We start from the raw sequence: 72,089 nt of genomic DNA on the forward strand, positions 1-72,089 counted from the left end.
GTATCTTTTCAAATTAGTGTTTTTGTATTCTTTGGGTAAATACCCAGTAGTGGAATTACTGGATTATATAGTAATTCTATTTTTAATTTTTTGAAGAACCTCCATACTGTATTATAGAGTGGCTGCACCAATTTGCATTCCCACCAACAGTGCACAAGGGTTCCTTTTTCTCCACATCCTCGCCAATACTTGTTGTTTCTTATGTTTTTTTTTAATTTTAGCTGTTCTGATAGATGTGAGGTGATATCTCATTGTGGCTTTGATTTGCATTTCCCTGATGATAAGTGATGTTGAGCATCTTTTCATGGTCTGTTGGCCATCTGTATGTATCCTTTGGAGAAATGTCTGTTCAGGTCTTCTGCCCATTGTTAAATTGTGTTATTTGTGGGTTTTTTTGGTGTTGAGTAGTATAAATTCTTTATATATTTTGGATACTAACCCTTTATCAGATATGTCATTTGCAAATATCTTCTCCCATTCAGTAGGTTGTCTTTTTGTTTATTTGATTGTTTCCTTTGCTGTGCAGAAGCTTTTTATTTTGATGTAGTCCCAATAGTTTATTTTTGCTTTTGTTTTCCTTGCCTCGGGAGACATATCCAGAAAAATGTTGCTATGGCCAATGTCAGGGAAATTACTGCCTGTCTTCTCTTCTAGGATTTTTAATGCTTTTAGGTCTCACATTTAGGTCTTTAATCCATTTTGAATTTATTTTTGTGTAAAAGAAAGTGGTCCAGTCTCATTCTTTTGCATGTAGCTGTCCAGTTTTTTCCAACATTTATGTTGAAAAGACTGTCTTTTTCCCACTTTCTTGCCTCCTTTGTCAAAGTTTAACTGACCATATAATTGTGGGTTTATTTCTGGTGTCTCTGTTCCACTGATCTATGTGTTTGTTTTTGTGCCAGTACCATACTGTTTGATTACTCCAGCTTTGTAGTATATCTTGAAATCTGGGATTGTGATACCTCTGGCTTTGTTTTTCCTTCTCAAGATTGCTTTGGCTATTTGGGGTCTTTTGTGATTCCACACAAATTTTAGGATTATTTGTTCCAGTTCTGTGAAAAATACTGTTGGTGTTTTGATAGGGATTACATTAAATCTGTAGATTTCTTTGGTTTTATATAAGGAGGGATGACTAGCACATAGGCACAGACGGGGATATACCAAGTTTCTCATAATTAAGTTTTGTTTGTAAAATTAGGAAAAGTAAGGGTCAGCTAGAATTTGTCTTATTTGAACTCAGTCACTAAGTACATACCCAGAAATTGGCTCATTTTCAAACTTTTGGACCAATTTAATATGCTACACTTGTGTTTATTATGCTTGAGTTTTTTCAAGACACTTCATAATGAAATTTGAACTTAATCTAATGGAAATCCATTAAAATTCTTAAAATAGAGGATTGGCTTAATCTAATTTACGTTTTAGAAGGCCACATAGGCTCATCTGTAGAAAATTGTTTGAAGAAGGCCAGTATGGAAGTAGAGAGACTACTTAAGAGACAGTTCTAGTAGCGTGATGGCAGATGGAGATGGAAGCTATTGGATGGCCTGAGCTATATTTTGGTTATAGAATCAGTCAAAGTCATTAGCATTTACTAATGGATCAAATGAAGGCGGGGGATGTGACGGAAGGGATGAGATCAAGGAGGAGTGCTTAGTTTCTGTCTTGAGCAATGGATCCGTGGGGTCATATTTATTAGGGGGTATTGGGGGTACAAGTGTGTTTAATTTTAAACATTTTAAAAGGGGCTTTGATGAGGTCTCATAGAGACAGTGTAGAGTGTTAAGAGCAGAGGGCATCTTTAGGGGGAACATCACCATTTAATAATTGGGTAGATGGGAAACAAACAAAAAAAAAATAAGAGAGAGAGTGGCCAATGAAATGTAAGCTTTATCTTGAAAAGATGGTATAAAAGCCAAGAAAAGTGTTACAGGGAAGAAAGAATAGTTACTTTTTTCAGATTCTTCCCAGAAGTTAAGAAAGATGAGGACAGAAAAATGGATCTTGTGTTTGGCAATCTATAAGTCTTAGACAAACTTGACAAGGGCCATTCTGGCAGATTGATGGGATGGGTTGAAGTTTGATAGGACATGGGAAAGTAAAGAAGGCATGTGTATTTGAGTCTTAAGGAGGTTGATGAAACAAACAAAAAATGAAGCAGTAGCTCCAGGAAGGGGTGCTGATGAACATGCTCTGAAAGAAACAGAGGGGGAGAGAGAGAGAGAGATGGTTTCAAAAAAAGACTATTAGGGAAAGAGTAAAGTCCTTGAGCACAAATAGGGGATTGTCTTTTTATATAAACAGGACACTAACTCCATTGTAATAAGACGGAGGGAGAGAGTGCAAGTACAGGTGGATGTGTAAGTCTGGTGAACTATAAGATTAGGTCGTCAACTAAGAGTGAGGAGGAAAGAAGAGGTGTGGGAGTTTTGAGGACAGAGAAGGTATGGAATAATGACCTAGTACAATGAGATGGGAGGTCTATCGGAGAGGTAAGTAGGATTGTGGGAAAGCATTTTATATTAATCTGAGATTTGAGAGTGAGTATTCAAAATGAAAAACAAAAAATCAATTGCCTTGAATCACTTGTTTAGCTGTTTGTATGAGGACAGAGATGGAGGGTGAAAGAGTTGGGATACAAAAGGGGAGAGCAAAGCAAGAAGTTCGAAGGCATTCACCAAGAGATAGTGTATTTGAACTCATGAAGCTTGATTAGACATGGAGGAAAGTGGGGTGGTGGATAGTGGAAAGTGGGAGGAGTCAAAACAAGGAAGCTTCGATGAAGCAGAGGAGGTGTGCAATCAGAATCCATGAACAATTGAGCTGGAAGGAGAAGGAGGAAGTGGTCAGAGGCTGGGAAGACTGAAACAGGCATCCAGAAGACTGCCCTCCTGGGGTGGGATGGGGAGAATGGAGGTTGGAGAACTGAGAATTCCAGGTGTCGGCTGCCTCGCCCATGGGGTCAGTTGAGTTCCTGTGAATGCTCTCCGGAGTTGGAAAGGTCACAGCGAACTGTGGTCCTGACTGAGTCTTCAGTAAAAGTGAGGACCTTGTTGGGAGGTCAAGGAATGACACAAGCAGAAGACAGGGAGACAAGCAGATCACAGGAGTCTGAAAAGGGTAAGGTTTTGTGTAAGATGAAGGTGATCATGTTCTGAAAGTGGTATTGGAGAGCAAAAAAGGAGATGTACGCCCAATAAAGATGAAAGGGTGGGATTTGAAAGGCAAATAAGAAAATCCATTTTATTTTTTTTATTTTTAAAGATTATTTATTTATTTGACAGAGAGAGACACAGCGAGAGAGGGAACACAAGCAGGGGGAGTGGGAGAGGTAGAAGCAGGCTTCCTGCTGAGCAGGGAGCCCGATGCGGGGCTCGATCCCAGGACCCTGGGACCATGACCTGAGCCGAAGGCAGACACTTAACGACTGAGCCACCCAGGATGCCCCAAGAAAATCCATTTTAGAAGAAATATAATGCTAGTGTAAACAAAAATAAACATTAGAGTGCGAAAGAGAGAAAGATGAAAGCATAAAGATGCTAAAAGTATCCAATGGATGTTTAAAATCCTATTTGTCATTTATGTGTTAGTGTGAGGCTGCTCATGCCTGCACCCAGACACTGCTGGGAAGCACTCTTGGAGAGGAGGCTCCTCAGTAAACGCTGAAAAAAAAAAAAAAGAGCTAGAAAATGGAAAATGAAAATAAGTTTTAACAACTCTAATTATTCCTTACAGTCTAAACCTCCCCACCTTTACCATTCAGAAAAGATAATGGAAGCATACCAATCATTTTATTGCTGTAAACATAAGCCTTTGGAAATTACAAACCGACTTAAAATAGCCAAGGGAGGACCAAGCAAGGAACTAGCACCCAAATAAGCCAAGAACTTTTATATTGAAACCTGAAAGAAAACACCCTGTTTTAAACATCACCGAAGATGAATATCAGAGCTTAAAAATACTTGTAAAATAGCAAAAGAAAAATAAGTTAGACTAGGTACTGCTTGATGATGAAGTGTTCAGTAATTCAGATATAACTAAATGGAAAGAATACAGACAGCTAAACAATAGATTATTCCTTGTTTTAAAATTTTTTGATGGTTATTTGGTTGATCCATTCATGCTTTTGTCCCAACATAAATTGAACCATCTAGAACTGGGAGGCAGATTCTATTTCATGGGGACTAGTAATCTATGTGGACTGGTGTATTGCAGTGCAAAGGGAAGTAAGTCTTAAAAATACTGGAAATCCTACCAAAGGTTGGAATTTATTAAATAGGCATGGGAATTTATTAAATAGGCATGGGAAAATGTGGCAAATACTTTTAGAAGTTCGTTTTGGGTTTCCTAAATTGGCTATTTTAGCCAATGATTATAAAACCTTTTAGTTCCTACTCTAGCCAAAGGGTATCATATGTATTACACCCTGGTTGACCTTCAGATGTTGGTATAAATTCAGAAATGAATTGTGTATATAACTAAAAACATCTAGTTAGAATGAATATGTAATTTTTGAAGCTATATAATTAAAATTATGTCAGGAAATTACATTGAATGGAGATTATAAGGATAAAAACTATACACCAATGTAGAAGAGAGGTCCAGATGAAGGCCTATATATATCCCCAGATAGATAATCTTTCTGCAGATTTTTAGTGCACATACAGTTACATCAGGCAATATACATAGAGGCTAATAAGATGTAGCAGATGTATCTGGAATTCAATGTCAAAATTAGCTCAAGATGGTATTTTTGTTGATATTAAATTATAAAGTATTTATGATATACTAATTTTTGACCCTAAGGGCCACCTCTTTAGAAAGTCAGATGTTTTATAAACATTAAACTTTTTGTTTTCAAACTATATACACATAACATTTAAATTACTATTTCTTCCTTCCTTTTGTTAAGAGCATGTTGATCTAAGATTCAGCTTGCAATATAGATTTGAATTATAACTATTTACTTATAAAATAATTTCCCTATCTTAGGTCTGTAGAATGACCTAAGGTCCATGAGTTGGAGTGAAGGATCTACAGAGAAGAACCGATTTCTGCCCAAAGGTTGTTTATTGAAAAAAATGACAGGCCTTTAAATGATTGTTAGAATTGTATCTTAAAAAGATAATTTTAAAATTTGAGAATAAAGAGTTAGACCATCAGTGTGTAATCCTGACAAAAAATTTATTTGAAAGTATCTTCCTAGAAGGATTGACAACTAATATTGTCACTTTTTATATCTTCCATGGTTTTTTACTAATGGATCTTAATAACAAGAGTTACTGAAGATGGTCACTCTTCACTAAAAAACTTTTTTGGAAGATATCAGGAGTCTTTAACAAACACTTCTGATGATAAATCAAAGTGACACATAAGCTACTTGTGGTCAGATACCATTCCCTTTAATTAATTAACTAATAATTACTTTTATTCCTTCAAACTCCTGGGTCCAGCATACTCAAGTATATTTCAATAAATACCTTTTGACTTTATTTCTGGAAAGATGATCCATCATTAATGGAACCCCCCCTCCCAAATGGGAGAGAAAGAAATAAAAGAAAGAGTCCCTGTGAATGATTTTATTTATACCTCTGCATTTTGGCATGCTACAGACTATCAAAATTTCACATAGTCTACAGACATAAAATAAGATGTATATTGTGGCTTTGAAAATATTGACATCATCTGCTATAAGATAGAGCAAAATAGCTCTAATAAAATAGTTCACTCCCTAGCCCCCTTTGACAAGTGTTGGAAGTTGAATGACTATTCTTTTATCTTGTAACACCCTGGGGAATTTGAGTAACTGGCGGGGAATAATCCTTAAAAGATTTTGTCATATCCAGTTTCACTTTAGTGAGCTCATATTAACACTGAATTTAGAAAAGAGAAAAAAATTCCTCTACTTTGCTAGAGTAAATTTACCCCATCTAAAAATGCTTTGATTCTATTTAAAGATTTTTTAAACCGGGTAATACTATAATAGCAAACACATAGAAATGACATATCATAAATAATACATTATTAAATTTTGAAGCTAGAAAAATATATCATACTATATAATTTGGGAATTATCTATAAATTGGAGCATTATATAAGCCAAGAGCTTATTGACAAATCAAATCAGGAATGCAAGATTTATTCTAGTGAGAAAATTTAGTTAGGGAGTGAGATAGAGTAAGGATATGGGGTTGTCTAGTGCAATTTCATTTGTGTTAACACAATACCATCAACTCTGTTAAAAGTTTTTAATTGACCCCTTTAAAATAGCAGCAGAGGGTTGTTTTAAAAAGTACTAAACTCAATTAAAACTAATAATACGGTATTACTTTACAGAACAATTCTAACTTTTCCCATTAAACATTTTACATGTTCTAAAAACTTTTTTTAGACCCCCTTAAAAAAAATTCCCCCAAAGCTTAACCATACTGCAGGCTTTTTTTCACAGCTCAGCTTAAGTAAATTACTTAAACTTAAGAGATGTATAATAAAGAGCTGGATATAGATGAGTAACACTTACTAAACACACATCTGAAAATATGATGTGGTTTCCATCTGCTTCCTTGGAAGGTAGTTTACCATTAGGGATGACAACCATGTCAGATGTTACTTGCTTCAGTCAGAGAAGTACACTTGGCAAATTTACACTATTAGGTCAGAGCCACAGTGGTAAGGAGAAAAGTGAGTGTGATATCCTGCACCCTTGCCAGTATGCAATATTCGTAAACACTGCATCTACTACTAAACACAAACTAGAATCAGAAAACTCCTTGGCTCCATGGGAATTTTAGCTGAAGCCCATCTTAAGATTCAGGTTCAGACGTTGCCAATTTTCCCCAAATGAATCTCACCCTATTGCCATTCTCTTACGGAAATTTCCTCCCAGGAAACATTTCCTAATTTGGGGTTTATTTTATCTAGTGCAATTATTAGGGTAGGAGTGTTTGGTGGCTTATGAACTGGGTTGTGTAGCCACAGATTTGTTTTCTTTACTGGTTAATCATGGTCTGAATATATGGCTGGATTTTTATTTCTATTATCTGTGAAATTGACCAGGTGCTTGGCACATATTTCAAATTCTTCCTGCATACGTGAGCTCATATTACACGGTTAGTCCTTTCTGAATATTGCCTGAGCTACATGGCAAATCAAAACAGAGCGAGGAGAATTGTGCCAATAGCCATCTTAAGGCCAGTGCTTTTGTGTGACTGAGTTTAATTTATTCCATATGCTGGAGATACCAGACAGGCCACACAGAAGCAGAGAAGCCCCTACAGGGCATAGAGGCACAGAGAAGATCCTGTGTCAAGTTTTAGTTCACTGTCATGATTCCATTAGTATTAATGTAAGAAAGAAGTTTACATATGCTAAGGAGAGCTCTTGTTCAACAGCACTGTTTTCATCTATTTTTCTCATTGTGGTTTCTCACCTCGCTCCACAGTTACTTAGCACCGAGTTGTGCATCATAAATCACATTGTTAGTTTTTTGGTGGTGGGAGTTGAATCTAAATCACCACTACTGAGAACAAGTGTGCTGGGATCCTGGCTACTTCGTATATTGTACTGTACTGTACTTTGTGATTCGACTTCGGGCTGTACTAGGGGAGGCAGATCCAAGGGTGTGGCTAAAGTGATGGTCAGAGGAGCTCCTCATGTGGCCAATGGTGGCTGTGCCCCCCATGCTGCTACTCAGGCCCCCACCTCCTCCCAGGCTATTCAGCCCGATGCCACCAGCACTTAGTCCAGCTGCACTGCCTCCGTTCATCCCAGCTGGGCCACTAATTCCGTTTATGCCAGAGCCAGAAACAACCCTCTCCGTCACAATCACATTTTGGGCATTTGATAGCTCAGGGTGTATACTTAGATTGCCCATCATGCCAGAAGCTGGTCGGATTACTCTTTCTGTCATGACCACATTTGATGACTCTCTAGGATCAGGCATGGTCAAAGAGGTGGGTAGACTTGAACTTGGTGCGATTACCCTTTCTGTCACTATAACATTTGACCCATCTCTCAAGTCAGGCATCTCTAACATTCCATGCAAATCAGTGCCAGAGATTGGGCCGACCACCCTCTCGGTCACCACTACGTTTGATGTGTGTCGATTATCATGAACATGGACAGAGGGCTTCAGAGTGCCCGAGGTGGTGTAAGACTCGGTCACAGTGACGTTACCATAGCCCAGAGGATCAGGAATAGGCATGGGCTGCTGTACACCAGGTCCTGAGGGGTAGGAACTCTCAGAAATGACTGTGGTGGTGCCGAAATGTGGGGAGATGGGTGGGTGTCCACCAGTGATGGGCTCTGTTCCCTGCTGAGGGCGAATCGGTTCAGTGCTCTCAGGTAGCCAAGAGGGATCAGGGTCTGGATATGCTTCAATTTCTTTTCCCAGGCTGATATCTGCCAACTTCTTAAATTTAGGCCCCAGTGTGTCCAAAAAGCTGTCATCCAAGTCTTCTCCAATGAAGCTACAACAACCCACCGAGCCAGCAGGGGAACCTACACCTTCAATGTCATATATGAGCAAACAGTCATTGGACGGGCGTCCTTCGTCTTCATCTGCATAAGCATATGCTTTCTGGATTTGTAGAGGAGAGAGAAAATGAGATTATGGATACATATTTAACAATAATAGAAGTCTTTATCATTCTTTTTTCTTCGGGGGCATTACCAAAGAAGAATATATTAGACAAAATTCTAACCTCTCCTAGAGATGCATTAAAAATCATTATATAATTTCTTTTTTTTTTTAAGATTTTATTTATTTGACACAGAGAGAGTGACAGCGAGAGAGGAAACACAAGCAGGGGGAGTGGGAGAGGGAGAAGCAGGCTTCCTGCGTAGCAGGGAGCCCCATGCGGGGCTCGATCCCAGGACCCTGGGATCATGACCTGAGCCGAAGGCAGACACTTAACGACTGAGCCACCCAGGCGCCCCTCATTATATAATTTCTTGAAAGAATTTGGTTAGAAATTATTTTAACTATAATCCTATTAATACATTTTGACTTTTAAAATTTATTTAAATGGAGTTCCCTCATCTTAGTGCACTTTGGATACAAAAGCACACGCAAAAAATCACATGAATTACTTTGTAACCAATTTAGAAGGAGGTACTAGAAGTACTGAACATGAAGTACACCAAATGGTGGGGGGTTTTCTTTTCTTCTTCTTCTTCTTCTTTTTTTTTTGTTTGTTTGTATAAAAAAGGTAGCTCATAGTTGATTTGGGTTCATTCAGGATTGCACTTTCCTTCCTCCAGTGGAGTGAATTTGGTGGTTCTGTGAAGATTTGCTTTTTCAGCAAAACAACAGAACATTTGACTCAGGGTCTATGCCATTTTGGGATTCAGAACTGGAAGTTTTTAAAAATAGGACCTCCTTCAATTCAAAGGTAAAGCCTACAGACATGTGCACTTCTTTTTCTTTAGGATTTATTTATTTATTTCAGAGAGAGCACGAGCAGGAGGGGGCAGAGGGAGAGAGAATCTCAAGCAGGTTCCCCGCTGAGCACAGAGCCCGATGTGGGGATCCATCTGACAACCCTGAACCTGAGCTGAAACCAAGAGTTGGACGCTCAAACAACTGTGCCAGCCAGGTGCCCCAAACGTGCACTTTTATTTCGTTTTTGTCGTTTATAATACTGGATTGTAAACTTTCAGGTTAAGTATCAGAAATATCTTTATTAGCAAACCAAGTCATTTTGACATTTCATTCGAAAGTATTTTTGAGTCCTTCCTATTTGCCAGACACTCAACTAGGAACTTGGCAATGCAGTAGTGAACAAAAGCAGATGAAGTCTCTCTCATATGGCTTACCTTTTAGTAGGATGAGACAGACAATACATAAACATATTTGTCGGGAGGTGGTAAACTCAGGGTGAAGGGATAGAGTGGCCAAGGGCAGCATCTCATAAAGTGATGTTCGATCAGAGGTTAGAATAAGGCAGCGGGGTGAGGAAAGCACATAGAATGTCCTGTGCAGAAGGAGTTGCAAAGTGCAAAAGTTTTGAGGCAGAATTGTACTTTTCATGAAAATAACATGCATTTGTAGGGACCTGGATAGGAAGCATTCCTGTGGATTCAGCAACAGGTTTCTTATTATTATCTCCTGCCATCTGAAAGGCTTTTATCACTGTTTTATTTCAAGATATCAGCCTCTAAACCAATAGAGTTAAAGAAGGTATTTTAGGCCAGGATGTAGAAGGACGTAGATCTATCAGAGACAGTTTCAGAGATAAGAAATCCCTGAAGGCTTAAGTATCAGATGGTGTGTAGCCACAGACAATTCTGTCTCTACCTGAGGATTGCAAAATTAATTCTTGCTGGTTCTTAGAATATTCTGGAAGTGTGCTATGGCTCTTGAACCCATACTTACTGAATGTTTATTATGTGCCTGGAATTGAGCTAGGTACTAGCAACATGATGTAGAGAACATATGGACAAAGCACTAAAAACCATGGTAGACATATAAACATATTTTAGCAATGGTAGGTTCTATAAAGTCTATACACAGAGCACTACAGAAATACAGATAAAGAAACATCAATTCTGTCTTGGATGTGAGGGTTACCAGTAAAAGCTTCAGAGAGGCAGTGATATTTAAACTGAGTCTTAAAGGTTGAATAGGAGTTTATGAAAGAGATGATGGATAAAAGCATCCTGGGAGGGGCACAGCATAGGCAAACGCACGGTGTGAATGAGGCAAAGGCACTTGGTATGTGGGGTTGGTGGTAAGGAGTAACTGAAGTTGAGGGAAGGGGTCATTTTATGAATAATCTTAATTGTCGTGTTAAGGAGTTTGGACTTCACTGCCTTGGACAAATGAGCTGGGAGCCATTGGCTGTTTTTAAGTAGAGGAGTAAAGTGATCAGTTCAGAATTAAAGAAATTTTATCCAGCAGCAGTATGATTGTCAGCCATAGACTAAAGGCTGGGAATCTGCCAAAGCCGGTTGAGAAATAGTGGCAGCGTGGAGTAGAGCCAGAAGCACAGGATGGTGAGGAAGGCATGGCGCTTGAGACCTTACCTGACAGAAGTAGCTTTCCATGAAGTTCATATTCAGACCTCCTTCTCTACATTCTCTCATAGAATTTCTTCTTAATGTTCCAGAATATTCTTGACATATCTCAGGTACTCCTGACGTTTTAACTCCTTCTGTTAGTTCAAATCCTGTTGTTCTTTCTCCTCCTCCCAGATCTTGCATTTCTCTGCCACCATACTCATTTGTGTAAACCCCTAAAAGTGTTGATAAAATGAAGTTTACTTTCTATAGTGTATTGTAGACCAGAAACGAATAACTTTCTATAATGTACAGTTTCTTCACTGAAGTAAAATAAAGACAATACATACAGGGCTATAAATACAATATTGAGTTTGAAATAATATTATTAAACAGTTTGTTAATTTGTTAGTTGTTTGATGTTAATTATTTGTTGCTAATTATGTGTCGTGCTGGAAGGGGGGGGGCTGCATAGGCGTTATAAAAACCTATGCTTTAGTGAGTTTGATTTCAAATTGAGGGAGTTTGGGGGGAAATACCCAAATTCTCAAAGTTAAATAGTATAAGAATACCCCCCAACACAGGGCACAGAAGCATAGGACATCCAGAAGAAGACCCGAGAACCACTGGCTTTCAGAGGAGAAGCCATGGCTGTGGTGAGGGGAAAGATTTGCATGGAGACTCTTGGGTTTTCACTTGGATGTGATGGGTGATTAGAAGCCTGTTACCATATTCGAGGCAAGTTAGACCAAATGATGGCTCAGACTACGCAAGAGCCAGAATAGGGAAAGTGTTGACAGTGGGATAGATGCCCCATGGCTTTAATATTTTAAAGATCTTGGTTTTTAGGGACAGTGTGTTCTTCATCCTTTTAGGACTCTGGTGGCGCTCGTGCTTTGTTCCAGGTTTGTGTAAAGGCTGGTAGATGTAATGAGGGGATAAATGCCTAAGTAAATCCTGATGGATTTGATGATTTGACAAGGCTTGAGAACGGATTGGGTGTCAAGAATAGGGAGATAGAAGAGTCAACTGGGGCTGCTGCTTTTGAGGTGAGAGGATGTTGATGTCATTAACACAAATGGAAACATCCGGAAGAGAAATAGGTTTAGAGGCCAGTGTGTCTAGTGCTTTAAGTAAGGTGCAGTCCTACAAGCATTCCTACGTCTCTCCTATTTTAAAGAGTTCAAAGTAAGAAAGTAATGACAAGTTTGAAAAAGACTGAGAGAAAAAGAAGAGAATCACTAACTTTTTTACTCTGAGAAAAGGCAACTGATTTCAAAGATCTGAAAAGTTTAAAAGAAATTTTTTTATTAGCGTGGTAGCTATCCCCTTGCTGTGAAATTCGAATTGTTCCCTTGTTTCTGCCTGTGAACTGGTCTAGACCCCTGTTTTAAGGCATATTGTCATTAGAGTCTTGGTTAACCCTGTGCAAGGAGAAACTCTATCCCCGGCACAAGGCCTCAGCCAAGAACTTGGAAAGATTCTGATAGTGTTTCATCTGCTTACTTCCAATTTGAGAAACGGGACAAGTCTTTTCAGGTCAACTTTATGCTCATGCTGAGAATAGATGCAGTTTATTTTTTTTGTCATGATAGCAGCTAAAGTCAGAGTGGGTTTGAATGCAGATTTTTTTTTTATGGATACAGTTCAGTAATAGAAATGTTTTTCTCTTCCTTATGATTTTCTTAATAACAATTTCTTTTCTCCAACTTACTTTATTGTAAGAACATAGTATATAATACGTATATATGACATACAAACTCTGTGTTAACTGACTGTTTATGTTAACAGTAAGGTGTCTGGTAGTTAAGTAGTAGTTAAGTTTTGGGGGAGTCAACAGTTAATACTTGTTTTTTTTTTTTTTTTTTTTTAGATTTTTATTTATTTGACAGGGAGAGACACAGCGAGAGAGGGAACACAAGCAGGGGGAGTGGGAGAGGGAGAAGCAGGCTCCCCGCCGAGCAAGGAGCCCGATGTGGGGCTCGATCCCAGGACCCTGGGATCATGACCTGAGCTGAAGGCAGACGCTTAACCAACTGAGCCACCCAGGCGCCCCTAATACTTGTATTTTTGGTTGACGGGAATCAGCATCCATAACACTCGTGCTGTTCAAGGGTCAACTGTATTTTTTTGGGTAAATAATGTTTGCTTTATGAGACAGAAAACCTGGACCAGAATTGACTTGTGGTTCTTCTCTTCTATTTATAGAGGTCCTAATAGAGTCATCTCCTAAGTACTCTCTGATGATTGAGGAAGATTTTAAAAATTCAACATATAAGAATAGTAATTCCTGGAGGTTTTTCCCTTACCATTTGATTTGCAAATTAGTCATTTAAAAATGAATGATAGAAACAATTTTAAAGATAAGATAATTGAGAAATAGTAAGGTATGCAGAGACAGAGCAGAATTCCTTCTTAGTCATTTGAGCTGTTAAAATTAAAAAGACGAAACAAAACCTTCTTACCTGAGGTGTCAATGCATTCAATTAGATTTGCATTATCAGGTGGTATGGGTGGTCCACAGACAGTGGTCACATCCTAAAAGACAAGAAACATATCCCCATTTGTAGTGGCTCTTTTCTGTCTATCCTTATACAGTGGGTTTGTTCTCAAAATAGACTCAGCTTCTAAAAGAATACTATTTACAAAACTTCTGAAATCCATTTAAAACCCACACTTCATTTTAGAAAGCCTTTCCTGGTTACTTCCATCTTATTTGGATGCACCTTTGACTTCTCTTCATTTTCCCCATGGGCTATCCCGGAATGAAGAATAGCCAGACTGTGCATGATCGCCAGCATCTTGGTTCATGTGCATAAGGCTGAATCTTGGGGCCTACCAAAGGCCATTTCTTACAAGTTAGCACTTACTCCGGGAGGCAGCTGTGGGCCTTCCACTGCCCATGAGTGAATTGCTCCATCAGAACATTCGGGGACAGGCTCAAAGCCAGCTCCCCCGCCTGGGGCGCCGTCACAATCACAGCACAGCAACAGAAATGGGACCACTGTTGGTGAAAGGATAGGAATATTGGAATTAACAGTGGAACCACATTAAAATAAAACAACTTGCTCTTTTATGATTAAATTTGAAACCCTAATATCATTGCATTGGCTTCAAAATTCTTAGGAAAGCTTCAGAAAACAAACTGAACAACGGTCAGATACCAAAATCAATGTGACCTTCAGTATACTAGACTGCAATCCATTTTAATTTGTTATATGGTATTCAAATGGCAAATAGTATTATACCATTAAAACAGATGAGTCTTTTCACTGTCATTTCTCTGGAAAATATTAAAGGAGACAAAAAGGAGAGCTGCAGAGGACAGGCAATATGTTTGAGTCTTTGTGTTCACTCCTCCATGCCTTTACTTTTTTTCCTTACACACATGCCTGCCTTTTTACTTTCAGCAGTAAAATCTTACTCATGCTTCAGGTGATTATTCCCTCTATTATTTTCCTCTACATGGATTTTTTTTTCTTGAAATTACTCCCGCACAAATAGAGAACATTACACAGCCTAACAATGTCTTTCTGTTAATCAGTTGGGTTTTCTTATTCACCTAAATATGTTTCTAGCACGGAGCCTTTTATATAATATAATCTTGGTAAATGATCTGGAATGAATGGACGGATGAAGGAAAGGATGTGTAAGTAGAAAATATGACGAAGGAAGGAAAGAAACAAGAAGGAAGCGAGGTAGAGAGGAAGGAACATAGTAAGGATAGTAATAAGGGAGGGATGGTAAGAGAGGGGAAAAGGAAAGAAAGGAGGAAAAGTATCCTGTGTATTTTGCTCTCTTGAAGATTTGCTAGGCTTAGAGAAAGCTTTGAATCTAGAGGTATTTGACCCCAAATATATAATTTTTAAATCTTTATTAGCTATGCTACCCAAAGGCAATCAACAATACAAAGAACAAGTTCAAAGTGAAAGTCATATATTACTTGCAGTAGAGATAATCAACACCTGGGTAATTAAGTTACTTTTATAAAATACTTAATTCTAAAGTCTTAAAATGTTGGTTAATAATTAATATGGCTAAAAAAGTGAAATTAGAGAATGATATCTTCTCATGTATTTTATGTTATATTCTGCAAGTTTGCTTTCTTTATGTAGCCGTTTCTGATTGTTCGGATCATCTCTGATTGTCTTCTTCACTCAAATAGCAATCCGAACCAGCCTGTTATGGCACTTTCCCATGGCACTGAAATTGAATGCAAATTTTTATTCTCCAATGCACTCTAAGGGGTCAAGCAGTTTGATTTTTTTCATCTTATAGACCCAACAGCAAACAGGCATTTCTTGATAAATGCACAAAATAAGATTTGGTAAAGTATATTTTATCAAAGGATCAGAAAGCTTATCTTCTCCCCATAGTTTCAGGGGAAGAGGGACGCATATGAATAGAATTGTTAAAAGTACTTACATCCTAGGACCAAGAATCCCATGATGAGCAGTCCAATGCCGGCAGGACCAAAATGGACATTATCTGAGAAATGTAATCCTTCACTGATGGTTCCCCCTGTCTGGGTCTCAAGGTCATAAACAGTGGAAGTTTTGTCACCTACTTTAGTACTGGTATCACCTCCGTTCATATTTTCAGTGCTACTTCCACTAGTAGTCTCAGTGCCTCCACTAGTACTCACACTGCTTCCAGGACTGGTGTCACCACCAGTAACTTTTTCCTGGTCAACCCAGCCAGAACCTTGAAGATCAATATAAATTGTTCCAGTACAAGTTCTTTGAAGAGTATCTGCAACAAGATTCAAAACGGAAGAAATATTTAATGCATTCAATGTAATACTCATCGAACAATTCAAAGCCACTGTTTTTGCATCAGTAACTTATTTCAATGTCTTTATTTTCATCAATTCAGTAACTTCCCAAATCATCCCTTGTTTGTGACTCAGTTTTTAAATCAAACCATGATGAAGATTAGTGCTCCTGAGAGACCATCCCATATGTTGAGAAGCATTAACAGTAAATGCCATGTTGTGTGTGCTGTCATTCACCTTAGATAAATAAATCAGTCATATTCCGCATACTATTTAAATGAATGGAAGTTACTTGTATTTGTATTTTATATGCAGTAGTTAGTTGCTTTATTCTCTCTTAGATTACCTTGACAGGGATTCCTTCATCACATCTGCACTATCTACTTCCCATAGGATTTGAATATACGATAATCTCTGATTAGGAACTGCTCAGTGCAGAAAACCCACAATACTGAAAGTTCAGGGTGTGATTTTTTTTTTTTTTCTCCTTCGGAGATAAGATTTCCAAAGTCTAGCATCCACTATACAGCTATTAGGTTAGAAATGTGTCATAACTCTGAGACTCTGGCTGGACATTGGTGATTATAATTTTTACTACAGTGTAGGAATGATGCTGATGGAACATTACCCTTTTCTGTAGCCCACTTACAATTATTTATATGTAGTTGTGTCTGAAGCAATTTTTAAAAATTCCATGATAAACTTTTTTCCTGTTCTCTTCCCCTTCCAATTTTATTGAGATACTATAAATGACATATAACATTGTATAAACACAGTGTGTCATTTCGATATACTTGTATATTGCAATAAGGTTTCCACCGTAGTGTTAGCTAACATCACCATCACCTCCCATGACTACCATTTCTTTCTTGTGATGAGAAAATTTAAGATCCACTATCTTAGGAGCTTTTAAGTATGTAGCAACAGCACTGTCATTAATAATCACAAGGCAAGGCTCTGCAGTAGATCCCCAGAACTTAATTGTCTTGTGACTGGAAGTTTGTATTTTGGACCAACATCTCCCCATTTCCCCATCCCTTTGGTGGCCAGCCTAATTTTATTTTTGTTGGTTTGGAAAAGTAATATAAGCATGCTACTTCCAAATTGTTCACACAAAGTTGTACATCAACTTTCCAAAAATTATGTAAAGTTAAGTTAACTTTGCTTCTGGACTAATTATTTGAAAGTAACTTAAGAATATTATTAAAAATTTTCATTTATTGACATTAATAAGAACTAACATGGAATACCAGCACTCTTCTAAGTGCTTTACATGTAATAACTTCTTTAATATCTCTAAATCCCTAATGTTAGTGTCTCATTTTACAGAAGAAAAGGCTGAGGAATAAATGGGTTAAATGATTTCTCTAAAATCCCATAGCTACTAAGTGATGGTACAAGATACCAATCCAGTCTTGCTCCAGAGCTCATGGACTTGGCCACTGAGTTATACTGTCTCTCATATTATTTAAAATTTGATTCTACAGTTTTTTGTTGTTGTTGGGAAAGTGTTATCTCAAAATACAACAAATAAAACTTTAATTTCCGAGTGTATATATAATTTCCTCTAGTCAGGGAAAAAGTTAAATTGATTTCTTACCATCTATAGATAAAATTGTTCCTTGGTATTTTCCCTTAAGCATGTTATATTGTTCCATGGTAACTCTATTTCTCAAAGTAATTATGCCTGTTTTTGAGTCAACATTGAGTAGGTTAGCTGGATTATTTCCCATTACGTATCTGTATTTGAAGAAACAGTATGAATTAATGTTAGCTTTCTAAAAGAGACAGAGAGACAGAGAAATTTTGATTATAAAACATGTTTCAAGTCAGTGGTTATAACCTCTGGATATCATTGTCAATTATTAGGGACTTTATTTTTTTTCAGGGCAGGTGCCTTGTTTGAGGACATTCAGAAATAAAAAAGGTTTAAATTTAAGAAAAATGAATTGCTGGCAGCCATTTCTGATGGAATGATCTCTTATGCCCACTTGGATGTCAGAATAATCTTTGAATCTAGCAGTCTCATTTTCATTTGGTTTTGGTAGCATCAGAACTCTCCTGGAAGACCCAGATCCTGGGACCTCCTGGGCTGCTTCTAATTCTGAACTGTTCTCTTATCAAAGAAGTTACTTCTCCATAAGCTTGGGGCTTCATTCGCTCCCTATTTTCACTCTCCCTCCCCATATACACGATGACTTTGTAGGACTTCTTTGGATTTCCTTCTCATTTACGTATTTGTTAAACTCAAAAGACTAGAACTTCGAGAGGAGCAGAGTGGGGTGGAGAGTGGGATGGTCTGCCCTCTGTGAACTCACATCTGTGGAGTACAAGAGAGTTTATCAATATTAAATGCTGAGTAAAGTGAAGAGAGTAACTGAAATGAGCTAACTAATTCTATTTGATTTCAATCTGGGCATGTTTGCAATGGGAAAATCAGTCCATAAAATCTTCTAGGGGAATAACCGTGATATGTGGTAATCAGCTAATTGGCCAATAAAATACATAAATACAGAAATGTCAAACTTTCAAGATCCAGTATTTTCCATATTTTACATCTTCACATTTTTTGCATTTTACTTTTTGCACAACTGTTTTGTGTTTTCTTAAGGTCAAAGCTCTAAATTAAATAACAATTCAGTAGTTAGTGATTTTTATGATTGAATGATAGTTTCAAAAATGTGAAAAATATTTTAGTTCAGATACTTAAAATTTCTAAAAAGAACATATATATTTTAGTTCAGTATACGGTAAAAATTATTTGGAAAATGTCAGTCTTACCTAACAGTTGTTGAAGCTTCACCTGTGTCCAAGTCAATAGCTATAAAGTCTCCCACTTTATAATTCTGTCCCATGTTACTAGTTACTACATATGTCTTTGAACCTGGACGGAACACCGAACCTTCAATTACATTTAACACCGTCACAGTGATTGCAGTTGCTGTGAGTTTATATTGAGACATAATTGAATGGTGAAATTCAGCTTTATTTCTGACACCGAGACTAAGTTGCAGATTCTTCGTATCTTCATAATCTAGGGGCTAGAAAATACAGAGTGAAATAGTTTTACTCTAAAAAAAAAAAACCATTCTGGAAAAAAGACAAATCCTTTGATAATAGGCAAGAAAACTCTTACATCTCTTTCTTTAATTTAATTTAAATACATACAAATACACTCTCTATTCTTTATCTTTAACGCAATATAAATGCATGAAAATATAGTAAGAAAAAAATCCAACTGCCCTAAATCCTTAGTCAAAAAAGTTGAAAATATACGACATGAGTTTTAATTATCCATAAAACAAATTTAAAAACTTAAAATAATATAGATGCTCAAATCCATGCATTTTGTAGTGCAAAGACAGTTTATGTTAACTTCTGTCATTCCGTTTTTCTCACAAAGGAGCTCTATTTATTACAAAGTATGGGCCAAATATATAGTAGGTTCAATCATTTGACAGGTTTTATCCATAAAGAACTATTTAGTAGAAATTTTACTTCTGTAAATGTGACTTCTTTCAATAAGCCCAGTAATAGTTGTATAAAAATAATAAAAATCCTTATTTTTTTCAACATATTCTGGAAAAAAATTATTTCAAGTAGCCATTTTCATTATGAAAGTTGGTGTCACTATCTACTACTTATGAAATTCACAAACAACTATGCATTTTGCCCATAAGTTCCAAATATATTTTTCTAAATTTTCACATGAGAGTAATTTAGATGACTCTCGATTCACACATCAAACTCTCCACTTAGTAAAACCTTCAATCTTGGTTCCAATGTTGGCTTTATTTGTAATTCCAAGAATGGCTATAAAATCATGTATACACATACCTCACACACGCACACACATAACAAAGGAATTAATATATGATGTCATGCTTGGGAGAAAAATCAACATTACTCCCATTTTACCGATAGAGATATTGAGGATAAATAGACTAATTCTTTAAAGTAATATCATAGTAAAAAAAAAATAAAAAAAATAAAGTAATATAGTAGTTTGGGGTGAAATAGATTAGGACTGTTTCCCCAGCATGGAATCATAGATAGGATAGTGATGACTATATGAACTTAATAGCTAGAGAAACCTACATTTGAATGTCAGCTGTACCACTTACTAGCTATCAGAACTTGAACGGATAATGTACTCTCTCAACTGCAGTGTATTAATCTATAGTATGGGCACATAACTTAATTTGCAGGGATGCTGTGAGGAATAAATGAAAGCATCTGCATTCTGCCTCAGTAAATGGAAGCTATAGGCATGGGGACACTTTATGAATAACTGAGATAAATGATCACACATTCTTCTGGGAACAGAATTCCTTAGAAGTCTATTTCCCAGGACTATTCTGAAGGAAGGAAATAGTTTAAAAAAGGACTACATTTTACCATAAAGAATCCACAAGTCTTATAGCACAGGCTCAAACCTTCACTATTAGCTCCCTAAGAGTCACATTTTTTTTTTTCCCTCCAATCTTAGAGGAAATTCTACCTCTGGTACATGAAGTGGATCATTAATATAGTGGGGACATAGGAGAATTCTGTTGACTTGGACCAACTCTCTAGTATATTTATGTTCATAATAAATCCTGGTCAGCAGCCGGAGGGAGATGGGAATGTGATAATCCTGTAATTACAGTAATTTAATTTTAATTTTATAAAAACACACCAGAGGACTAAACTTTTAATTTACATGAGAAATATTCTCAGTGCATAATAATTAATGTACAATGTTGGCAAAGACACATTTTTTAAAGCCATGTGAAATCTGCTTAAAAAATATTCTTCAAGGGCGCCTGGGTGGCTCAGTGGGTTAAACAACGGCCTTCAACTCAGGTCATGATCCTGGAGTCCAGGGATCGAGCCCTGCATTGGGCTCCCTGCTCAGCAGGGAGTCTGCTTCTCCCTCTGGCCCTCCCCCCTCTTATGCTCTCTCTCTCATTCTCAAATAAATAAATAAAATCTTTAAAAAAAAATAAAAAAGTATTCTTCAAACATCTAAAACAAAACCTTAAGCATAAAATAAGATTCATTTTTAGAAATGCTCTTAATTTATATGATCTGTGAAGGAGTAGTGTATTAATAGAAGAGAGTTTCAAGTTTAATGCCTGTTTTCATAAAGTGATAATAAGCAGAAAAACTATTTAAAAACTCTATAATCATATATCATTTTAAAACATGGTAATTTTTATTCTTTCACCCCCTCAATTTTGTGAATTGTTAACATTTTGAAAGAGACCGAGAAAACAAAATATTTAGGACAATTATACCATACCTTAATAACCTTTAAAATTCCCATATTTGTCCTTTCATTCATTTCTATGTCAAACCAACCTCCCTCATTTCCGGAAATAAAGAAAATTACTGCCATCCAGTTAGCTGAGTACTCTTCATCCAAATCGATTACTCTAATCTGGAGCAAATCTGAGTATAGAGCATTTTCTTGAATATTAACGGAATACTGAAACGAGAAGCAAACAAATCTTAACACTAATTGTGTGAGTGAGAGAAGAACTATCCTGGACTTACAAAGAATTTTAATAGTCATTCATTATTTAGAAATGAGATCTGTGTTTATAGGCTCACGCTTCATTGTCCAAATACATATATTTTTCCTAGGTATTATATAAACAAACACAAGACAAAGTACGTGTCTACATTTGGGTTGTATGTGACTAAAGATAACATGGACCTCTGGGCGCCTGGGTGGCTCAGTTGGTTAAGCAACTGCCTTCGGCTCAGGTCATGATCCTGGAGTCCCGGGATCAAGTCCCACATCGGGCTCCCTGCTCAGCAGGGAGTCTGCTTCTCCCTCTGACCCTCCCCCCTCTCATGCTCTCTCTATCTCATTCTCTCTCTCAAATAAATAAATAAAATCTTAAAAAAAAAAAAAGATAACATGGACCTCTGTAAACAGAATTGTTTGAACAAATTTTAGAATGTAATGAATTGAAGTTATTAATTTCAAGGTCAAATACTTACGGAAGACAGTTCCATGTATGGGATGTTATCATTAACATCGAGAATTTTAATGTTGCACTCACACTCTGCTGACATACCGTCTGCTCCACCATCTCGGTCTGAGCCTCTCACAGCAAGGCAATACTGGCTATATTGCTAAAAGCACACATTACAAAAAAATATCACAGTTGACCCAGACAGTCCTTATTCTGTCTCATGCAAAGTTCTTTTAAAATGTTGGCTCAACATTTACTTAAATCTATGATCAAGATACAGTAACACAGAATATTGAAAATCCACAGATCTCACCTGAATCAATATGGCAGTTGCCACGTCTATTTCCTAAAATGTTTATCCAGCATCATTTAAAAGAAAGAACACATTTAAAGGCCTCATGCCTGATTATATGTCCAGGGGTTGAAAAAGTTTATAAAGGGTAAAGTGGACCAAAATGCTTAGGAGGAGAGAGATTAAGGTTTACCAAGTATTTATGACATGAAAATTCCATGCCGTAAATAATCAGCCATGGAATGTGCAAGAAAAATAAAGAGATAATGAATAGTTTATATTTCTGGGAGGTGGGGGTAGTGGGCTGAAGCAGTGGAGTTATTGATAATCTATCTTCTTGATTCTACTCAATGGTGCTTAAATTTTTAGAAGTTGGCAAAAGCAATGAAGCCTTTCCCAGACACATGAATGCACGCATCCTCATTCAAAATTGTAGATATAATTTTAGAGGATTCATAGTTAGAGTCATCTTGAGGTTTCTCCATGAACTCCAGGTTAAAAATAATCTGCTTTGGTGGCTTGCTAGTGACTTTACTTCCTTTAATTTTTAGAGCTCTTCGCCACTAAACCTCTTTTGACATTAAAGGACTCTCAGTGGGCCCTTTAAGGAAGTTTGAGCGAGAAAACGTTAATAGTCAGTTTCTTCTGATGGTTATTTTCAAACAAGTGCAAAAGGAGATATAGGTAACTTAGGAACTGATAAGATTTGGATCATTAAAGAGTGAAAATCATCTGATTTATTTTAAGCCTAGGAGTCATTAACAGGGGAATTGTCATTTCAAAGTAACTATAGTAATTAAAATAAAATTTAATTAAGTACAAATTCAAAAGTAAAACTTCTTCATTTATATCCTTAAAATACACACAGATCAGGTAAATCCTATCAATATTTTTAAAATGAAAAAGTCGGTACTTTTATATTAAATGGGACCATATGTTATTAATAGAAACCATGCTGATTCTAACTTGCTAACAATCACTAATTATTTTCTTATTTGTAAATGAAAAGATTGGTCTAGATGTTACTCAGTTGCTATCCATCATTCTGATTCTGTGATACATTTCCCAAAGTAATCAGGGGACTGTCAGTAGGTGAGATATAGAAAGGAAAAAGAAGAATTCTGTTGTCAGATGAGCTTAGGGTATTCTGGGTTAAAGAAAGAGAAGCAAGTTTCTTAGCCTGTAAGAATTCTTGGAGTTTCTACCATGTTCATGCATTGTGACTTGCCAAGATGGGGGACATAATAACAATTGTTTCTTAAATCTATTTCAATATAGATCACACTTTTTTTTTTTTGAAAAAGAGCTTTTGCCTCTGCCTTATGTATATTCTTGTGTACTTTCAGAATATAGTTTTCTTAAATTAAGGCAAATATTAAGTAGGATTGAATGAAAAATGACAGTTTAAAATGTATTTGAGGAATCCCTATTTTTTCATTCTGAAGGTATTTCTTATGTCATTACCATTATGTGAAAAGGTTATATAATTATAACATATTGTTTTCTTTTTCTTTGTTTCTTAGGTACTCTTGCTTTTAGAATCACTTCCTTTGAAACTAACAAACCATTCAAAGAAAAAGAAAATTACCTCTCTGTCTAGAAAGTTATTCATTGTTCGAATTTCTCCAGTGTTTCTGTTGATAATAAACATTGGTGAATCAGAAGGTTCCTGTCTTATGATCTTGAAGGCTATTTTTGAGTTCAAATTATTTGGTTCATCTGCATCAGTAGCATTGAGTCTCATCACCAGTGTATCTAGAAATCAAGGAAAATTGGTTGTAAGTGGACAGTTTGCATTTTCGTTATAGGATAGTATACTGCTTTTCTAACAAGGTATTAGGGTTGGTTCATCTGTATAATGTATGTGCTACGATTTCTCCTTTCTACTTCTTCAACATATCATTAGCTTGGCTCCTTTCTATACCTTTGCCTTGACAAAAATACCACATTTTATCAGGAACTTACACATTACTGATAGTTAGAAAATAAAGAAATGTTTTAACTCTGCCGTTCCTTTTCTTATTCTAGTATAATCCTTTTCTTTTTTTTTAAGGCTGCCGTTGTGAAATAAAATGATATTAAAGCCAGACCAACTCTTTCCCAACTATAGAACATTCTAGCTCTATGACTTTGGCTTCAGTTTCCACATCTGTAAATGGGGATGATAATAGTACTGTCCTCACTGAGTTCATGAGAGACTTGATCAGTTTAATGAGAGAAAATCATAGAAAGTTCTGATTGACTGATGTATACTCAATAAATGTGTATTATTGTTCTGTTTTGCATGGTCCCTAGTGAAGTGCTAGGTAACTATTAGGTTGAAAAAGGTGCTTGTTTAACTACATACTTTGTCTTATCCCTTATCTTTTCTGTGAATCTTATAAGCCATTTCGATGAAGGACACTGAAGAAGGAAAAGCTGCCAGTGTTCATAAACTAGAAATCTCTACACTCAACTCTGTTTCAAGCACAGTTGTCCTGTCTTTAAACACAAATGCAACAGAGTATCTCCCTTCTCCCTCTCATTTTCTCTCTCAATCTCTGTGTGTGTTTGTGTAATTCATTTCAGCATTCTTTTAAAAATTTTTTCAGTAGGCATTTAATTATGGTACATTCATATAGTAAAATCCAATGCAGCTATTAAAAAGAATGAAGACATCTTCATTTCCTAATATGGAAAAATGTTAAAAATATATTTAAATAAAAATTTACATTATGGATTTGTATATAAAATATCTTCCCATTTGTTTCCAAAAGCATGTTTATATAATCATAAACATATGTATCTAAGTAACTAATGATGGTGTTTGCCTCTTAAGAATGGTACTAGGGAAAACAAAGAATGGATTTTTATTCCATTTTTACTTTCCATATTGTGTGAATTTTTACAACAAACATTTTTTAAAATGATATTTTAGAATGGATACCTATTCAAAATATAGGTATAGTATTAGTATTTTAATGAATAAAAGTAAAATGTGATGATTTTTGGAATTTATAAGAAATTATACCACTCAAAGGTTAAAAGTAACTATGGTAAGTTGAAGTTTTGAATTCAAATGAGATATCGTCTCTGCTATTTTTAATATATTTAGGACAATCTTCACCAGTGTGCTAGGCAGTTAATTTTCTCAAGTGACTGAATATTTGGCAGTTGAAATGTTGCCATTTACAGTAATCCACAAGGAGGACACTGTACCTTTAGATTGCCAAAACTCTTACAGGTAAATAGTCTATCTAGTTTCTAGGTTTTCTGGTACCTCTCAACTAACTCCACTTGAGACAATCAGCTTTCAATATGCATGGTGAGCCAAACAGGATTAAGTTTATAGTACATTTCAAATACATAAAATTGGTAACTTGAGTAAAAAGCAAGCAAGGCCTGTATTTATTTCATCATATATAAAAAGGGAAAACAATGCTTGTTTAGTGTTCATTTATTGTCAACAAAAACTCTTGAAGATTATGGTCACAAAATAGATCGCCTGGAAGTGATTTCTACTAATGACTTTAAAGTAGGTTTAAAAAAAGGGTGGGGGGGGCACCTGGGTGGCTCAGTCGGTTGGGGGTCTGGCTCTTGATTTTGGCTCAGGTCAGGATCTCATGGGTCACGGGATAGAGCCACATGAAGGGCTCCATGCTCAGTGGGGAGTCTGCTTGAAAATTCTCTCTCTCTGCCTCTCCCCCCCTCTGCCACTCTCGCTCTTGCACTCTTTCTCTCTCTCTCTTAAATGAATAATAAAAAAAAAGTCAGTATGAACAGAAGTGGATGAGATTGTCCTTCAGAGCAGCCCGGCTGGGAGGCTAAATCTCCTTCCAGTACTCCTGCCACCACTGTACAAAGTATTTTGGGATTTCTCCTTAGGAATCTAAAAAAGAGCTGCTGTGTGAGTTACATGAGAAAATCTTTCTCATTTCTTTGGAGTTGCTCCATGGGTATGCCAGGTTAGAGCTGCCGCCACAGTTGAAGGGAAAGCCGTTATGGAGACCTCTCATGCCTTTCTGTCCTGGATGCTTTTCTATACTTAATCTCTTACATTCATGATGAAGTAGTGCCTTCTTAGTTTGGCCTCTCATTGCTTGGCTAAGAGTGATCTGGAAGTCAGTATATTCTTGTTTACTTAATAAGATGGATTACTTACTTGCATGAGAATTTTCTTCTATTTGTCCTACAAAAGTAGACATAGAAAATAGCGGAGGATTGTCATTTATATCCAAAACCCTGACTCTGAGCTCAAGAGGCCTCTCTAAATCTTGACCCAGTGAATTCAGAGCCCTGCAATAGATCTAGGAGAGAAGATAAGAATAATTATTTGGTGTCCAGATATTTTATTAAGCTCTTACTCTGTTTGGGCACTACGCGAGGCACTATGGGTAACCAAAAAAACTAAGACGTATTATTTCCTACTAGAATGTAGGTACCAGCAGTACTTATAATCAATAAGGGGAGGCAAACACAAGCTCAAAATACCATTTGAAAAAAAGTAACACGATAAGTTATTTAAAAGAAGAATAAAAATAGTATGACATCACAGGAGGATGTAATGATTGAGAAAGATCTTGAAAGAGAATTTCAGCAAGTGTAACTGGTATTTGGCAAGATGTTCCAAGCAAAGGGATTTATGTGAGGAAAGAAGCAGAGTAGTGAAAATGCATTGTTTGAAGTTAGGGGTGGGGGCTATTGGCTTTGAGGATGGGGTAAAGGAGAGTCACATGGGGGCTTCAAAGGAAGGTAATATTCATAAGCTAGGTGGTGACTATGTGGGTGTTCATATTATTATTGTTGTTGCTATTATTATTATTTATATATGAAGTGTATATAAGTATAATGTATGCTGTTTTACCTGTGTAGTATATTCATATAAAAATGCATTGTGCTTCAAGAAAAGCTAATAGGTTGGCATGCTGACCTCGAGAGTTTGTTGTTAAACATTGTCAGAGGTAAGGCAGGAATATAGATTTGGAATAGAAGACTAAGGAATTAAAGTAGCTTAGGCAGTATGACTGAAAGCACAAGCATCCATTCCTATTTGAACATGTTCGGGGATATGGATGGATGGGGTTTTAATTGAAGAGCCTACAAGATCAAGGAAGGTTTTCTGCATTTCCCTTTTATTTTAAGTATTAACAAGTGTTGACCATGATGATAAATGGAAATGGAAGCAGGCAAGGAGCAAGCAGAAAAGAGATGATAAAACAAAGTTGATAGAATAAGGCTCTTGAAGAAACGGGTGATTATGGAACAATGGATACCTCTTAAGGGTAAGCTGTGGGAAAAAGCAGAAAATTAATCCTGTTTTTGGATTTACGGCAGAACATTTCTGAACCAGGGGAGAGAGAATTGTGGGAGTGTGTGATGGAAGGCCTCAGACTTTTTAACGAAGTTGGTCATCATGTCAGCTGCTTAAAGTGGAAATGAGGTTTGAAGTTTTATCATGGCTGCTGTCAAGTATGGAGGTATGATTCAGTTAAGGATGGCTTAGAGTATTTCCAAAGCACATTCTGAGCTCAGGTGAGCTGGAGCAATGTGGATTTATAATAAAGTATGTTTACTCAGAAGAGGCTCCCTTAGTGGCTCAAAAATCATTACTTGAGAGCTAAAGAGAACCAATATTCTCAGGTGAATTAAAGAAAAAGAAGTAAGAGTTAGGCCCTTGCCCTTCCAAACAGATATTCCAGCTTGCCACCAGGGACAGACTGAGGCTAATGTTTTTGCTAAGGCATTTCAGCAAGGCATTTCTCCTAATCTCTTCGTTTCTGTTGGGTCATGAGATGCTCATGAATTGAGACAACCAAAAATAATTTTGGGATTTCTGAAATCAAATCAAATATGATCCAAACTTAAGGTATTCCAAAAATAATGTAAGCCTGAACATATATATTGACGTGGAGCCTACTTACAATGAAAAACGGGGTGACCTCTCGATCAACTATGGATGTGATATTAATTTCACCAGTTTTTTGATTAATGATGAAGATTCCATAAGGTGGCTGATCAATTCCTACTCCAGAGATGCGGTATGTAACTTGCTGGTTTGCAGCACAATCTGAGTGAATCTGCAGAGAGAGCACAGGTGAAAATATTACGGAGAGCAAATAAAAAATGTTAGGTGTGATTAACAACAGCTACCTTTCTCGAGAACTGTCAAATGTAAGTACCTGTTATCTTTTGGGAAATGCTGGAAATAGTTATTTTTCTAGTTACAACTCTAGTATTTTCCATAATAACTAGCAATGTAATAAAAGAAATTCAATTTCTATTTCTACCAAATAAGAAAAAATATTATTTTTAATAAATCCAGGACTAGGCAGTCATCATTCATTCATTCATTTATTCATTCATTCAACATTTACAATTGATCGTATTATTTTCCTGCTCTGTACTAGCCCTGGTGCTAGAGTAGGGAACTCCTTGCCCTCTTAAGGAGTTTACCAGTATTGTCATTATATAACTTTGATCTCCCGATCCAAAAATTTTTTAAAATGTAAAGTTTTAGAAGAAAATCTTAAGTAGATTTATGTAGTTGGCAAGAGTCATCTGACTCTATGTAGAAGCCCTTAATTCTGAAAATGGGGAGGATGTATTATCAGAAAAGTAAGGAAATTGCCCCAAATAAGTGGTTTATAGAAGCTGGGATTCTTTCTTTGAAATGAAATATTGTATGACTCTAAGCAAATCTAACTGGGGAGTCTCTGTATATCTGTCTGAATGTGTGTGTATATTTGTGTATGTGTCTATGTATGTATATATATATCTCTGTGTGGGGATGTATTTGTGAGTGTATGTGTGTGTGTTTGTACAAAGGAAGACAAAGGGAAATGAAAGGAAAAGAGTATGAAACAGGGTACATTTGAATTCTTATTAAAAAAAGCCAAAAGTAGGAATTCAATTCTAGTAGGTCAAGGCAGAAAGAATACAGATTAAAATAGTCCCTCTGAGTGTGCTGTTAAATTCATTATTTAAATCACTATATTTTTCTACCTAGAATTTGGGGTAAATTATGATCATGTGTATTTATTTTACCTATGAGATGCATCAATGTTTAACTGTTTACCCCAGTGCCTAAATTTCTTAATTTATCCTTTTCATGGCTTCAGTTTTCATAATCTGAGTGACTATAGTTCTGTTTTGTATCATAACTTCTCAGTGAGTTATATTCATAAAATATTTAAGAGACAGGTTCTTTCGATATTTAACACCATCCATTCTGTTTTTGTTTTTTTTTTTTAAGATTTTATTTATTTGACAGAGAAAGAGAGACAGCGAGAGAGGGAACACAAGCAGGGGGAGTGGGAGAGGGAGAAGCAGGCTTCCCGCCGAGCAAGGAGCCCGATGCGGGGCTCGATCCCAGGACCCTGGGATCATGACCTGAGCTGAAGGCAGACGCTTAACAACTGAGCCACCCAGGCGCCCCTCCATTCTGATTTTTGATTTTACACTTTGGTGTTGATACTTACTTTGGCGATTGGGTTCCTCTTTGAATTGTCTTCACCTTCACGACAGGCTGCAGCGAACTTGATCCATTCACGTTTTTGCCTCCTGATTGAATGCCACTTGATGGTGCCATTTTTGGTGTTGTAATCTCTTACCTTGAATGGACACGATAAAATAGTGATATTTATTAACTTTTATTCATAATTCACATGCCACTGAAGGTTTTGGAGGAGAGGGTAATTGTAATATCAGAAAGAGAGGATGTTTAATTGGGAAAATTGGTGATTTTGATAATCTATTAATTTTAGCATAACATTATATTTTTACTTATAAGGATGAATTTTCTTTGGAAAATGTGTTGTTACTCCCAAACCATTTTCCTTGTTTTTAATTTGGAGAAGATAGATTTGCTGTATATTACCTGGATTCGAAATTCACTGTTAACTTCCACCACCACCTATAAAAAACAAAATAATAACAACAGTTAATTTTTATTGAGTGCTTTATAATTCATGTTATCCAATCATTTTAAAAAATCAAATAAATCTTGTGAGTAATTAGAATTATTCTATCAGTCCAGATAGCAGATGGATCTGGCTTCTCTCTCAGGTCTAATGATGATGCTATGGATTCCTTTTCTTTTTGTCTTTACTTTTCAGTTATGCCCTTCTTTTTAATCACTTTTATTTTTTAACCTCTTTTTCATTCTTTGCCTATGCAGATACTTGTTATGATATGAACTAGGATATTGAACGCAGAGGGAGTGAGGGTTGGAAATTTAGGCTTTCTTTGTAAATCTTGTGCCTAAGGAGCTAGAGATACTCTGATGTTATTCAGTGATATTCAGTAGTAAGTTATGATACTTAAACTTCTGACTATAGTTCCAGGATCTGACTAGCCATTGACGGAAATAGAAAAAAAAGTGTTTTGGAGTGAAGAAAGGACATGAAACGGAAAATATCTGAAAAGTTCCAGAATATTTGCTCCTTCATATTCTAATTCTAAATGGAAGATTTTCTAGTATTTTTGAAAATCTTAAGATGATAGATTTACTTTGAAATATGAGAATAAAAAGTTCTAAAATAAAAGCAAATAATTTCCTCTGTAAAAATGAGTTCCTGCAGATATAAATGCATCCTTCTATAGTTCCATAGTAAGGAGAAGAAATTGTAGGCATGTAGGGACAAATTAGTGGGTAAGCAACTTCCATTAGTATCTTCTCCAGCGTTAAACAATTTCCCTGCCCAACAAATGAGCTACTCAAGCAGAGGTCTGCCTTGTTTCAACTTGGCCTCAATCTTTACATATGATTTGTAGTGAAAGATCAGGATAATTTAAATTACTTTTCTCTAAAACCCAAAGGCATTTCTAAAAAGACAGACATCTATATATCAAGTTTAATATGTCAATATACTTAAGACAGAGTAAAATACCTATCTAAAAAATTAGGTGTAGGGGTGCCTGAGTGGCTCGGTTGTTAAGCATCTGCCTTCAGCTCAGGTCATGATCCTGGGGTCCTGGGATCGAGCCCTGTGAAGCCCCGCATCGGGGTCCCCTGTTCAGCGGGAAGCCTGCTTCTCCCTCTCCCACTCCCCCTGCTTGTGTTCCCTCTCTCGCTGTCTCCATCTGTCAAATAAATAAATAAAATCTTTAAATATAAGAAAATAAAAAATTAGGTGTAGATGTGAAGGTTAATTTGCATTTATTAAGTTTTAACTTGCACTTGGAGTCATTAAAGAAGGTGTAAATCCTTAGTTTTTATTTATCCCTAAATACAAAATTTTCAACTATTTGAATTTTTTCAGAATTGCAATGTATGAAAATTATCACAGACTTCTTCTGTATCACTGATAGAAGAAATTTTAGCTTGCATTTAAAAAATACTAATAAGAGTAATTTCAAAATATAGTAAGTTACTTTTTATAGTTTTAATCTCACCAATAAATAAAAATAAAATTTTGGTTTTCAAGTACATATTTTTCAAAAATTGTTATAATTGATAATTCAGGAAAATACGTATTTTTTGGTTAATAAGAGTAGTGTAAAGAGATTTTTTTATAGGAATTATATACTCATGGTATATATTTAATGTTTATTATTATTATCACTGTTACAATTCACTGAATAGTGACTAATTACTAGACAATGAATTTAGAGAAATCCATGCATTCAATCTTCACAAATACATGTGGTCAATACTATAATTTCATTATCTCCATTTTACAGATGAGGAAATTGAGTTTGGAATACTAATTTATGGCTAAATATTACCCAATACAATTCAGCCTAAATTTGTGCTTGTGGTATGGGTTTTACAATGAAATGCAAGATAGCCTATTCCAACTAAATTACTAATAAAATATACAGCGGAGAATTGACATTACAACTTTGAGAATTCAAGCCATTCTGATTTTAATCTCATCTCATATTAGCCTTACAATTAAGAATGTTCATGTATAACAACAACAACAACAACAACAATAATAGGAATTCCAGGGGGAAAAGAAGTAGATGGCACAAATGGTTTGGATGAGTAACTGAAATGTTATTGTTGAGTCCCTCTCGGGTGCAGAATTAAGATAATGTTACTTCTTGCCACCTATGAACTCATGAGCACTCTATCCTCTCTCTCATTTGTGGGTGTGGAATGGGGGTGTGGGGATACCTTCTTTGTCTATTTGGAAGCCATTTCTTCATAGCTACAGAGTTGTGTAGGCATCTGTTATATGTCTTGCACTTCCCTTCTGCACTGAAGTGTCAGAGCCTACTGTTTGTTTTGGAGAACTATGTCAGATGACTAATAAACCTTCCAACTTTATGAAGCTGGGTCATTCTTTTTCCCATGAGAGGCAATTTAGGCAGAAGACCAAGTCAGTTTCACCATAGTGTCAGTCTCCCAATTGAATTAGTAATTAAAAAACTGCCAAGTCTGCTTAAAAATATGTTGTGTTGACATAGCCTTATTGTCTTTTGCTCAGAGTCTAGAATAAATGGTGAAACAAAGTCACTCTTGGACTTTCAAAGGCAAAATAATGAGATAAAAAGAGTATTTGGTAGAGTCAGAAAGCTTTCAATGTACTTCCTAAGTTCTCGAGCCTTAGTTTTCTCATTTGTAAAATGATAGGGGTAAACTAAATTATATACAGCTACCTTTCCAATTCTAACACCAAATCCCTGTGGGCAGTAGGAAAATATCAAAGTTACTTGATCATGGAAAAGGCATGATAAAATTGTGGGTTTAAAAGATTACTCTCACCACAGGTTGTGGGAAGAGGCAGGATTATAGGCCATGAGTAGTGGAGTGTTCCACATCAAAACAGATCAGAGATAAGGCAGAGAAGAAGGGGAGCAGTAGTAGTGGTAACAGACCAGGAAGATCAAGGGAGAGATTCCACACAACTGAAACTGATGGGGCTTGAGAACAAGTAGGACATGGGAGTCAAGAGAAGGAAGAATCTCAAGTGATGGCAGTTTCAAACTAAGAGATGAGATTTAGCAGGTTAGAACACATTGACTTTGAGATGCTACAGAAATGGCCAGGTGACGGTACTTAGCAATTTGAAATATGTCTCAGCACCATGAACAGTAGTTCAGTCCTCATACACAGATTTGAGGGACATCTGCTCAGGTAGAACAGTTTAAATCATGGGAGAATTTGAAAACCCTAAAGTAGGGAATACAACAAAGAAACAGCCTGTGGCTGAGCATGAAGCTAGGGGAATTCCTACAGTGATAGAATAAAGAACAATGACAGAAACAAGCAACAAAGAAAAAGAGAAAAGAAATAGCCAAAGAAATGGGAAGACAATATAATGCAATATTACAGATGTCAAAGGAAGGGAGAACTGAAAGATAGATGGGATGGGAACAAGTGTCAGATGATATAAAATACTTGAATAGAGTGAATCCTGAGGTTTCCTGTGACCTTCAGGAGAATCCCTTCAGTTCCATGGAATGAGTCCTTCCTGACTAAAAGGGATTGGTGAATAAAATGGAGGGGGAAAGGACATAAAGATGGCCACCTTTCCAGGAAGTTTGATTGTAAAAGGAAACAAAGATGGAATGGTAGAATGAGATCTGGCATACAAGGAAATATTCTGGGAGAGGGAGACATGGATTTTTGAAGGCAAAGAAAGAAGAAAGTAGGAGATTTTGATTAGAAAGAGAGGTTCAAAAAGAAAGTATTTGGTGGAAATGTGATGGAGAGAGCAGAAGGGAATAGGCAGAAAGAAAAGACTCTGAAGACAGAGGGTAAGGAAGAGAGGAAGGATGGAGATTAAAATCAATAGGCCATGAGAGGTAGTTGAAGGACATCGTTTGATTGATTTAGACCTTGTCTGTAGAGTAAAGATAAGGTTATTTTCTGTCAATCAGGGGAGCAGTTTGGATTCCTAAATGAGTTGAAAATATGTACTGTGGAGGCTCATGATGGAGATTCACTTAGAAATGAATACAGGCATTATTAGGCTGAGTATATCTCATCTCTCTTGCCTACGGGGTGTGTCCCTCTGTGCCTCCGTTTCCTCAGCTGTTTATGAGACTAAAGCCCTTTCTAATTCAAAAATTCTAAAAAAGTAGTGGATATAATTCACTTGAAGTGCATCCTCAGTGAGTCCGTCCTTCATTTCTATTTGAAGAGCAAATCCACATATAAAAAACTTAAAAAGCCACAAGACACATGCTAATTTCAATGATTCTCTAATTATATTCATTTTTAGGTTTTTTTTTCCTTTGATACTGAGGTTTACATTTCTTTGCAAATAATAAAATGGTCTTAAAAGTAATAAGTAATTTCAGTGAGGAAAACCTCTTGTATATAATAACTGGGAGTTGGTTTTCCATAGCCACTCGCTGGTTGTTAAGCATCAAATGCTGACGTATTTGATAACTGTATTTTACATCACCAGGATGAACTTGAGACCGAGCCAAAATATAACAATTTGCTTCTTTTTAAACCTTTTTGTCTTTGTATTACTATCAGTTTGGAGTTGACAACATCTCGATAGGTTGATTTTTCTTATTTGCTCATTGGTTTATTTATTTATTTGACAAAAATATGTATTGAATGTATATTATATGGAATAAAGACCAGATTAAAGGGCTTAAGCTCTAAAAAATACTATGGTAAACTTAGATGAAATGTAAAGTAAATATAATAAAACACCATAAAAATAAGTGTTAAGGAAATTCAACCTGATTATTTCTATGTTTAATTCCTTGATGATTTTTTGGAATGTGTAGGGGAAGAGAAATATAAACTATCCCCAAATTGCCTTCTGATGCCCCAACTTTGTGTGATTTAAACATCTATTGAGCAATCTTGCACTGGTGCAAGGGACTACGAAGGATACAAAAGTGATTCAGACACAGAATCTGTCCTCAAATAACTTACAGTCAAGTAGTTTTATGAGCAACCAGCAGCCATTAATTTGTGGAGATGTGGCTTTTCATTAGACAAGTGTATAAGGCTGCACCCTATTCTCAAAGACCAATAGAGAATATAGATCAGCGGCCAATGGCATTTAAACTACTTCGACCTGCCTAAGTCCTTTAAAAGGAATTTGCGTGGCAAGCATAACCAGCAAGAGTGGCATGTCCCAGCACTCTGTAGGGCATTCCCTCATGGACAGAAGCATAGTAAGTAACTGCAATGCCGAGCATGCTTTCTGCTTATTTGTTAGGCAATACCTGTTAGGACATGGGGATACTCGGCACCAATGTCCTTGAAGAATGTATAGTGGAGAAAGAGTTACCTGAAATTAAGGGCTCTGGGTATAGACAAGAGTGTTTTCTTTTTTACACTCATAAGCCTTGTTAAATAGGTGAATCTTGTCCCTTAGGGGCCAAGCCTTCAAATTTATCGAGACAGCATTTCTCAGTGGTTTAGGTTTTTCTATTACCTAAATCAGGCATCGCAAAATGTTTTACTCTGTGGCAACTCAAACCAATTAAATGATGGTAAATTTGTAGTCCCTGTTTTCACAAAGGCGCAAGAAGATGCTGATCCTAAATCTTCAGTGAAATAATAAAGCTTTTAAGAATACATGTAAATGGAAATGATTTCCTTAAATACAAATTATAAATTTTGCTGGAACAGGTGAACAGAAATAGTAACATTTTCTATAAAATATTTTACTGACGTACTATTATCTATAATATATATTACTATAATATATGCACAGGAAAGCATAAAAAATCCTCTCTTTTGCTAGTCTTCTGTTTGGTCTGTATTAGTTTTTAGTCCTCTTGCTTCTCTTGCATCAATGAACACGATTATGGGAATTTAAGATGTCTGGTTCAAGTAAGTTGGTGAACTATGTAATGAAGTATGTATTTTTTTCTGTGTATTTTAGTCTGAATGCTGAGAAATATTTCGAAACCTCCTGCTTCTATCCTAAATTATTTCAGCTAAGTCAAATTGTGGAGCTGGTTTATCAGGTGGTCAGAGGTTTTCTTTTGAAAGGAAATATTAACCATGGAAAGAGCAGAAGCTAAGCTGGTATGATAAACTGTACAAATTGGATTATTCTTGGAAATCAGTAAAGACAGGTTTACTTGTTCTTTTAAGATAAGCTGCAGAAGTTAACCTATAAAGAAAAAGACACCTTGAGTTTGTATTGATTTGTGTTGACTAATTGAATCTGGCAAAGTTGCAAGTAATTTTCAGAAATCATTAGAACTATAAAAATTCTACTGCTTCTGTTTGCTTTCCTACAGTGGCCTGGCCATACATTATCTCATTGTCACAACCATTCACAGAAATTTCTTGTGTATGGTACCTAGGTGACATTGTTCTCTGGTCTAGAATACATTCCACATCCCCCCTCCCCAATACACTAATTTCATGGAGACAGAAAAGAAAGGAAAATAAATGAGGGGTCAATAACATTTCTTTGGCTTGCGGTGTTATAACAGGTATAAGCTCTTGTCTCTCTAGGAGGCTTGTCTAAAAATGAAATAGTCCTGTGACCATCTTGCTTGTTTTGAGAGCAGATTCTTCTGCTTTATTCTCCCTGATCTAATTCACTAGTCTGACCACGGCCTAAAACTTTCAGGTATATTAAGCAGACTATACAACATACACGTAAATAGTTGGCTTCTCAGCTCTCAAATGGATTTGCATGAAAGATATTACCAGTTTAAATGTCTTAAAGGTCTTTAAAATAGTCCAAGTATGCTCCCTAATGTAGATTTTCACTTATTATAGACTTTGAGCAGAGAAGAATAAAGACTTTACATAGATTTCTTTTCTTTTCTTTTCTTTCTTTTTTTTTTTTTTGGTAAAAGCAAACATTCATAGTGAGACTAGCAGAAAGGTAAGTGGAAGAGCTTGCTATAGTGGTAGTTAATTTTCAGGGAAAAATATCTTTTTTTTTTTTTTTAAAGATTCTATTTGTTTATTTGAGAGAGAGAGAGAAAGAGAGAGTGAGCGAGCATGAGAGCATGAGCAGGGGGTAGGGGCAGAGAGAGAGAGAGAGAGAAGCGGACTCCACACTGAGCAGGGAGCCCGTTGAGGGACTCGATCCCAGGACCCTGAGATCATGACCCAAGTCAAAGGCAGACACTTAACTGACTGAGCCACCCAGGCACCCCGGGGAAAAAAAACAATTTAAAGCAAAAATAGATTGTATAACTCCAAAGTACATTTATCCAAATCATCTGGTAAAATCGGTAGTAAAAATAAATGATGATTTTTCAAACCTTAGAAAGTAAAATGTTTTACAAAAAAAGTTACAATAGTATGAAAAAGAAACATTTTAATTCATTATAGAGTAAGTTCTTTGAGAAATAATTTTCATCAGAGGAATGAGAAACTTGTGATTGATTCCAAAGTAAAATATGGCAACAAACAAACGATCCACAAACAAAAAACCAAAACTATCCAAATTTGACAATAAAGTACAAATGTCCAGAAACCTCTCTATAAAGAAGAAAGGTCAATGAGGATACATGATTTTGATAAAATGGTACATTTTATGAAGAATGACTAACTAGACAGTGACTATTTAAAGGAATTTCATAGGATGTAATTAATTAGGAATAATCATGAAAATAAAGAAATAAGGTATTTTATACATTTAATGAAAGCACATAAGCATCTGAATAAACTCTAATCAACTGAAGCTATAATAGGCCTTAATGGATCAGATTTACATGAAATTAAAAATAAAAGTATTTGATTATCTTGCAATTTACAGATGTTCCTATATTTAAATAACATAGTGTATAGTGCTTGTTAATCTTTACCACATCCCAAATTATGATAATAACTGGTCCTAAAGATCCATTAAAAAGTCCATGATATAGGGCTGGTCTTTGAAGGCATCTTGGAACTAAAGCTACCAGCTTATTGATGCTTATTTGTAACAAATCCACTGGTATAACCTCTCTTACTTAATAAAATGAATTCAAACTAGCCAGCATACGTTGAATCAAAGTTCTAACTTGTTATTATATAAACCCAACAATCCAGTTCAAAAATTAAGCAAGTAGAAACAAATATGAGGGGCACCTGGGTGGCTCAGTCGTTAAGCATCTGCCTTTGGCTCAGGTCATGATCCCAGCGTCCTGGGATCGAGCCCCGCATCGGGCTCCCTGCTCAGCGGGAAGCCTGCTTCTCCCTCTCCCACTACCCCCTGCTTGTGTTCCCTCTCTCGCTGGGTCTCTGTCAAATAAATAAATAAAATCTTAAGAAAAAAAAAAAAGAAACAAATATGAACCACAGCACTACATCCTGCCAAATTGGAGGCCGATTTACCTGGCACTTGCCTCTTCAGATTACATTAACCTTACTGTGAGAAAGACTATGATTTTAAAATTTCCAACCTATGTGAAATTTGATGCAGCACCTTAGTTATCGCTAAAAAGAGAAAATTAATAACGTGTAAGGTAGACAGTGATAAAGCATCGCATTACATTTGTCTAAACATCAAATATACAATTTTTATATCACAGTCATTACTGACTTTCCAGTAGTAAGAACCAGTATCATCATAATTATACTTACACCTTAATTATAGCTATTCCTTCACTTATTATATCACTTATAAATCTCCCGTACCACCATGTTTTTCTGAGATTAAAAAAAAAATGTTTTAAATAAAATCACAGTTTAGCAGTGTGGAGCTTTTGATATTAGTGATAAGGATCCCAACCACATATGGAACCAATGAGTTTATTTGGATTGTGAGGCCAGTCACACATTACTATGGTTGAAATTTATATGTATCCTATTTTTGTGTTTTAAAATTACAGTATATCTGCCAGCAAAGATACCCAAAGAATGGAAAAATGTTTAGGGTAAAGATCAGGACACACCTGTGATATTAGCTTAAGAGCCCACCTACAAAAAAGAATTTGAACAACAAAACGCTAGCAAGTGGTGATAAGACTTTCCCAAATCAGTATTTTCCCAGCATGACTTAGCACTGACTTCAGTGTCAGAGATGTGATATGATGAGTTAACTCTGATGCATTAATATGCTCGAGTCTTCAATTAAAGAGAGAAACCCTATTTAAAAATCTAGTTCATAAAATCACCTTGTCATTAACATAAACTTTTAATGGGTTTAGGTTAGAAATAACACTAAATAACACTTTCTACAAAGTTCTCCCTTGTTTCCAATGAGCATGGTTATGAGGGTTTTGAACAGAATCCACTTACCAGAAGAATGAACAGCCCTGCAGCAGTTGTAAAAGAGTGCCAGTCCATTGCAGCTGGGTTCTCCTACATCCAAGACTGAGGGAGTTTTGTTTGTTCTTCTCTGTTCTTTTTCTTTCCCCCACTCAGCTGGTGTCTGATTAAAATAATTTCTCAGTAGATGTTCTTACATGCAGGCTTTGAGGTGTTTCTGCCTTCTCTGGGAGAAGAACGAAGCTACGTATAACCTGTCTAGATCCCCACCCTAAAAACTTGGGCTGGTCTCACTGAAATGCTTGACAAGATCATCATTGCTCCCAGGTAAAAGCTCAGGGACACACCCTTCTTCCAGCTGAAAGGCAGCTCTCTGTGGGGCTGGAAGGTTCACTCCTTTAATGAAGGTTTTCAGTGTCAGGCATTTAAAATGATCAGAGGTATGGAGAGTCGTACAATTGAAGGGGCTTTGCCCCCTATGCTCTATTTACAGGTTGTTACGCTTCTTCTCTCTTAAAAAGGCAAGTGTAGTCTGGATGCTGATATTATTCAAAGAGGATTATCCAGTTCATATTCATAGCCAGACACTCAGGTCAAAATCGAAAATCATAAACTGTCCATTTCAGTGGATGTTACGAAATATTCAGTCATTTTCTAAGCTGTTATCAAAGAAACAGAAAATTTACTGATGTTAAGAGTGGGGATTTTTTTTTAAAGTATTAATTCAAACAAGCAGAACTATGCTACTTACAATGATAAGGTCCCCTGCGTAAGTCACAGTTCCTTTAAGTGGACAGCCTGAGTCCAAGGAAGCCTCTATTTTTTCTCTGAGTATCTTCTGTCCCCAATTATTTTTCTCTCTTTAAGATTCTGCCCTTTTCAAATGTAGTAAAACAAAATTTAAAGTATCTCTAAGCCAGATTAAAAGTAAAAATCAGAGCCACCAATTAAAATCTTGTTGATCGTTTTACGAATGAAGATCGGTGTCTGAAATGCTAATGGGAACACGGAAAGCTGCTCTGCAGGTGAGGTGGGTGAAAAGTCAATGACGAGTCCCAAGCACAGAGCCAAGAATCTGGATAGTGAGCCAATTAGAACATGGGCAATGCACTGAAGAAATGGCTGCCCACGCACATGCAAATGGGAGACTGGATGCAGCCCTGAGATTATGAAAAGAGTGACTCTCACAAGGCAGCATTTGAAAGTATTTTGGGCTATCCTCTCTTCATCTGGCTACATCCAGTGTAAATATTGTGAGTGGCGGGAAGTCTTGAAATGGCAGTGTGGAACGAGAGAACCATCTGATAAGACGTGGATTGTGGTCAAAAAGATCCTAACCACGTCCCAGAAAGGGAAGATGTCTCTGAGGGTCAGAGGCTCTACAAAATGCTGTCATTTCATGACAGATGTGTGGGAAAGAAGGTTACTCAGCAGTGGTTTGCAATTCCATGCTCTTCCTCATGGAGCTTAGGGAGAAGGAGCCGTGATGCCTACATATAGTTTCAGTGACTAAGAATGCTTATGATAAGAATTGGTTGGTATGAATTAATGAAATAAAAGGAGATGGTCAGGCCAAATTTCTCTTAGTGGAGTAAGATAGAATGTGAGTATCGACCTATGACTTAGTCTGAGCAATTTATTAGTAGTAGGATTGTATGAGTGTGAATGACTGAAGATTCACTGAGCACACAGAGATGAAAGAATCTACTCTTGCAGCTTTTCCAGTGGCAAGTGAATGTTTTATCCACCTTGAGTTCTGGGCGTGGTGCTAGGTTGTGCACAGGCCCTCTTCATCCATTGAATGGTCCTTCCTCATCCCAACCCTGGCTCCACCCCTAACTCAATGCCCTGCTCCAAGAGTCCCAACCACCTAGAGCATTTGTCAGACAGCGATCTCTCCGCGCCTCTCTGGAGAGGAGGTGTGGCAAACCTTAATATAGTAAAGCAGTGCCTATCTTAACTGTCACATGAGGACTAGTGACAGTGAGCACAAGGGGGAAAGGGAGTTTATGAATCATCATTCCTTCTCCTTCACTTCTTTCCCTGCCTTTTTCTCTTTACTACCATTTTAATCTCCTTAGAACAGCGTTGTCCAGGGCGCCTGGGTGGCTCAGTTGGTTAAGCGACTGCCTTCGGCTCAGGTCATGATCCTGGAGTCCCGGGATCGAGTCCCACATCAGGCTTCCTGCTCAGCAGGGAGTCTGCTTCTCCCTCTGACCCTCCTCCCCCTCATGCTCTCTGTCTCTCATTGTCTCTCTTGCAAATAAAAAAAAAAAAAATTAAAAAAAAAAAAAAAAAAGAACAGCGTTGTCCAATAGATCTTCCTGAAATGTGGAAATGTTCTCTCTCTGTGCTGTCCAGTATGGTAGCCACTAACCATCTGTGGCTACGGAGCATTTGACATGTGGCTTAATATGACTGAGGAGCTGAATTTTTAACTTCATTTAATTTTAGTGAATTTAAGTTTAAACAACCACATGTGGCCAGTAGTTAACATATCGGCACAGTGCAGAGAGGTTAGAACAGCCTTGCTTTTATTATCTTCTGTCTTGTTCTAAGCCTTCATTCCTTTTGTTCTTTATAAATTCAACTCCCTTTAATTAAATCTACCCTATTCCTTTTCTCAACTGAGGGACCTCTATCTTTCAGAGTTTCCAGTCAACACCTTTTGATTCCCTTTCCTTTATGTGCTCTTGTTATGTGAGTTGGCCCACTCCCTCTTCCTGACCCCTTCCCGATCCTATTTCCTAATGCCAATGAGTTAAGATACTTTAAAACAACACAAACTCCTCTCATTTGCACATTCACATCTTCTCAATTATTTCTTCCAGCCATCTTACCTGTAATTTCATATCACACTGTCATGTAACTGTGCGGCACGAATCGGCTTCTTGGACCCTGTTTCTATCTGAAAATTGGTTGGTGTGTGGACCTCCATGTACATAACAACAGTTCTCATTTCATAGACATTTTATGAAATTTGGGGTGATTTTTCTGTTTGGAATTTCCCTGATAAGAGATTTTCTCACAGTGATCAAAACTCTCCTGGGAAGGGATTTTCCTCTCTCTTATAAGGTACTTGCAAACTCCAGAATGTCATCTCCAAATCTATATTTGTTCACAGCGTGTGATACTGTAACGCCTTCTTACAACACAAAATAATCAGCATCTTTCACTAAAGGTGATGGATTCTACGGATCTAGATTTTACTTTTTTTTTTTAAGATTTTATTTATTTGAGAGAGAGAGCGAGAGTGAGAGAGCACGAGCAGGGGGAGTGGCAGGCAGAGGGAGAAGCAGACTCCCCACTGAGTAGCGAGCCTGATGTGGGGCTCGATCCCAAGACCCTGAGATCCTCACCTGAGCCGAAGGCAGAAGCTTAACCGACTGAGCCACCCAAGTGCCCCCGATCTAGAATTTCTTTGGCCTAATTAAAGTACCTGACCATTCTACCTGCTTCATATACATAGCATGAATTCATGTATTTCAGAGAACCTGGTGAAATAAGCTTTTATGTCATATGTGAAACTCTGCTTTCATATATGTGTCAAATTACCCTAATCAGATCTACAAGTTGTTTAAAAAAATAGGTGAAAGATGAAAATAAATCTTAAAAATAGAAAAATTGAGGTAAATAGGTTGAGGATAATATAAACAAAAATCTTTGTGTTTGTCTCTATATTAATGTTCCTATGAGATGTATCGATTCCAGATCTTATTCACATTGTTTAAAATCAGGCTATTTCTTAGTGAGTCACAAGAAAGTCTGGGGGATGGAGGCTGTTGCTTTAGATTAAAGGATACCTTTCTTTTAATATCTAACAACCAAATATAATGTCTGATCCTTAATTGGATTCCTGATTTGAACCAAACAGCTATAGAAATGATTTTGGAGATATTTGGTGAAATTTAAATACAGACTGTTGGGGAATTATTATAAATTTTATTAAGCTATGTAGCAATATGTCTTTATTTTTAAAGATACATGCTAAATTATGCAGAGGCAAAACTGGTGACAGAAATTTTGTTTATGGTAATTTAGCAGTAACATAGATAAAGTAAATACAGCAAAAGGTTAATTGCCAAATCTAAATGATAGTATATGGTTTTCTCTTTGTTTTTCTGTATATTTGAACATTTTCATAATAAAATTTAAACTAATGTTCTAAGGTAGGGGTTGGCAAATTATAGCCATGGGCCAAGTTTGGCCCACTGCCTTTTCTGTTATTTTATTGAAAAATGACCATGCTCATTTGCTTATGTATTGTCTATGGCTACTTTTTCTCTATAACAGTGGAGCTGAATAGTTATGACAAAGTGGCTTGCAAAGCCTAAAATAACTACTTATCTGGCTCTTTACAGAAGTTTGCTGACCCCTGCACTAGGTAAACAGATTATAATTTACAATACAAAATATGACTCATTGACAAATTAGTTGACCTTAGGAGAATCTACAAAATGATTGAAAGTGTAGGAACAGAAATCATGATAACTTAAAGTAACCACTAAAATTAAAGCAATTAATCACTGAGGAAAAGATACATCTTTATGATCAAAATATATTTTTGGATTTATATTTTCAGAAAGACTGTTTAACTGACTAGAATAATCTACGGCCCAACTCTTCTGCCTTTCTTTTAAACCAGATTTAAGGGAAATCTTAATTTTATTTTTCTCTAGTGAATTCTAGAATAAGAATTTGATGGCATCACATCTTAATGTATTTTTCTCTATATAAAAAGAATATTTGTGAACAAGGAAAAGTCTCAGATTATTTTATGAACCTGGGGCTCTATCTTAATGCTTAAATATTTTATGATAAAATAAGAATGGTCAAAGAAACTAAGCTATTATTGTTGATTCTTTTAAAAAATTTAAAAATAATTCTGATTGAGCATCCACTACATTTTAACTGCTGTGCTAGGCATTGTGGAACATTCAAAATAATTTTGAACTTTGCCCTTACAGAGGTAGGCAAACATAGTGTAATAGAAAAATTACTTCTCCCTTCTGGAAGACTCACACACCTTTGTCTGTTAGCTACCACCCCTGTGTACTATTTAGATTTTATGCGCAAATTCAGTCTTTCCTTTTACTTATGGTAAATTACCATCAGGGCAGTTCTATTACCTTTTTTTTGGCCTTCTATATGCCTTGACTATACTAGGGACTGGGGCTATAAAGATGAATATACCGTGGTCTTTGCCCTCAACTGGCTCCAGGCTAGCTGGAATGGGAAAGACAACAGATTTTCCCCTAACATGCTAAATAGAAGCAAGCAGGGGGTGTGTTGGGAGCCCTTAGCCCTGTTTAGTTGGAGGTGACGTTGGAGAAATCTTATAACTACAGCTGTATGACATAATAAAATTGAATTCTCAAATGCTGGATTTTTTTCTTCTTTTCTTCGTAGTTTGCCTAAATCAACTCATGTGTGCTTTCAAATTTATATCTTCTTTTGTCTCCGCGTTACCTTTCTGTCTTCATTTCTGCTGCTGTAGACCCTCTCCACCCGGCATTGCTGTGACACATTTCTAATTGTACCTCAGCACTTGCCCTTTTAATCCATTTTGCATTCATTTTCCAGAATAACGTTTCTGAAACATTGCCCTCCTTATGTCATGCCTCGTTTCAAAACCACAGTAACTTCATATTTCCTCCTAGATCGAAACGACTTTATGTTGGAACTCTTCAGCAGGAAATTTATGTCTCCAGGTTATTTAGTGTCTCTGATGAAAACAAAATGCAGTCACCCTCCACATTCTTAAGATTTTCCACCATTGCTGTTCATTTCTGAAGACCCTGCTTTTGATGATGATGATACTAATAGGTTTCTGAATAATATACTGATCCTGATATACTGTCTGGAATATTTTCCATTTAGGGGTGTATGTATAGTCTACGAGCAGGTAAAAATTTTGTCATTTTCAGAAACTATTGGTGACTGTAGTTTTAAAAATTCAATTCCACCAATATTTCTTGAGGCCTACTAGGGACTGTACTAGTTGTCAGGAGAGATAAAAATAGGTAATAGAAGTTTCTGTCTTTAGGAAGGCTATGACCTTGACTGGATCTCAAAAGGAATGATGAGGCTTCTCTCTATGATAAGACACATTGAGATATGTGCTGTAGGAAAGACTTATAGTGTCTTATGAGCCCTGCAAAAGGGAAATAACTTCCACATTAAGGGAATTGGAGAACTCTTTATGGAAGAGGTAGAATTTGAAATTTTCAGGTTGACTACATTCTCAACAAATGGAGATATAGATGAGAAAGAAGGTAGAAAAGAATACGAATTTTTCAGGCCAAAAGGAGTCAAATTGGACCTCTATGTACCATTTGTGAGAGGGACCAGAACTGATGTGTTAATAGAATGTGGGGGACTTTAAATGCCCCTTTGAGGAATGTGGATGATATTCCATGGCAGACAAAGAACCACTGGGGGTTTTGAGCAAGGTATGGACCTAGTCAATGTTGTGCTGTGGGAATTTGTCATGGAAACTTTGGAATGCATAGAGAAGAACCTGAAGTAGTGTGGTTTTAGTGGGAAACGAAAAGGAAATAGAAGTGTGACAAAAGTAAAATAAACAGTTACCAGCTGGCAGATTGGATGGAGGGCAAAGGAATAAGGTGCTGGGGGCTAGTGGGAAACACTTCCTTCCTTCTCCTATTAGGTGCAATGAAAGAAAAAGGAATCTGAGGTTTTGGTGTAAGAACTAAGCAGTTTTTAACATTTTATCTGTTTGTACTTTGTTTAGTTCCTTTTCTGCTTAAAAAAATTCAAACCTTCATTCGGATTTACAATTTGCTATTGCTTTTCCACATTAGCTCTCTCTTTTGTATTTTGTATTTTGTATAATTTGTGTATTCATATATTTTGAATAATTTGGAAGTAAGTTGCACATATCATGACGTATATGATATCATGACAGTATATATCTCCTAATAACAAAGACTTCTGCTATATAATCATAGTTTGTGTCTTTGATGCAAAAAGCATCAAAAACAATAATGAAGCAAATGAGTTATGACACATAGAATAAAAAAGAATACATGAGCCCACAGCATTCCTCATTTAAGGGCAGTGAGGTGAAGAGTAAGCTCTTCTTTAAGAGAGATTGCCAGCTAATAAATATATGGAGAAAAGTAGAATTAGATAATTTTAATAGTGCACCCAGCAAAATAATAACTGATTTAGGTAAAGATCATTAATGGGTGTTAATACTATTGAATGAAAATTTGTTGGGAAATCAGGCATTTATATGATCTCAAAATATCACATCATCTCACCAGCTGATGAGACTAAGCACTGGGACAAACTGACAATGTATGCCTCCTTGCATGATGCTATAAAACTATGCAATGTCACTGATATAATGTTCTTGCCCAGAATGTTTAACCTGAATCATTAAATGAGAAAACAATCAGAAAAATATCAATTTGGGAATATTCTATAATAAAATGGCCTGGATCCTTTAAAAATATCAGTTAGATATAGAAAATAAAATGGGGGGCTGTACCAGATTAAAGGAGACTACGGAGACATTAAAACTAAACATATATGGGGCACCTGGGTGGCTCAGTCATTAAGCGTCTGCCTTCGGCTCAGGTCATGATCCCAGGGTCCTGGGATCGAGCCCCGCATCGGGCTCCCTGCTCCGCGGGAAGCCTGCTTCTCCCTCTCCCACTCCCCCTGCTTGTGTTCCCTCTCTCGCTGTGTCTCTCTCTGTCAAATAAATAAGTAAAATCTTAAAAAAAAAACAACTAAACATATAATGTTTGATTCTTTGTTCTGAATCATAGAACATTCAATGGCAATGAAGATTAGTCATAAAGAACTTTTCATGGGACAATTAAAAAATTTTGATTTGGGATATTTTAACCCTAGAAAATATCATGTTTTTAATGTCCATTTTTCTAAAGATTTTTAGCACCAGGGTATACAAAATAAAAAATAGTTTAATCGAAGCAAGATTTTAAAAAAAATAATAATTAAATATCACAGAGAATATTTGTCATGAATATTCAATAATTGTCATGAATATTTTTTCATCAAGTAAAAAAAGCATAGCATGCTCCAAAGGAACAAATGCAGGGGAAATAAAACTAAGAGATTTTCATTTGTAATTTTAGTCACTGATAGATTATAAAAATATGATTCTGAAAATAAACTAGACAAAGACAACAAAAACAAAAAGCAACAATAATAACAAAACCAAAGGGAACAATCTCACTCATTAATATAATTGCTGACATTTGAAATGGTGTATTGACATATGGCTTTGGGGAGCACATTAAAATCATTATGACTAGTTGAAAGGCTCTCTAGGAATGTAAGGTAGTTCAAAATTAGAAAAACCTATTGCAGTGTCTAACCATTGTAATAACTCAAATTAAAAAAATAACTTCCAGGGCCACCTGGGTGGCTCAGTTGGCTAAGCAGCTGCCTTCGGCTCAGGTCATGATCCCGGGGTCCTGGGATCGAGCCCCGCGTAGGGCTCCTGCTCGGGGGGGGGGGGGGGGGGGGGGAAGCCTGCTTCTCCCTCCCCTCCTGCTCGTGCTCTCTCTCTCTCTCTCAAATAAATAAATAAAATCTAAAAAAAAGAAAAATAAATAACTTCCACAGATGCTTTAAAAAGCTTGATTTAATTCATCATCTATTTTTAAATGAAGGAATGAATATGAAGAAATAGAACAGTCCTTAACTTGATAAAAATTGTATATCATACAAAAATCTACCATTCTACTCAGTGTCAAAATGATAAACACATTTTTATTAAATTCAGGAAAAAGATCCCACTGTTATATTACTTAATATTTTCTGTAATGAATAGTCAAATAAAAATATTGGAAATGACTTAAAATTATGATTATTCACGGATCATGTATTTTTCTATATGAGCATTCCAAGAAAATCAGTTAAAAAATTATTGCAAACAATTTGAAAATTTAAGTTGGATGAGCACCAATAATAATTAAAAACAAAATTCAGTAATCTAAATAAATATCAGTTAGGGATTATAATGAAAGAAATATAATAGTTTATAGTAGTTACTATAAACATAAACTATCTCATTGTGAAGCAGAGGAGAAATGTATAGAACCTGCATGATAAAATTTTTCTTATTTAAATTCAATTAGCCAACATATAGTACATCATTAGTTTTTGATGTAGTGTTCAGTGATTCATTAGTTGCATATAACACCCAATGCTCATCACAACATGTGCCCTACTTAATGTCCATCACCCAGTTACCCCATCCCCCCACTCACCTCCCTTTCCACAACCTTCAATTTGTTTCCTGGAGTCAAAAGTCTCTCATGGTTTGTCTCCCTCTTTGATTTCTTCCCATTCAGTTTTCCCTCCTCTCCCCTATGATAAAAATTTTAAGGATTTCCAAGGAACATGGGGAAGACATGAATCAATCGAAAGACATACCTTTTTTTTTTTTTACAGAAAGACACCATATGATAATGAGACCCCTAAAATTCTTTTTTTGTAGAATTTGACAAAATGATTTCATATTCATGTAGGATAAAAAATAATCAAGAATAGAAATTAAAATTCTAGTATTTGAAAAGCACAGTAATGAGTGAAGTCAAACCTGGCTAAGGTATTAACCACCATGCTACAGTGATTACCATAATTTGGAATTAGAAAATGAATAAAAAGATCAATGAAATAGATTAATGGTTCCAGAAATATATTTAATGTATGGATGAAGAAAGGATCTCTAGTCTGAAATATAGATGTCTTTTCAAATCACTGAGAAAAATGTACATAATTCAAAAGACAGTGTTGAGGCAGGTAACTATCTACTTAGAACAAAACTAACCTACTCCTTATACCAGAAAAAGTTTTAGATGGAGAAAAGATTTAAATTGAAAGGAAGCCATTCAGGGGTGCCTGGGTGCCTGGGTTGAGCGTCTGCCTTTGGCTCAGGTCATGAACCCAGGATCCTGGGATTGGCCCACATGGGGCTCCGTGCTCTGTGGGGAGTCTGCTTCTTCTCCCTCTGCTGCTCCCCCTGCTTGTGCTCTCTCACTCTCGCTGTTTCTCAAGCAAATAAATAAATAAAATCTTAAAAAAAAAAAGAAGCCATTCATAGAAGAAAAGAATTAAGTAAAAATTTAAATACCTTGAAATGGGGAATGTCTATCTAAATCCAGAATCTTTAGAGTGAAGGACTGATAAATTTTGGTAACATAAAAATTAAAACATGTATATAGCAAATAAGCATAAGCAAAGAAAAAAGTAGCAAGCTAGAAAAAAAGATTTTTTACAGGCGCCTGGGTGGCTCAGTTGGTTAAGCAACTGCCTTCGGCTCAGGTCATGATCCTGGAGTCCCGGGATCGAGTCCCGCATTGGGCTCCCTGCTCGGCAGGGAGTCTGCTTCTCCCTCTGACCCTCCTCCCTCTCATGCTCTCTGTCTCTCATTCTCTCTCAAATAAATAAATAAAATCTTTAAAAAAAAAAAAAAAGATTTTTTACATGTGTAACCAAGTCCAGTTCCTGTAATATATAATGAGCTTTTGCACATCTATAAGAAAAAGTTGACAACTCAAAAGAAAAATAGGCAGAGGATTAAAAAAAAGGCCTTTCACTTAAAAGAACATAAAATAGTTAATAGGCAGAAAAAAAGATATTCAACCTTACTCAGAATTGGACATACACATAACAAAAACAACAACAACAAAAGAAAGATATTTCACCCATCAGATGAACATTTGATAACAAAACATATTTCCTAAAATATTATCTAATACCCATTGTTGGAGAGGAAGTAGAAAAGTGGGAAGTCATCTTTTGACTGAAAGTGGAAGTGCCAGTTGGCAGAATGTTTTGGAAAGGTAATTTGACAATAACTGACAAAAATTTATACATACGCTTTGATGCAACAATTTCTATTCTCAGAATTTAGCCCCAGATACACTGATAAAAAAATACACATATAAGGATGTTCATTGCATTATTGTAATAGTGAAAAATTGGTAACAACCCACATGTCTCAGAGTACAATTTGTTAACTGAGTTAGGGTACATTTATAAGTGGAATTTTAAAAAAATGAGACAAATCTAAATATACTGATATGAAAAGAGGTCTAAGTTACAGTAAATTTAAAAACCAAGGTGTAGAACACTGCAAAAATACATGTTGTGTATATACATTTTTATATCTGCATGGAAATTTTCTGAGATTGTTCACAAAAATCTGTTTATTGGAAGAGAAATTGTATGCTTAACTTTGTATTCTTCTGATCCATTTCTATATTTTATTATTAGCAGGCCTTTATATTATAATAAAAAGTAAAGATATTTGAAGCTTTGTAATTGACCTTTTAAAAATAGAAGAGATAATCTTAAGTGTCCATTTAAAGACAGATGGAGAGATAAGGATTAGAGATATATACATGAAAGTTGTCAGTTTCAGGATGACAACGAAACTGTGTAAGTGGTAGAATCACCTAGGAAGAGCCTGAAGAGAAAGACATGAAAATATCTGAAGAGAAAACTTACATGTTTACGTTTGCTTGGTAAAGGGGAAGAAGAAGAGTTGGCAAAAGAGATGGAAAAAGTGTTTTAAAGATGTGATTTCACTCATATGTGGAATTTAAGAAACAAAACAGGATCATAGGGGAAGAGACGAAAAAATAAAACAAGATGAAATCAGAGAGGGAGACAAACCATAAGAGACTCTTAATCATAGAAAACAAACTGAGGGTTGCTGGAGGGGAACGGGGTGGGAGGCGGGGTAGCTGGGTGATGGACATTAAGGAGGGCACGTGATGTAATGAGCACTGCGTGTTATATAAGACTGATGAATCACTGACTTCCACCTCTGAAACCAATAATACACTATATGTTAATTGAATTTAAATTAAAATAAATAAATAAATATTGTTGGGGGGGCAGGGTGAAGATGTGGTCAAACCGGTTCAATCCAATGTAATTTAAATCACAGGAAGAATTTAAAGATGAGTAGTTTCTAGAACAGTCCTGAAGATAAGAGAAAAATGGAGCACATTCTCCTGATTGATTTCCCAACCCTCTGACTCTTGCTTTCCTGTTTGTTTGCAGGCATATTCTTCTCCAACCATACATTTGATGCACAGTTTCATAAAGTTTGGTCTTGTATCCTGTTCCCCTAGATTGGTTTCATGCACTAACAATCTACGGGTGGATTTATTCAGTCCAGGCCTTTATTATTCAACTCTAGACCTATATATCCAAATGCCTATTTGACATTTCCTCTTGGAAATGTCAAATACAGATAAAGTGTTGAAAACTCATGTTCTCCCTCTCAGTAAGGGTCCCTTCACTTTGTTTTTGTTTTGATTTGTTTTAATTCCAGTTGTTAACATACAGTGTTATATTAGTTTCAGGTGTACAATATAGTGATTCAACAATTCCATATATTAAACAGTGCTCATTAAGTGTACTCTTAATCCCCTTTACCTATTTCACCCATCCGCCCCCCTTGGTAACCCTCTTTTCTGTAGTTAAGAGTCTGATTTTTGGTTTGTCTCTTTTTTCCCCCCTTTCATCATTTGTTTTGTTTCTTAAATTCCACATATGAGTGAGATCATATAGCATTTGTCTTTCTCTGACTGTCTTATTTTGCTTAGCATTATACTCTCTAGATCCATCCATATTGCAAATGACAAAATTTCATTCTTTTTTTTTGGCTGAATAATTCCCTTGTGTGTATAGATGTACATGCACATATATATACCACCTCTTTATCCATTCATCTATCGATGGACACTTGGGTTGCTTCCATAACTTGGCTATTGTATATAATGCTGCAATAAACATAAGGGTGCATATGTCCTCTTGAATTAGTGTTTTTATATTTCTTGGATAAATACCCAGTAGTGCAAATACTGCATCATAGGGTAGCTCTATTTTTAATTTTTTTGAGGAACCTCCATAATGTTTTCCACAGTGGCTACAGCAGTTTGCAAGGTTCCTTCACTTTAACCAGGCAATAAGACCACCATCTAGCTAGTTCTGCAAGACAGAAGCTTGAGAGATATTATCAACAAATTTTCTTCTTAGCCTTCCATTTCCAATCTATCACCAAGTTCTATTGATTTTACACCTAAAATATCTCTCAAATTCATTTCCTTCTCTCCATCTTGACTCTACCACCATCTTAGCCAAACAGTTATGGTGCCTCACCTGGACTGTTGTTGTAACTTCCTAACAGATCTGCATCCCATTCTGGCTAGCTTCTAATCTGTTTACTACACTATTGCTGGAAAAAAGTATTTCCAAGACCAAACCTAAACATATCAATCTCTTTTAAAAACTTTTAAAGGCTTTTAGGGTAAAGGGGAACAAAAGTCAAGACCTTGTATATCTCCTTTGCAGTTATAGTTACAAGTTTACACGTGTTTGTGTGATTGTGACTCTCTGTCCTCACCACTATAAATTTACGTTCATGAGAACAGGAACCACGCTGGTTTTTTTTCTTTTTCATCAAAACTGTTTCTGGAATCTAGCACATGATAGTGGTCAATAAATATTTTTAATTAATAAATGAGTGAAAACAAAAAGGAGTTTCAAGAAGAATGTGTGTCTTAAACTTTGTTAGGAGATCTAAAAGGATGATGGTAAAAACTAAGAAGTAGACAAATTTGATGATTTGATGAAACAGATGGTTACTGGTGAATTTGTGAATAACATGAAGGTGAATATTGTCAAAAGTATCCAAAGAGATAGACTATGGAGTATGTCCTGGGAAGTGAGGAATAGATCCCCTAAGTGATTAATTCTGAAGAAAGGCAGGGCATAGGAGTCTAGAGATCTTACTAAGGTCAAAGACATATGTATTAGAAGCAAAAGAGTGAGGCCATAAGAACTTAGGTGTGGCCATAGGAACTGGTGCTTATGATGGTATGAATTGTACTCTAGATATTATATATATACGCTTCCTGAGAAAAAGCTCTTTAAAACTGGGGATCATGTCTGCCCTCTGCTTTCCTAGAGTTGCCTGGGAACCCATATATGCCCAATAAATATATTAAGTTAAACTGAATTAAAGCCCCTTTTTTTCAGAAATTCTGCCACCTTAATTCTTATAGCATTTTTTAGATTTGATGTCTTACAGTTACTTCCATGTAAATTCTACTTCATTGCAACTTCTTGAAAAATAATCAGTATTTGTTGTATCCACTTCCTCATCACTTGATCTCAGCAGTGATTTTTTTTTTGTTTAATGTTTTACTATTGAGGATTTCAAGAATAAGTTTGTAGTTGCAGTCAGTGAACAGTGCATATTTTTTGGCAATTATGACAGAGTTACAACAAGAAACCTGGGAACAGGTTTTTAAAACATGTTTCTGGTTTTTGGGAGGGTTTTTCAGCTCAAGCATCTGCGAACATCATCAGAATTCCATGATATAATCTACTAGCTACTATGAAATGCTGATGACTAACTTCTGTAACTGCACATCCAAGCAGTCAGACTTGTATATTGTGAGTCACAGAATTGTGGATTTAGAGTCAGTGAGAAGAACACCCAGGAAAATCTGCGTATATTCAGAGATATTGATTGAGAAGTAAGTATAAGAGAAACACCCAATTCTATCAGGAATCTTGTGTCAATATTATATCATCAACTCATCTCAGACTAATACCGAGTAACTACAGAATCTTAATATAAGTATTTAGCATCAAACATATTTACTTCCATTTAGAGGTATTAAATTTCATAGTAATAAATGCCTTGCACAATAAAAATATATGGAAAATTATTTTTCAAAAAGGTCTTACTGTTAATTCTTAGGTCTTATCTTACATTTACCAAATACATATTTTTTAGAGTACAAGGCCCAGAAAACTATATATTTAGTTAGTGCCCAAAGTGGATTGGATGTATCTTTAAGTTTGAAACCTTGATTTTATTCCTAAGTTATCTTGGTGTATATCACAAATTACAGAGACCCAGTGATCCTTAGATCTGTTAGTCCCTAGATCTCTATTCTGTTATTTAAACTGTTAGTGCCAGTTTCTGACATTACCCACAAAAAAGAAAAACCTGAATGCTTCTGTTAAATAGGAGAAATTGCTTGACTTCAAGGACAGACAAACTGAGATCAAATCCTGACCTTCTACTATCCTTGACTTCAAGGACAGACAAACTGAGATCAAATCCTGACCTTCTACTATCCAACCTTGGCCGGATCAATCAATCCCCATGTTTCAGTTTTCTCATTTGAGAAATGGAGATAATGAAATCTGTTTAATAGCATCAGTTTGTGGGAATTAAATGAGGGGCATGAGAAATCATGATGAGTTGATGGGTCTTCAAGTAGTTCAATAGCAATGAAGTATGAGGAGAGAAGTATGAGAGACAAAACCAGAGGGATCAGCGGGAGCCAGGTTATGAATGGTCTCATAGCCGTAGGGAGTCATTTGAGCCTGGTGATAATAGTTTTTCAAACCCTAGCATGTGGTCTCATGGGCTTTATTTTATTAGAGATACCTAAGTAACTCTTCTTCCCTCTCCCTGAACAATCTCTGCCCCATTCAACCCAAGACTCACTGTGTAAGAATCCTGAAGAAGATGATAGGGATGTTGCTTCAAGATTCCTTGAGAACATGGAGGGCAAAGTGGTAGTGCTAATCTCCTGCAAGAAGGGTTGTCAGTGACAACTTGGGAACTCAGTGGAATCTGCCAGGGAGTCAGGGAGAGTTACACTCACTGGCACTGAAGCATCAACAAGAATTATTGAGCACACATTGGGCTAGGATTTGAAGACATGAATATAACTGAGGTATATGTGCTGTTAACTAACACACAGTGTTTTTCTTTTATATGCAGGTAAAAAACAAAATTAAAATGTTACACTGCAACTTCTGTGATAGAAATTTGTATAATGAGCACTGGGTATTATATGAGACTGATGAATCACTGAACTCTACCTCTGAAACTAGTAATACACTAAATTGAATTTAAATTTAAAAAAATAGAAATAATTCTATAGAGAAAACACTAATCTGCTTTGAAGAGTGAGAGGAGTCCTGGGGCACCTGGGTGGTACAATCGGTTGAGCTTCCGACTCTTGGTTTCAGCTCAGGTCGGGATCTCAGGGTCTTGGGATTGAGCCCTGCATCAGCCTCCATGCTCAGCGTGGAATCTGCTTGAGACTCTTTCCCTCTCCCCCAGCTCCACCCCCTCCATGCTCTTTTTCTCTCTCTCTCTAAAATAAATAAATAAATCTTAAAAAAAAAAAAAGAGTGAGAGGAGTCTTCATAGAGATGGACCTTATGGAATATGGAGAATGTCTGGAGATGGAGAAGGATGTGGGCAAGGGGAGTGCATTGTTCTAGAGGGAAATTGTACCAATATCACAATAAGCCCAAACCTGTAGAGTTGAAAGAGGTAGGATCTGGCAGGATTGTTCTTGGAGTTAGCTCTTCTGTAATTGGCCATGTTTTATTTTAATCCAAGAGGAGATACAAGTGAACTTCCTTTTCCTGCTGTTGAGTAGGTTGCAAAGGGCCTTACAGGCATGTCGTGCCAGAGGGTTATCATTCTCTTTCCTCCATTGTTTCCTCAAGACACACCCCAGCAGATGCCTTTGCAACCATCACTAGCTTGCTTACATCAGCTCACATCAGAATTACTTTTCTGTAGGCCAAGTACTACTTTCCCGGTGTTTGTTCAACAGTTGAAAATGAGGTTCCTGATGGGAAAGTTTCGTGTTCATTTTATGTATGTAATAGAATCCAAAACAACTCTCCTAAATGCTAGGTATTCCTTTCCAAACATTTGTCTAGCAATTTATTACTGTTGCTTATCTTCTCTCTGGAGGATGACCTCAGTCCCTCTGTGTGTGTGTGTGTGTGTGTGTGTGTGTTTATGTGTGTGTGTGTTCGTTCCCCGTGTATGAATCTGGTGTGTGTCTTCTCTGTAAACTTCTCACAGTATACTAAAGATTGTCCTCTCATTGCCTTTTGTTTGTTATCAAGACTTTTGGAATTGGGGCTAGATATACCACTGTAAAATCTCCATGAGCCTTTCTCCCTAATTCTAGAAATGAGGGCTTTTTGGCATTGACTTTGGCACATTATATGCAAAGCCCTGCTTGGGCCAGGGTTCCTCCCAGCCAGAATTTTTTGTGAAAAGCAGTTTCACATTCAGCAGTTAATTACTCTTTAAAGAAAACATTTCCCAGAGACCTTCTTTGTTTTGAGACAGGAGGTGCAAATAGGGCTGCACTACCACATAGCGTGGGCCATAGTATGGTCCGGTCCATGGTGTGGTCCACCTTGCAGCAGGGATTCATTCCCCTTGCTCCTCACAATGCCCCCTCCTTCACCCACACTCAGATCCCAGCAAACACTCATTTGGTTTAAGAATACCCATCAATTATTAAAACAAAAAGATCCTGTCAGTGGAATACTGAGAAAGTGATGGAGAAAGTGATGGAGAATGAATTTATAGAAACCTGACAATTAGTGAAATTCAATAACTTCTTTGTTCATGCAGTTAATGTGGATTGAGTTCTTAGTATGTGTCAAATGCTATGTTAGGAGTTGGAGATCCAAGATATCCATAAGGAAGTCACAGTTTAGAGAGCATGATGCCCTTGTGGAGAAAATGACAGTATTATTTTGTATTTATATTTGTACTATTTATTTTCCTCTGGTCAGTGCAGCCTAGTCTGCAAGCCAGGAACTTGGCAGGTTGAAATTATTGCAAAGAGCCTCTGATATCTTACATTTACCCATCTAATTGATAGATCCAAATTTATATATTCTCTATTTACTAAATAATTAGTAATATTTCTAAATATTTATTCAAATTATCAAATGTTTATAAAAATGATTCTATTTGTAAAATAAAATAAAAGTAATAAAATATAAATTAAATTATTTGTTACTTTAGTTAAGTATTTTCTTGACAGATATTAGTAGTAGTAGAAGCTAGTAGTATAATCTAGTAAAAAGTTTTTATATAAATACAAACTACCTAAATATTTAAAAGGGAAATTCAATACTTTAAAAATAGAAATCACCTAAGAACCACTGGCCATTTAAACTATTAACATGAATTAGCCTAAGACATATTTATCTTGAAACAAATAATGAGTAATTCGCTAATACTGTTTTTTTCACCCATAAGGAATTTTCCAAAGAGTTTTTGAGATTTAAAATTATTCTTCCATTTATTCCGCTAGGATTTATTGAGTACCTACAACTAGATACTGTATATACCACAGAATATTGCATAAAAACCTGATAAATATTTGTGAGATTAACCATTTAATAAAATATATGGATAAATTTATTTCTGTGCAGTGAATCTACTTTTCTCATTAGTTTTTACATAAAGTTCTTAATGCTTCAAATAAAATGTTATTGACCCCAATAAATAATATGGTCTTCAAGTATGAATGCAGGAAAAAAAAATGGATGCAGCGAAAATGTTTTTTACTACAAAAATTGGAAAGATTTTTCCTCTAATTGGCTCTCTGACTTGATGCTTGAATAACCCTCTTATATCACCTGTTTGATGTGAAACTCTTAATTTTAAACTTTCCAAAGTTCAAAATTAATAAATGTATTGAACTAGTTCCTTATAGTATTGTTTTGTATTCCGGCTTATTAACAGAATAAGTACTGAAAAATAAAAGCAAACATAAAATCAGAAATTCCAGTAGTGTGGTTATTAGCCTGATGCATTTTACTGCAACAGAGCTAGAAGACCAAGGAGTGTCCAAGTTAACGAAAGCCCTTGAAAACCTCCTTCACTCCTAAATTTAAAGTGTAAGTTAAATGAAACATTCATTTCTTTTGCAGACACTATGAAATGCAGCAGTCACCATCTTCTGAAACATCTTTATATTTAAGAATCTTATATATATAGTTTATTGTCCTTGAATTTCAGGAAGTTGTGGCCCTTAAAACTAAAGATTATCAGAACTTGCTAAAAGATAAGTGGCTGCTTCTGGGGCCTGGGTTATGTCTAAAACCAGCCAATATTTGCCAGCAAGGAACAGACGAGTAGATGGTGACAGTTTATCCGTCTTCTCAAACTACCTGTGCGTATACCCAATTAAGGGATGGTTGCTTACTAGGGGCTATTGATACATCAAGATGGAATTTGCAGAGTCTAGCCAGGTAATGACTTTCCTGAACTTTGACAGTGGATAAATTGTGAGGTTGATACATACTGCAGTTTCCCAGATCCCCACCTTCCCAGATCCCCCAGATCCCCAGATCCACCCCCTGAAAGCAAGAGGGGGACAAGTGGTGACTTATGGTTGCCAGATTCTCTAAGTTGAGGTGAATATTTCATTTAATGGGTAAACCCTTGATTTCAAAATGATTTTGAAATTAGAGCCACTCCTAGAAGCTGAATGGATTTTTACTGCTTAATGGCATATCTGTTCCTTTAGAGATACCTCCCAGATAGAAACAAAACCATAAATGTCACCTCACACTCATGGATAGGTTGTCTCTAACTTGTGAACTGCAGGAGAAATTTGACCATTGTCCCATGTCCACTGCTATCTCATTATCTTTCCACCTACTACAGTTGCTTTATAACAATATTACTATTATTTTACTAAATTAATAGGTCTAGTAAATGTATGTTCTCAGCAAGAACTTGTTAAACTTGTTTTTGTGTGTGTGTGTGTTTGAGTAGGCGTGACCCATTAGTGTAACTTCACAGTGGCCCTGTTATTTCTGTACCGACTCACATAGACCTTAGTTTGAAGACAAAGCACTTTAAATACTTCAAAGACACGGAAATATTAAGAAGATCAACTGATTTTTTTTAAGCACCGTTTTAAAATCTGCAACATGAAAAATGGGTTTTTCTTGGCAATATGCAAGGAAAGTTGTGGTTAATGTTTTTAAAGCCTTCTTACCATATCCTTTTAAGTAAATTCTACCTTGAGTTAAGTTGCCATCTCTCTGGGTCTCAAAACTTTTTTCCCACAAAGTGGAAATGTTCTGGTAGGTGGAATAAGACTCCTACTTCTAAGAGTTTGTGATTCTGGGAAATAACTATTTTGTAATAAATACATTTTGTTATAAACTTAAGAGAAAGAAAACTTTGGAATTGCATTAAATAAAGCTGCAGAATTAGTTCTTATCATAATGTGTAATTAATTCCCCGATGATTTTTGCATAGCAAACTTTTCTCTTTTTTAAAATTTTATTTTATTACGTTTTGTTAGTCACCATACAGTACATCATTAGTTTTTGATGTAGTGCAAACTTTTCTATCCAATATGATTGCAGATTACTACTTTTTATACCCGAGAATTTACCATATAGTATGTACTCAGTGTGTTTTAGAATAATCAAATCTGGCAAAAAGGACTTGTCTAAGGTCAGCTCAGGTCTTCTGCATCCTGTAGAGCTTTCTTCCACATTGGTTTAGCTTCTCAATGTGAGATTTCATAAATTTAGCCATTTTTATTGACAGAAAAAATAACACTTAGATGTAAGATTGAAATTACCCTAACATGACAATCAGGATAATAGATAAATACACTACCTGGGCATTCCTAGAATTAAAGGAACCAAAAAGCATTGTATTATCTTCACAGTTATAAAAAGAATGGAAACTTAAGCCAATAATTGAAAAATAAGATCAATAATTGAAATATAGGTCCCAAGTTTTGGTATTATTTTTTCTTTTAAGTGAAAGACTTGGTTTTTGTTTAGTTTTCCAATGTCTGTGATTTTAAGATTGCTTGGTCACTAGCACATGGTTATGGTTTTGTAGGAGTACATTTTTCTAGCTTTTATTCAATTTATAGTGATAGCATTAATGGACATATTTTCCCCTTTTTTGTTTAAAAGAAAAATAGAAAGATGCACTAGTAAATTACTACTGAAAGTCTTTTGTATTCTGTTCATGATATCAAACTGTCCTGAGATCTAGAAATGTAACTTATTAAAAGTGTTTTATATTTAAATAGAAATATTATATTAATTCTTAACATTAATTTATTGCATTAAGATAGCCATCTTCAAAACTTGAAAAAAATGTGTCTGTCACATGTATTTACTGTTAATTTCATCTTGCAGGGAGTAAGATTATAAAGTAAGTGAATGGAAGCAGAATCACACTGATGATGATAACCTATAAAGACCCTTAAATCACCCATAAATAGCAATATGCTTTGTTTTGTGAACCCTATGTCGTGATTTAAGTTACATGTCTAAATGTAGCAGAGGAGAGTAGTTGGGCCAGAGTGTGGCAGCCTGGATTCAAATTCTGGTCCAGTCATTTCCTATCCACATGACCTTGGGAAAGTTAGTTCCCCGCTCTGTGCCTCAGTTTCCCTATTGGTAAAATAGGGCTGATACAGGGCCAACCTGGAGCGTTAGGGGAATTAAGTGATTTAAAATATGTGCCACGCACAGAGCAAGTGCTGCATCAGTGTTACCTATTATCATTATAACATAGAAATGTACATAAGAGAATAAAGAGTTCATGTATGCCATATAAGTTTACAGTTTTTGCAAATGTGTGCTTGTTCACGCGAGTTAATTCTGTGCATTAAGTAGTTGGTACATCTCGTTATTTGTTCTAGTGTGTTGTATTAATTTATTTTTTTCTTCAGTTGGTATGTGTATGCACTGGGTCAGAGTGTAAAATGCATTTCTCGTGATGGGTTACGGTCAAAAAAGGGGGGTTCCCCTTTGAAAATCACTATTCTGGAGCATCTGAATTCCTCTGCAGCTGCCTCCTGAAAGCTGTCGGAGTGCTGCCTCAGTTTTGTTTTCTTCTGTTTTTTCCCCCTCTGGTGAACAATGAGCAGTAAAATTGGCTCTCCAGTTGGGGAGTGAAGATAAAGGTCTAAGTAGCTTGGGAGAGCAGGCAATTGCCTCCAGGTGTAGACTGGGCGGAGGACAGGGGCGGTGGGTGGAGAGCTATAACAGGGTGGAGGTGGAGAAGCCCCAGAGCATGCAGCAACCTGTGCTCAGACTCTGGGTTGGGCTGTGAGGGGTGGAGAGCTCCACTGAGATGAGACATGTTGGTCCTGGAAAGGACAGGATGCAGGTTGGGAGAAGGGAGAGAAAATGTTTAAGTATGCTCGCACTTGCATGGCATGAGATGCAGTTCTGAGAACAGCACAGTTGAAAACTTGGCAGGGAAAAGATAGAGGGATAGACAGGGCGGGGGGGGGGCGTTAAGGGGGTGAAAGAAGTTGCAGGGGAGAGGTAAGGAAAGGATTGAATCAGTTGAATGAGAATCTCGACATGCTCCACTCCTTATGACTCAAGGTGATGGCTTAGTGCTCTTAGGCCAGTTAAGAGCTAAATCCAACAGTGAGAAATGGAAGTTTGTACTGGATGCAGTGTGTGAGAATAAAAAGCTGTTGCTGCATTAGTGAAGTCCAAAGTTTGGTCTCTGTAGCTGATGAGGAGCTTTGGTCTAATTGTTGAGTTCATGATGAACTGAACAAGCGCAAAGGGTAACGGGTGTGGTTTTCAGTGTGATCTACTTTGGGGCTTTTCTAAGGAGGTAGTGAACCACCCAGGAAATGAGCCAGAGGTTATAGTTATGCACTCAAATTGATAAACAAACTGTAGAGATGCAATGAAGGACAGTCTGCGGGGGCGGGGGGGGGGGTGGTGGATAAATTGTTGGTTTGTTGTTTTTTTTTTTTTTTTAATGGTGATTGATCTTCTGCTGGATAATTCATGCCCCTAGGTCACAAAAAAGACCACCCTCCCAACTCCTAAGCATTTCTGAGATATCTTGGAGGATTTCATCAAAGTGTCCATAAACAGATCAGATGATGCCATGTGTACCACGACCCTTGGGCAGATAACCCCCGCCCTCCCACTGGGAAGAGCTGGATCCCACAACACGGTTATCTGGGGAGAAGAAAAAGAGAATGTCATTCTCTTTGGAAGGCTATCAAACTGACGATGCATTGTACCTTCCAAAGATGAAGATTTTTGTATCACTGTCTTCCTAAATCTCAGGCATGGGCAGGCCAGGACAAATTCTGAGTGACACACACCATACTGTTCTAAGTTGTGTGTGTTTCACTCTCCCAGAACCAAGGCTTTGCTCCTGGGCCAAACTATGCTTGCGTCTTTCCTTTTTTTTTTTTTTTTTTTTTTGTTTGTCTTTTTCCTATACGTCAAGTCTGTACCTCTCTCCTCACCCCATAATGATTATCAGTGTAACCTTTTGTAAATAACTTTACTCAATTATTAAAAAAATTTTTCACAGGAGAATAAGGGGAAATCATTTTTTTTTTCATTTTAGAGCTTCTAAAGCATTTTTTTTTTTTCATACAGCATTTGGTAATTGCAGTGAATAACTAGATAGCTACATAAAACTTGTCCTCTGTTTCTGTGGTTCTTCCTATAAGGTAAAGGCTGGCAACATGCAGGAAGCATGAATTGGAGGGCAGGAAAGGCTTCTGTCTCTCGCTCACCTGGGTGCCTCTGGGTTTGGCAGGTAGGAGATGGGTCCACCAGAAACTGAGGTATGCATGAGGGGTTGGCCAGTGACCTAGGAGAGAATGTTACCTGAGGGGAGAGTCAGGAAGATAACTTTGGTCCAGGAAACAAAACATTGGTTGTTAGAGGGGAAGGCACGTTCATGAATGCACTATGTTGTTCATCATATCGATTTGTCTCTTGACTTCAATGCATGCCTAATTCCACTGGGAAAGGAAGTGCTCCTATAAAACTGAAATGATATTTTCATGAAAGCCTACAAACACTGATTACCAGCAGCATTAATACATGGTTCCCAGTTGGAAAGAAAAGATCTAATAACCCTTCCTTGTGGAATCCATTGTAGTATCTACATTTTGAGGATTCCAGGAGATGGTGGTGTGTGGCAAAAGATGATGATAATCCTGTAAAAGCGCTCTTCTCTGAGCACTGTACCCATTGGAGCAAATATCGCCAGAAGGGTGGAGAGGAAGGAAATGGTAGATGTCATGGAACGTTCGACTGAACATGTTCATGAACATGCAAGAGACATCCTGCAGTTTCTGCTTGTTCTAGACATTGCTGGCATGGAGATAGATTTTGTAGGGATAAGAGGTCCTCTCATAACATCTGGGAAACAAGAATCAACAAAACAATTATACTAAAGATTCATGTGCAGGGATGCTCAGGCCATTTACCCTATTAGATAGTCATTTCAAGGTGTAGATTAGTCGATGTGTTCTGTAAGTCAATTAAAACCACATGTACATCTCTAAGAAAGAATATGTAGGATGGCTGAGAAAGCGACTTTTATGAAAACCGATATAGGGTCCCTACGTAACAGAGTTAGTGATGGAAGCTGCACCAAAGCCCCTTCTATGTTGTCCTGCTCTTTTACCCTGAGAAAAATGAGTTGAGAGTGACAACTATGGATCTTAATCATTTCTACAGTGCCCAGTGCACTGCCTGTATTCATGCTTAAGTGAGGCTGCATTTCTATAAACTAGTGAGGAGAGGAAGATTGTTAGGTAGAAGAATATTGTTCTTCATTTGCTGTCTAAAGTCTTCAGAGCTGCAAGAAACAGACTCTTAATGAAAGAGAAACACCCCACCCATCTCCCCTCTGGTTAGCAGAGGGGAGATGGGTGGGGGATGGTTGAAATAGGGGATGCGGATTAAGGGGTGCACTTGTGATGAGCACCAGGTGACATATGGAAGTGTTGAATCACCATATTGTACACCTGAAACTAATAAAACACAGTATGTTAACTAAGTGGAATTAAAATAAAAACTTAATGTCTTTAGAGCTGACTGAGAACTTCCTTTTAGCCCAACGTCCAGCATGTAGTCCACTGAACTACTTATCCTTTCTCCAAATGCTACAAAAAGCCCTTTCACTCATGTTACTTTGCTCACATGGTTTTATCTTCTTGGGATTTCTTCCCTTAGCCCCTGTCTCCTTTCTCAGCCTGACAAATTCTTTCTTATTCTTTAAAATGTATCTCAAAGACATCCAAATGGCCAAGAGACACATGAAAAAATGCTCAACATCACTCAACATCAGGGAAATACAAATCAAAACCACAGTGAGATTATCACCTCACACAGGTCAGAATGGCTAAAATTAACAACTCAGTCGACAACAAATGTTGGTGAGGATGTGGAGAAAGGGGAACCCTCTTACACTGTTGGTAGGAATGCAAACTGGTGCAGCCACTCTGAAAAACAGTATGGAGGTTCCTCAAAAAGTTAAAAATAGCTATGACCCAGCAATTGCACTATTAGGTATTTATCCAAAGATACAAACATAGTGATTCAAAGGGGCACATGCACCCCAATGTTTATAGCAGCAATGTCCACAATAGCCAAAATATGGAAAGAGCCTAGATGTCCAACGACAGATGAATGGATAAAGAAGATGTGGTATATATACACCATGGAATATTATGCAGCCATCAAAAAGAATGAAGTCTTGCCATTTGCAACAATGTGGATGCAACTAGAGGGTATTATGCTAAGCAAAATAAGTCAGCCAGAGAAAGACAATTATTATATGATTTCACTCATATGTGGAATGTAAGAGACAAAATATGAACATAGGGGAAGGAAGGAAAAATAAGATGAAAACAGAGAGGGAGACAAACCACAAGAGATTCTTTAACCATAGGAAACAAACTGAGGGTTGCTGGAGGGGAGTTGGGGGGGATGGGGGTAACTGGGTGATGGTCATTAAGAAGGGCACTTGATGGAATGAGCACTGGGTGTTACATGCAACTGATGAATCACTAAATTTTACCTCTGAAGTTAATAATACACTATATGTTAATGAAGTTGAGTTTAAATAAATAAATTAAAAATAAAATGCATCTCAAATGGCTTCTCTTTGCAGGCTTTCCTGACTTCCTAGGAAGAACTAGTGTTCCAATACCTATTTCTATTATAATACCTAACATATTCTGTTATGTAATTACCTGTTCACCTGTTTCCATGCTAAACTGTTAACTCATAAAAGCAAGGTCTGTATTCTATTCACATACGTTTCCTAAATGCCTAGCGGAGAGACAGGCTAATAGGACTCATGAATATTCAATGACTGATTGATCAATTGAAATAAGAAATATAATAAATAATTTGAAGCTCTGTATTCTTTAAATCCTGCCTGTTTTTGTTGTTGTTGTTGTTGTTGCTTTGTTTTTATAACATTTCATTTTGGGACTGAGATGATTTGACAGGAAAATCTGATTAAGCATTTTCATTTCAAATGGTGATTTTTTTTTTTTTAAGAAAAAGGAGATTTCTTCTCTGCTTTATAATTCTGGATCTTTGAGGAACAACCTATTGAAAATAGATTCTTTGGGTGCCTAGGTGGCTCAGTCAGTTAAGCGACTGCCTTCGGCTCCAGTCATGATCCCAGGGTCCTGGGATCAAGTCCCGAATCAGGCTCCCTGCTCAGCGGGAAGCCTGCTTCTCCCTCTCCCTCTGCCTGCCACTCCCCCTGCTTGTGCTCTCTCTCTCTCTGTTAGATAAATAAATAAAATCTAAAAAAAAGAAAAGAATAAAATAGATTCTTGGCTAAATGCTGAAATACATTTTTTTTTTCTGAAATGATGTATTTATCACTTTACGGAGTAGGGCATGACTCTTTTCAGTTAACATTTTGCTTTGTCTTATCAAAGGCATCTCAAAAAGGATAATGGGGAAATGGCTTAGGAAATTAGAATCATGAATGTTTTTCTCTTTTTCTTCCAGACATCTGCTGTTCTGCAGTCGTTGTACATGCTGTTCAGATGGGGCTGCCCTTCCTCCTGGTTCCGTGCAGGGCGACATAGGAAGGGCCTGCTCAGGCAATGATGCTAAGAGCAAGGACAGCACAGAAAATGGGTGGTGGGGGGAGGTGGGGTGCATGTGGGGGGGGTGGAGATAAGAAGGGGAAAAAAGGAAAAGGGAAAGAAAAGAGAAGAGAGAGGTTGACAGAATAGTTACTGATGATGTCACCGGAGTCCCTGGATCCAAGACAAATCAACCCCTGTATTTTTCAGTATTACATGAGCCAATAAATTTGGCTTAAGTAATTTGAGTTGTATTTGAGGTCGTTTGACTTGTATCATAACCGAAATTTTCCTATTAGGTTTAGGAGCTCAAGGTGGAGGTTAAAGTCAGAAATCTTATAGTCTGTAGACTGACAGCCATCATAGGAGGAGATGGAAATTTTCCTCAAGGCCACAGTTGGAACAAGAAAAAAGAACAGTGATAGTTTGCTCTTACCACTCGTGTCTTTCCCACACGAATTTCCCATAAAATGCTTCAACTGGCCCGATACTTGCTGCCACACACATATATACACACTGTATGTGCACAGATACAAGAAATGGAAGAAATTATGACAAGAGGAAACCAAAGTAAAGAAGCCTCTAAATTTTTGTTCATTTATCGAGAAGCAATTTAAAAAAATATATTATAGGGGCACCTGGGTGGCTCAGTAGGTTAAGTGACTGCCTTCAGCTCAGGTCATGATTCCAGGGTCCCGGGATCAAGCCCCGCATCAGGCTCCCTGCTCCATGGGGGGCCTGCTTCTCCCTCTCCCTAGGCCGCTTCCACTGCTTGTGCTCTCCTGCTCTCTAGTTCTGTCAAATAAATAAATAAAATCTTTAAAAAAATAAAAAATATATTATAAATTTATAAAATATATGAATGAACATAGCATTCCAAATGAGGGATATCCTTTGCAACTTAAAAAGCATGTGTGAGAAGATTAAAGGAAGTAGAACCACAAGATCTTGCAAGTATAAGGGAACTTTGATGTCATTAGATCAGAGTCATACTCTCTCATCTTCTCTATGAAGCAGACCCAGGCAATTGACAAGACTGGCCCATTTTCTCCCCCCAAATTTGAGATAGTGCCAGGCTTATTCTCTTTCAAGTGTTCGACCCATTATACAATAGAACACTTTCAAAAAGAAATTACCTCCAAGAGCTGATGTGTGGCTAGACACTTAGCTTGTTGAAAAAAAACACTTAAATTCATTAATAGCAAATTAATAATAAGGGGTCTTTCAGGCAAACCAGCTCTGTGTGTAAGCCCCTAATCTTTGAAGCTGATGTCATAAAGATCAATACTTTATCAACATAGCCTTTGATGACGCTCTCAAGGAGTGGAATACCAGATTGGAAATGCTTTGCGTAACCATGGTTAGGTAGGAGGATACCATTCTCCCTCGAAACTGAAGTACTGTCTAAACACTTGACGTAAGTTGTTTCAGTATTTTACATAGCATATCTTAGTTAAACTCCCAATAATATTGTTAGGTTTAACCAAAGAGGTTAAAATTGCAGGGTTTAAACTCTATGAGAACAGGAAACTTGTGTTCTTTTTGAACTATTTATACCCAGAATCCAAATGAGAATTGGCATAAAATGGACACTTAAGAGATATTTGCTGAATGAAGTGAGGCAGATGGTATTCAAATAAAATTCCTAGTGACTATAAAGCCCAGGTTGATTCCAGGATGACCTATTGACTCCTAGGCTCTGGTGTGAACAGAACTAACTATGAAGTAAAAGAAGTTGTACTCTAGCTCCTGTCTCTGAAAAGATCTTTTGTAAAATCTTAACAGGGAAGACTAATACGTACCTTAAGCCAGGTATCATCACATTTTTGCTGCCAAGGCATCAAGCTCTATAATACATCAAACATCAAAACAAAACAAGAAACAAACCTTGCCACCAACTCTACCCATCTGTTCACCAGATAAAAAACCACGTTTTAAGAAACTTTGATAGATAATGATGCTAATGTGGTATCAGGGTAAAAGTCATGCTAGACTCAAGGCTGCACTTGGTTAGCTCATATTAGCTCTAAACTTTGGTCACATTCAGTTCTTTAACACCATTGGATTATAGTTACTTTTTTGTTTGTTTTTATTTATTTATTTATTTATTTTTATTTTATTATGTTATGTTAATCACCATACAGTACATCATTAGTTTTTGATGTAGTGTTCCATGATTCATTGTTTGCGTATAACACCCAGTGCTCCATGCAGAACGTGCCCTCTTTAATACCCATCACCAGGCTAACCCATCCTCCCACCCCCTCCCCTCTAGAACCCTCAGTTTGTTTCTCAGAGTCCATAGTCTCTCATGGTTCCTTTGAAATAACAAATAAGACCCTTGTGAATCTTCCAGAGTAATCCAGCTGTTGCTGGCTACAAGAAAAGATCAAAGAAAGAGTCACTTGTCCTCTTTGAACCACAGATTCTACTAATATGGAATTGTACATGAAGCCAGTAGATAATTACTTAAGGTTTTATAGTATATGAAACCATAGGGTTTCATAGTGATAGCGGGAAGAGTCTATAGGAGGTCAGGGAGATGTTATATTGGTGAGCAAATAATCTGCCATTCGAATTATATGGTTATCAGAGGTTAGGCACATTAGGCATTGAGTAAAGGCTCGGGTTTATTGTTTCTTCTTTTAGGATAAATTTGTTTCTAATTTTTGGAATAACATCAGAAATCAATTAGCAACCCTATAATAAATAAGGTAGAATATTTGGAGAATTTCTTTTTTTTTTTTTTTTTAAAGATTTTATTTATTTATTTGACAGAGAGAGACACAGTGAGAGAGGGAACACAAGCAGGGGGAGTGGGAGAGGGAGAGGGAGAAGCAGGCTTCCCGTGGAGCAGGGAGCCCAATGCGGGGCTCGATCCCAGGACCCTGGGATCATGACCTAAGCTGAAGGCAGATGCTTAACAACTGAGCCACCCAGGTGCCCCTATTTGGAGAATTTCAATGTGAATATTCTTCTACTCTCAAACTATATATGAGCTTTATTGCAGTGTTGAGTTCTGTTGGATACATAACATGTACAAATATTCTAAGAATATTGAGAAAATCCAGGTGGAGTCATAAAAATTATTTATATGGGAAAGTAGGATTAATATAATGAAATGTATTTATTCAGTCTAGAAAGTTAAAGCTTGGGAAGGATCGTTAGTTTCATGTCTATTCAGTCAGCAAACATTTATTCTTGAAAAATGGTTACATTTTTCCATCATACTCAGTTTCTCACAATTTTTAACATTCTCTTTTGAGTTTATATTCATCTACTTTTTGCTCCCTCTGCTTGACTACTTCTTATCTTCAAAGAGTCACCTTGGGCTGAGCTCTGGAATCCTTTTTGAATCTCTAGACAGACAGTAAATACTCTTTCTACAGGCTCCTGGGGTGCTCTGGACTTCTGACAGAGCATTTCTCCCTTTTAGGTTTTAGGCTTTAGTTCTATCCCTAAAAATAAAACAAGACAAAACAACAACAAAAAACAACAAAACTCTTATGCTCCTTGAGTTCTCACACAGTGCTCAGAACATAATATACAATCATAAATGCTGTGTAAAAGAGTAAATCAAGTGAAATAAATGATTTTTAATCCTTTCAGAAAACATATGATCAAAGAATAAGGAAGATAATATGGAGAAAGCGATGTTGGGAATCTACAGAATTCAAGGAAATCTCTTTTAGGCTGCACCCCCCCCCCCAAAGTAATCCTGGGAAATCCACTTGAAAATTTCTGGAGGGGTGTCTGGGTGGCTCAGTTGGTTAAGCCTCCCACTCTTGGTTTCACCTCCAGTGGTAATCTCAGGTTCCTGGGATCCAGCCCCAAGTCAAGCTCTGTGCTGAGCCATGAGTCTGCTTCTCTGTCTCTCTTTCCCTCTGCCCCTCCCCTTTCTTGTGCATGCTCTCTCTCTCTTTAAAATAAATAAGTGTCTTAAAAATTTTTTTCTAGATTTCTAGATTGAATATTTTTAGCTTTGAGTTTTTTTTTTAATGAGGATTTAGAAGTACATAAAATTGAAGGCTCAAACCACATCCAAAACATTACCTTCCCAAGGTCTAAACTAAATGCGAAACTTCAAACTATAAAAGCAACCAGTCCTGGATGAGAGGCTACTTTCTGAGAGAAATTAAATCCAACTCATTCAGGACTAATGTGTACGTGGATTAACTTGATAGTATGTGTGGTCATCAAGGTCATCTCTTGGAAACATTCAATTCCCTGGAGATAAAAGCAAATGGGAATGCACTAAATTACCGAGAGGCAACTCAGCTCCCTCACCCAGCGCCCTTGCCATCCCCCAGCATTCCCTAGCATGGCTGCCTCAGCAAAGAATGCCTCCACCTCATTCTCTGCCCATCACTTTAGCACCTGGCTTCCACCTCCAGCCCCAGAGGCTGCCTCCTTCTGTTGACCTTTTGGATATGTCTTACAATCGGAAGGAACACATCTGAAATATGTCTATGGCTGTTTTCATTCTGACTTAAATTGCAGTTGACCGTTCACATATTTCCTCCCAAGTATTCACCTTTCTTTTACGCATGCGTGCACACGTGTGTGTGTATGTGTGTGTGTGCATACACACAAATACACACACTCAAATGTAAGCTCTTAGAAGAAAAAGATCGGGGCTTACTTGTCTTTCACAGAGTTTTTCATATTGTAACTTAATGTTTTCAAAGAAAGAAGAAATTAATATTGGAGAGTAAATTCATGGAAAGTGCTTAGTTAATGCTTGTGGATTGTTTTCCTAAATAAAGGAAAACAGTATGTAGAAGAAAGAAAGCATGGAAGGAAGGAAGAAAGGGAGGGAGGGAGGAAGAGAGGGAGGAAGGAAGGAAGGAAGGAAGGAAGGGGAGATAATTGGCCACAAAGTTTACTGTATATTGAAAAATGCAATTAGAAAGCACCATTTATATACCCTTTAATTGGGAGTATTAGAATAGAATATTTATGTGTCTCTCTTTTTAATAAAGAATTTACTGTAAAAGGACATTAAATAAGGGAAGAAAAACTGTGGTTAAGGAAAATGGAGAGATGTTTTTAAATGTTTTTAAAATGTTCCCTGAGATTCATTCATATGAGGGTGTGGATTTTGTGTCCTTGCATATACAATCCTGCATTTACTGTATCTGTGAAAAATAAAACAGAAGCCTACCCAACTCAGCCCGTCTGATTGAGATCTTGGCATAGACTAAAGAAAGTTAAAGAGACCTGGTTTTCTTAGCTGGCTAACATTACAAAATGGGGGAAATTCTCAGAAACTAGCCGCTAGTTGGTAAAAACCACCACATTTATGTTTCAAGATTATGCAGCTCCCCTAAACTCTGAAAGAATACAAATGGCATAGTTGATATTTATATGTTTATCTTAAGTCAGAATGACCTTAACATGAAAAGAAATCATTTATTTTCCACCTTGTGGAAGATAGAACGGTTTTAAAATTTCTGTTTGTATTCCTATATCCACACATATGGATTTTCTTCAGCTCTCCTCAGAAATCCTGCATCTAGAATCCTACTCTCATAAGCTAGATCACAGAAACCCACCCAGTCTGTCATCACCACCATTTTCAAGAAGTGTTTATCAGCCCTCAAGTGGAGTGTTTTGGCAGCCGCCACTCTGGAAACCACTCCCGAGATGAGAGGGTTGTCTGATTCATCACTTTGGAAAGAAGGAGGGGCTGTTACTTCTGGAGATGGGTTTGGAGAGGAACCTAAGGCTCTAAAACCTCACCAACGTGTCCCCATTATTCTATGAAAGCTTCTTCATCTTCCTCTAACATACCAACTCAGCTCATAGAGATCTTGCTCTTTTATTTTTTTATGGGCACTCAAACTATGTTGCTTTCCTAAAGCAAAGTGATCCCAGACATAGGAAGCTTGGACCAGTCCTCTCTGGAGGGCTTGGATACTTTTCCAGGTCAAACCAGACAAGTACTGATTCTGGACTTTTATTATCAGATAGGCAAGAAATTATGTAAGAAGTTCTGTGTCATACTGCAGTCAGGATTTTTTTTTTTTTAACTGGGACACTAATATTTACCTTTTGAGAAAAAAAAAGAACTCAAAAACATTCTCATTTAGAACAGCATGAAAGATGATGGTATCAAAAGAAGATGTTATTTTGGAAGGTTAGAGGTGAAGGACACAAAACATGGGCTGGGAAAAGAATTCCAGTTTGCTTTTAAGAAAACTGTTTCATCCAGGAAAAAACATGTCCT

At 36.7% G+C, this 72,089-nt stretch overlaps 1 protein-coding gene across 1 annotated transcript; it reads right to left on the reverse strand.

The window, feature by feature from the left end:
• Nucleotides 1-3,772: 3,772 nt before the first annotated feature.
• Nucleotides 3,773-40,072, reverse strand: DSG1 (desmoglein 1). The gene is made up of 16 exons (XM_036096699.2): nucleotides 39,850-40,072; nucleotides 39,129-39,757; nucleotides 29,886-29,921; nucleotides 29,488-29,619; nucleotides 27,931-28,086; nucleotides 26,172-26,316; nucleotides 23,619-23,785; nucleotides 21,764-21,898; nucleotides 21,057-21,242; nucleotides 18,554-18,813; nucleotides 17,373-17,512; nucleotides 15,424-15,750; nucleotides 13,869-14,002; nucleotides 13,464-13,536; nucleotides 11,026-11,234; nucleotides 3,773-8,578 (listed from the first exon to the last, which is right to left on the reverse strand). Exons 2-16 carry the CDS (start codon nucleotides 39,174-39,176, stop codon nucleotides 7,547-7,549), a joined length of 3,180 nt encoding a protein of 1,059 aa, XP_035952592.2. The 5' UTR covers nucleotides 39,177-39,757; nucleotides 39,850-40,072; the 3' UTR covers nucleotides 3,773-7,546.
• Between the last annotated feature and the right edge of the window lie 32,017 nt (nucleotides 40,073-72,089).

Source organism: Halichoerus grypus, chromosome 13, assembly GCF_964656455.1.
Source record: "Halichoerus grypus chromosome 13, mHalGry1.hap1.1, whole genome shotgun sequence".
Classification (NCBI taxonomy): domain Eukaryota; kingdom Metazoa; phylum Chordata; class Mammalia; order Carnivora; family Phocidae; genus Halichoerus; species Halichoerus grypus.

Coding starts and splice junctions, on each gene's coding strand:
- DSG1 (XM_036096699.2), bottom strand. CDS start 39,176: ATGGACTGGCACTCTTTTACAACTGCTGCAGGGCTGTTCATTCTTCTG. Junction 29,922..39,128: donor CAGGGCTGTTCATTCTTCTG/GTAAGTGGATTC, acceptor TGTTTTTTATAG/GTGGTGGTGGAAGTTAACAG. Junction 14,003..15,423: donor GGGATTCTTGGTCCTAGGAT/GTAAGTACTTTT, acceptor TTTCACCAACAG/TGGTCCCATTTCTGTTGCTG.